The following is a 72,089-nucleotide window of genomic DNA, read 5'->3' as shown; positions in this document are numbered from 1 at the left end:
CGCCCCCCAGGGAACGTCTGACACCAGAAGAGTGTAACCCCTATGTGTGCGTGGTGAAGTAATGGTGGTGCATGCGTGCGTGGAGAACTTGTTTCCGCAGCAATCGCCGACATAGTGTAACTGAGGCGGAGTAAGGGGAAACAGCACGCATTCGCAGAGGCAGATGGAATACCACCTAAAAACCATCCACAGACTGGCCGGTTCGCCGGTCCTCGACACAAATCCGCCAGGCGGATTCGTGCCGAGGACCAGGCGTTCTTTCCCGCCCGGAAAGCTGTGCGTTAGACCGCACGGCCAACCGGACGGGCTTTGTATGCTTTAAGTGCACTTGAATTTTGTTTCGGTACACTAGCAGCTATCTACTAACAGCCGACTGAACTCTACCATTTCCTTACGTAAGTATCTTTCACTTTCTAACTCCATAACCCACTCGTCTGTAGTGGCATTAAGCGGTATTCTGACCACGTTACGTGCTATAGAATTTGCCATTCTAAGCAACCCTTCAAAATAGCATCGAGTACGGGCTCCCGCCTTTATCTCAAAGCTCACTCAAGACAATGAGTACATTTCATTCTTCAGTGTGTGATAGTTTGTTATTTATATAATTCTACTGTAAATTTTATTGTGCTTCCCATCTTCTGGTATTACGTCAATGCCAAACGGATTATCGTCCGAGATCTTAGTTTGTTCTAGAAAGGACTTCCGGGTATCCTTCACGTTCCGGTGCTCTGTGACTGGATCGAAGCCTGTGAGAGAGTATGAGCCCGAATGAAATAAGCTGTAACCCGAGGAACAATGAAACAATCATATGTAATCCATTAAAGCTATCACTAATTGTGGCGTCTTTCTAAGTGAATATTTCTTCCTTATCAGATTTGTAACCTGTATCTTATTAAGACAGAATTGTGTAGTAGTTGTATTACTTAAATTTTTGAGGGAAGCTTTAAGCAGTTAATTAACTGTCTAAGACAACATTATCTTTGGAGTATCTCTTTTCATTTATCATCACTGGATTATATGAGTGATCCGAACCTTTGAGCTTATCTAGGCTCATGTTATCCTGCACTTGTTTTCTACAATAATTAATTTTTTCTTTTATTAATGAAATACAGCATTGGTATTGGGTCTACAAGGTCGCTCTGATGGGTTTAATTTATTAAATTGCACCTTGCATAGCTTGCCTGTGTGACATACTAATTGCAATTTTTTCGTTAATTCAGCCTCATACGGCCTTGCTAAATTTATTAGGTAATCAAAGGACTTCGTTTAGCTGCCCACATTGGCAGCTTCCCTTTATCGTAATAGTGCATGCACTGAATAATTAACTAATTTTAAATTTTCCTGATTGGCTATCATTGCTGCCTTCGTATATTTTTAAATTAACTTCCAAAAAACATTTATTTTAAATTAATGAATACCTATGAATGGTTGCCATGACCGGCTTATGTAATTGTTGCATTTAGTCGTTCATTGTTTATCTTTTACTGGTGTTATAACATAGAACCGTGAATGAAGTTTGAGGAAATGTCTCTTTATACCTAGGGGTCAGGTCCTCAAACTCAGCAGCCGACTGTGCTGGCGCTAAAGCGAAGAAAGGTTGCACAAATGAAGTTGGAACCTGACCAGCGTTATGCTTTTGAATTAAAAATTTAGCTGGTTCTAGTTAACTGCAGCTTTACTTGAGGATTTTGGTGCGCGCCGTAAGTGACATTACACAGTAATTGAAGCTGACACACGACAGCATTTGTGCTATTGGGTTAAATCTTGTATTGGTTTCCAGTTTGCTTGAGAATTTTGGTGTACATCTTGAAAGGTCTCTGTTGGATTCCTTTTATGTTAATTTCTTAAATCAGTTATCATTTACGGCATAAATTCCACTTCTAAATTTATTGTGGTGTTTCTGACTATCTGGGAGGAGACTGAGCAGTGAAACGTGTTACTTTTACACATAAACCAGAACGATATGTCACACTACTACACTTTAAAACACAGTTTATATGTAATTCATGTCACCCAGTCTCATACAGAACCTACATCCGCTTTCTTTTATATACTGTATATGATAAGGTACTGTCATCCCCCTTCCCTTCTGTGTGAAAGAATGAATGAGCAAATATATTTCTAGTTGCATGCTTGATGGTAGCAGACAAGCCTGTCTGCTAGAGAACAGTTGGACCAACGTCGGAACAGGTAGCTACGCTTTCTAGAAGCAAAGATGTTTCTATTCTTAGTATGGTCCTGTCCGTTCCTTGTCATGTTGGTATAGGAAGCTGCCTCTCTGGTCACTTCCGTTTGTATTTGTGAGGCACCCCTCAGAAGGGACCCACGGCAGTCTGTCCGCGGCGAGCGTCTGAAGTGGTAAGATCTCCGGCTCAGCGCGTGTCTGCTAAGTCTGAAGGACAATGGATTTCTTATGTTCAGCCTAACTAAAAATTTAATCACCTTTATTTCAGGTTTAGCTCTAAAATATCTAATGTTATCTTAAATTGCAACGCAGTGTATTTCGAGTGTGAAGTTCAGAATAACTTCAAGTAGTTGCTTTGTCACTACTTTGGGAGTAAAGTGGAACCACGTGTTGATCAGTAACTCTAGCTAACATCATCAATCTTAAATGCGAATGTGCGTGACATTATAACGTCTCGTCTTGACAATATTTTTCAATATAGCAACTTTTCTTTATGTTCAACCCACGTGGGCTCTACTTTGTGAGACCAGTACCACGTGCTTATACAACTGTTTGACCCATAATGTTAATAGTAAGATGATAGTAACCAGTTCGAGGTTTTTCTTTTGTCAATTGCTTTTCGATATAATTTGTTTTAATTATCAAAATTGTTGTGGAGTTACACTCTTTGTGTAAACCATGTTGAACACGTGAAGCATGTGGTGTAATCAAAAAAGTAACCCTCAGCTATTCCTTTCGGGAATATTTCACACAGAGTTAGAATGAATTTACACTCCTGGAAATTTAAATAAGAACACCGTGAATTCATTGTCCCAGGAAGTGGAAACTTTATTGACACATTCCAGGGGTTAGATACATCACATGATCACACTGACAGAACCACAGGCACATAGACACAGGCAACAGAGCATGCACAATGTCGGCACTAGTACAGTGTATATCCAAATTTCGCAGCAATGCAGGCTGCTATTCTCCCATGGAGACGATCGTAGAGATGCTGGATGTAGTCCTGTGGAACGGCTTGCCATGCCATTTCCACCTGGCGCCTCAGTTGGACCAGCGTTCGTGCTGGACGTGCAGACCGCGTGAGACGACGCTTCATCCAGTCCTAAACATGCTCAATGGGGGACAGATCCGGAGATCTTTCCGGACGAGGGTAGTTGACTTACACCTTCTAGCGCACGTTGGGTGGCACGGGATACATGCGGACGTTCATTGTCCTGTTGGAACAGCAAGTTCCCTTGCCGGTCTAGGAATGGTAGAACGATGGGTACGACTCTCATCGCTGAAGACGACACGTCTCCATTCGTCCCTCCATTCACGCCTGTCGCGACACCACTGGAGGCGGGCTGCAAGATGTTGGGGCGTGAGCGGAAGACGGCCTAACGGTGTGCGGGACCGTAGCCCAGCTTCATGGAGACGGGTGCGAATGGTCCTCGCCGATACCCCAGGAGCAACAGTGTCCCTAATTTGCTGGGAAGTGGCGGTGCGGTCCCCTACGGCACTGCGTAGGATCCTACGGTCTTGGCGTGCATCCGTGCGTCGGTGCGGTCCGGTCCAGGTCGACGGCCACGTGCACCTTCCGCCGACCACTGGCGACAACATCGATGTACTGTGGAGACCTCACGCCCCACGTGTTGAGCAATTCGGCGGTACGTCCACCCGGCCTCTCGCATGCCCACTATACGCCCTCGCTCAAAGTCCGTCAACTGCACATACGGTTCTCGTCCACGCTGTCGCGGCATGCTACCAGTGTTAAAGACTGCGATGGAGCTCCGTATGTCACGGCAAACTGGCTGACACTGACGGCGGCGGTGCACAAATGCCGCGCAGCTAGCGCCATTCGACGGCCAACACCGCGTTCCTGGTGTGTCCGCTTGCCGTGCGTGTGATCATTGCTTGTACAGCCCTCTCGCAGTGTCCGGAGCAAGTATGGTGGGTCTGACACACCGGTGTCAATGTGTTCTTTTTTCCATTTCCAGGAGTGTAGTATACCAATGTGTGGTAATTACATGACGGACAGGATTGCGCTACGAACGTACCTTCTTCGGGTGAAAATTGAATCGGTTGGTTGTGGTTAATTTCCTCTTGCATATGTTTCAACGTTCTTCCTGGGTTATTTTATGAATGCAGTGTTGTATGCAGTCTGCCAACCTTGGCTCCGTATTTGATGTGTTCCGCAAGATTACAAACTCACATTTTCACAGTCCTAAATAAGGCACCAGTTTAGTTGTGAATCAAGTTAAATATGGTGAAATTTTAACCGCACAATGATCAATGTTAAAATAAATGTCCAAATATAGACTGATTTATTTCCCTTTATTTAAATTCTCTTATATATATATATATATATATATATATATATATATATATATATATATATATATATATATATATATATATATATATCGCTTAGCGTAAGGTAAGTAGTAAAAGATTATAATTAATGTTAGTCTGGTTGGGAATTTGGTAAGCTAGACTGGATACCTGGTGAAACAGTTACGCAGTAATGCAAGGTTAACTTCCTCAGATAGCTCACAGCTTTTAACCCACTTTTATGGTCTTGAATATCAGCACCGCTTTCAGAATAAATAAAAGCAACAACATTACAATCTTAAGTGCCATTCATGTAATAAATGAAACTGGCGAATGACCAGGCTTGTATTGATTTATGCGTATTGTAAATGCGCCTTGAGTAATCTTGTAAGTGAATGTTGAGCCTTGGATTTTTTCTTCACTACTGAGTTTTGGAATACATGGGTTTTTACACTGCGGAACAGTGGCGTGTATAACTGGAACTGCGTTCACAGCGTTATGGAGTGGGAATTCTTATCTCTATGTGTGAAATAAAGTTGATCTTAAAATGTGTACACGACTCTCAACTCGGTTCTACCGCTCCCCAGTGACCATTTCCGCTACATAAACTACAGAGCTATTCCGCTTATTCTTAACTTTATCGCTTATCATTTTCCACGGGCAATATCACTTCGCAGCCAGCGGTATTACGAAACTGCAAACGGTAAAATTTTAGAGGCGTAAACGACAACATGGTGAACAGCTTATCCGGGCGTGCAGGTGGTTCCAGTCTCGCGGAAGCAACAAGATGGCGCAGCTGTTGCCGGGAGGTGGCCAGAAGAACAGAGCCGGCGGGCTCCTTCGTTAAAATTGTCCGGCGACCAGGAAGCGGCCGCTCCACTGCGCCCCAGACAAACGGTCAGGCGTCGCCCCCGCGCAGCCGGGGCCAGAATTTAATGCTGCTGCCGGCAGGCGGGTCGCCGAACCGTTAACTCCCGCTAGAGTTCGCTTCACCGCCCCTCGGGCTATAAACCTAACGTCAGTCACTGCTTACGGCTGGCCGTTGCAGATAACGGCTATTGGAATCAGCGTGTAGCGTAGATAAAACTGAACGGTAACGAATGCAATGCTTTCTAACAACATTATACGTCCGTGCACGTCGAATACGTTCTATAATTTTCGTGGCTTCATATCACTGTTGATCGTAGATGCACGACGCATGGCATCTACTCTGTAGCAATTAGCATGGATTTGGAAACAGACGATCTTGTGAAACCCAGCTCGCGCTATTCGTCCACGAGACACAAAGAGCCATAGACACGGGTTCCCAGGTAGATGCCGTGTTTCGATACAGTTCTCCACAGTCGATTAGTGAACAAAGTAAGAGCATATGGACTGTCAGACCAATTGTGAGATTGGATTGAAGAGTTCCGACATAACAGAACGCAGCATGTCATTCTCAATGGAGAGAAGTCTTCCGAGGTAACAGTGATTTCACGTGTGCCCCAGGGGTGTGTCGTAGGGCCTTTGCTATTCACAATATATATAAATGACCTTGTGCATATCATCAAAAGTTAACTCAGGCTTTTTGCGGATGATTCTGTGGTATATCCATAGGTTGTAACAAAGGAAAATTGTACTTAAAAGCATGGGGATCTACAACGAATTTACTCATGGTGCAGGTAATGGCAATTGAATCTCAATGCAGATTAGTGTAATGTAATGCGAATACATAGAAAGAAAGATCCTTTATCATTGAGCTACAATATAGCATGACAGCAACTGGAAGCAGTCAATTCAATAAATTATCTGACAGTAGGCATTAGAAGTGATTTAAAATGGAATAAAGCTGATTGTCGGTAAAGAAGATGCCAGACTGAGATTCATTGGAAGATTCCTAAGGAAATGCAATCCGACAATAAAGGAAGTAGGTTGCAGTACACTTGTTTGCCCACTGCTTGAATACTGCTCACCGGTGTGGGATCCGTACCAGACAGGGTTGATAGAGGAGATAGAGAAGATCCAACGGAAAGCAGCGCGCTTCGTTACAGGATCATTTAGTAATTGCGAAAGCGTTATGGAGATGATAAACTGCAGTGGGAGAATCTGCAAGAGAGGCGGTCAGTAGCTCGGTACGGGCTTTTGTTAAAGTTTCGAGAACATGCCTTCACCGAGGAGTCAAGCAGTGTATTGCTCCCTCCTACGTATATCTCGCGAAGAGTCCTTGACGATAAAATTACAGCGATTAGAGCCCACACAGAGGCATACCTACAATCTTTCTTTCCACGAACAATACGAGACTGGAATAGACGGGAGAACCGATATAGGTACTCAAAGTATCCTCCGCCACACACCGTCAGGTGGCTTGCGGAGAATGGATGTAGATGTAGATGTAATGAAGTAAAGTGAGGTATGAAGAGCAGGTGGTACTACGAGCACAGCTGTGGCGAGGAATTGCCCCAAGTGAAGTCTAGAAATCCGATTGCCTGCTGACATAGCAGATAGAGGGACTATGCTCAGGCCAGCGCCCCAGACCTAATGGTTTATTCGCTAACCATTGTTGTTGTTGTGGTCTTCAGCACAAAGACTGGTTGTATGCGCTCTCCATATTACTCTATGCCTTGCAAGACTCTTCACCTCCGTATAACTACTGCGACCTACATCCTTCTGAATCTGCTTACTGTATTCATCTTTTGGTCTCCCTCTGTACTTTTTACCTCCCAACCCACTTCCCTCCAATACTAAATTGGCGATCCTCTCATGTTTGGGAATGTGTCCTGTCAACCGATCCCTTCATCTGGTCAGGTTGTACAACAAATTTATTTTCTCCCTAGCTCTATTCAGTATCTCCTCATAAGTGCTGCGCGGTGCAGCCGAGTGGTTTAGGGCACCTTGCACGGTATCCGTGGCTACCCGCGTCGGAAGTTCGAGTCCTCCCTCGGGCATGGGTGTGTGTGTGTGTGTAGTCCGCAGCGTAAGTTAGTTTAAGTTAGAGTAAGTAATGTGTAAGCCTAGGGACCGATGACCCAAGCAGTGTGGTCCCATAAGAACTTACCAACAATTTAAATTTTTAATCCTCATTAGTTACGGGATCCACCCACCCATTCTTCAGCATTCTTCCACACCAGCACGTTTCATAAGCTTCTATTTTCTTCTTGTCTAATCTGTTTATCACCCATGTTTCAGTCCCATACATGACTACACTCCACACAAATACTTCCAGAAAAAACTTCCCAACACGCAAATCTATATTCGATGTTAACAAATTTCTCTTCTTCAGAAACGCTTTTTATTCCATTGTCAGTCTACATTTTATATCGTCTTTACTTCGGCCATCATCAGTTACGTTGCTACCGAAATAACAAAACTCATCTACTGCTTAAGGTGTCTCGATTGCTAATGTAATTCCCTCAGCCTCGTCTGATTTAATTCGACTGCATTCCATTATCCTTCTTTTGTTTTTGTTTATGCTCATCTTATATACTCGTTTCAATACACTGTTCTTTCCGTTCAACTGCTCTTCTAAGTCCTTTCTTGTCTCTGACAATTACAATGTCACTGGAAAACCTCAATGTTTTAATTTCTTCTCACTGAACTTTAATTCGTTCGTCAATATTGCTTTCCGCTTAAATTCCTTCTTTTCTGACAGACTGAATAGCATCGGCGAATGGCTACAACCCTGTCTCACTCCCTTCTCAAGCACTGTTTCCTTTCCATGCCCCTCGACTCGCGTAACTGCCGTCTGGTTTCTGTACAAGTTAAAACCAATCATTCCCTCCTTGTATTTTATTTAAGCTACCTTTAGCATTTCAAAGAGAGTATTCTAGTGAACACTGCTAAAATCTTTCTCTAAGTCCATAAATGTGTTCACTAATCCCTGAATCGGTTTTGATGCTCGTTATTAACTCAGGATTATTTGTCGCTAAGAGGTCAAGTGTGTTTTTACAACCTTTTACCATTAGCGTGTGCTCATGAACTGCTCGAAATAATTTTCAGAGAATGCGTTTAGCACAATTTCGGATGATATTTTATGCGTACCTCTGGAGTTAAACATGTATTTTCGCCAACATATCGGGGGTAAATGAAAGCCACGACCAATTATTATCGTATGTGTCGGGTATGTGTTTGAAATAAAACTCAGGTTTTCTTTGAACTTTACAGCAGCTGTATCATCTGAATTGGGCGGGCGGTAAAAGGATCCGATTATTATTTCATTCTGGCTGCCGACAATGGCCTCTGCCCATACTAACTCACGGGAAGTATCTACCTCAATTTCGCGACAAGTTAAACTACTTGTAACAGCAACAAACACGCCACAGCTAACTGTATTAAGCCTATTTTATTATTAGTTGTATTATTTCTATACAATGAACCTTGAAGATGTACTTTATGTGAAACATTTTCACATTAACAGAGTTTACATTTGTATTATCTAATGAGTTGTCCAAAAGTATCTGATCGAATTCATGTAGATCTGTAACATACTCAGTTTCTGCCATTGTCCACATATTCTCCATAGTGAATTCAGAGAACTCTTAGCAACTGCATATCTTGGATTTTCTTCTATCGTATCACTCTCTAACCTCTAATTCAATATCCAATTTTTCTTTGACTGTTCTATATATGAGTAAATTTGCTTACCACGCCTATTTTCACTCTCTGCTTTCGTATGGCATCGTATTCTGGGGTAACTCATCATTGAGTAAGAGAGTGTTGTTCATTGCACAAAAGCGTGTAATCGGAAAAATTGCTGTAGCTCATCCAAGATCATCCTGCTGACACCTATTTAAAGAGCGAGCAATCTTCACTGTAGCCTCACAATATGTATATTTCTAAAGTGTCAGGCAAATCCAACACCTTCCATGAAAACCCTGACATAATAAGCAAATCCAGTAGTATGTCACATAGCTCCAAATAAATCGTGACATTAAAATCACCAAAGTAATACGAGTAACGAGTGAGCAAATGGAATACTACAGACTAACACAGGAATGCCTAAATGCATGCCATACCTTCCCACCGTGAGACAGTCGCAGTTCTGAGGGGAGAAACGAGAACAGAAGCCGAGAGCAGAACCGTGTTAAGCCAGAAGGCCCTACGATAAGGGATGGACACCCACGTCCCCAGATAACCACCAGGACCACCCCCCAGCACATGTTAAAAGCTAGAGTCGTCCAGAAGAACAGTATAGATCGTACGATAACACTAAAAGGGCCACACCTGCTGCAAGTTTTAGCGTGAGACTTTTTCGCATCTCTGTTACATTGCAAACTTTAAAAACATTGCCACACCACGAAAAGTATAACGTTTCTCATTAGACAGACAGAATTTTTTTAGGCAGAGCTTAAGGTTAACATTGAGACCCTGACTGGTCAGATGAAAACACAGCCAGACAGTTTTTTTTAAAACCAACTCCGGTAAATTGTAGTAAGGAGAAGTTAGAAAGGAGTTCTTCGGAGACGGCGAGCTGTATGGAGCTGCGCCGGCCGCAGCCCCCTGACGAACACCGACAAAGTAATGAACGCACGCGATGCCGCATTTTGGAGCGCATAAGGCTTCACTCAGAACTGCAGAAGTCTCATCTGTTACATCCGCTTTTTACGTAATACTAGTGTCGATCGTCAATTGAAGCTCATGGTATTCACATTTGCTACGTAAGTTAAAATTTGAAACATGGTGATTTTTCTGTTATGTAATTATTGAGAAGCCACATCAGCCACTGTAATTTACAACAAGTTAGATAAGTAATTAAAGATAAATGAGGGTCACTGTAGACCATTTTGATAATTTTCTCTTTTGTGAAACTTAATTTAAACCTAGATTCTGGATGTGATATGGCATAGGTCATCCTTCGATCCATTGTAGAACTTGGAAACCCATTCAGGGAATATTCGTTCACATTTTTGTTGAACGTAGTTGGTTTTTACCATCCTCTATTGAAACATTTCCTTTTATCAATAGTGCAATTTATAAACAATGTTTTGTGAGTAGAATAAAATTTCCAATGGTAAACTTAAGTGCTTTTTCGACGTTATTTTACCAGCTAGTTAAAAATAGGAAAGCCTTGAACCCCTTACACTAAATTTAGTTAGTATTTAGACTCTTTTACAGGGAGTGTAGTGGAGCTGACGCTGAAATCATTGAGTATTTGGTTATATCATCTCTAGTCTCAATGAACTCTCCTGAACTCTATATGTCATATGTGGTCTGGCGTCTCCTTATCAGCAACAGGTCCCAGGTTCAAGCTAGTCATTTCCCTAAAAAAAAAAAACACGCTCAGAGCGTGGTTGCGAGAAAGTGGTAGCGAGACATGACATAGAACAACAGACACCACGTAGAATATTAGATATTCACTTATGAAATTTGTTGTTAACAATCTGAACGAATTCAAAAGTAGTAGCAGTGTACATGGCTACAACACTAGGAGAAAGGATGATCTTCACTACTCAAGGTTAAATCTAACTTTAGCTCAGAAGGGGGTAAATTATGCTGCCACAAAAGTCTTTGGTCGCTTACCTAATAGCATCAAAAGTCTGACAGACAGCCACATGGCATTTAAAAGGAAATTAAAAGAATTTTTTAATGGGAACTCCTTCTACTCATTAGATGAACTTTTGGATATAGTAAGTGGGTAATTTCCCAACCCCCACCAGAAAAAAAATTAAAAATATTGAGTGTCATGTAATATTTTCTGTAATGCTGTAAGTAGGCTGTCTAGGTTTTTTTATTGGTAACGCCGCCGCCACGTAGCGGTCTGTATAAAAATCACTGGCTGTGCCCTGTGCAGTCTGTGGCTGGTTTGCATTGTTGTCTGCCATTGTAGTATTGGGCAGCGGCAGCTGGATGCTAACAGCGCAGTTGGAGGTGAGCCGCCAGCAGTGGTGGACGTGGGGAGAGAGATGGCGGAGTTTTGAAATTTGTAAGAATTGATGTCACGAACTGATATATATATATATTATGACTATTAAGGTAAATACATTGTTTGTTCTCTATTAAAATCTTTCATTTGCTAACTATGCCTATCAGTAGTTAGTGCCTTCAGTAGTTTGAATCTTTTATTTAGCTGGCAGTAGTGGCGCTCGCTGTATTGCAGTAGCTTGAGTAACGAAGATTTTTGTGAGGTAAGTGATTTGTGAAACGTATAGGTTAATGTTAATCAGGGCCATTCTCTTGTAGGGATTATTGAAAGTCAGATTGCGTTGCGCTAAAACCATTGTGTGACAGTTTAAGCACAGTTGTGTACAATTTTTCTAAGGGGACGTTTCAATGTAATATCTTGTATAGACACCTATTATTAACCTGACCTGTTCCACATCGTTACTAAGTGTCGTATTCATGATGTATGGAACAAATACTAATCTAATCTAATCTAATCTTTCTCTTTGGTTTCAAAGCCATGTGGACGGGTTTCTAACTTTATTTTGACAAAGACTTTTATGTAATTTTTAAATAATATGTAGATTTTAAATTTTAAATTTAATACTTCAGAGGTTTCAAGAACCTTATGTCTGTTTCCTTTTGCTTCATTTACTTTGTGATCCATGTACCAACAAAACTCCTTTTTTGTCATTGTGATTACATTTATTAACAGCAGCTTTTCAGTTTTATCAAGCTTTATCTCTGATAGTGTAACTGGATGATACACTCATCTAGTTTCTAATATTTTACATTTTATTACTCCATCTCATTGTTTATTATAAAATTATGGTTTATGTATATTTTTTGATGCCCTACAGGACAATCATAAAATTTTACCGAAGAGTCAAAACTACTTAACGGACATATTTTATTTCCTGCTTTAGTTCTTAATTTTATTGTACCTGTACAACCATAATAGAAACTATCTCTTGAATTTAATGGTTCAGTAGCTTTGAGTAACTGTTTTACTTTCTTAAGTCTTTTTATACTCTATGCATTGATTCTAATTGCACTCCTGCATCTCTCCTAAATTATATCCTGAATTTCATATCATTGTCCTTCTCATTAATGTCTTTTGATCTAATTCATCCAGTGGTTCTTGTTTGTTGTTATTAATCGTTTCTTTTCAAGACATTTTTTCCACTATAACAGAAGCATCCATCGTCTATAAAACAGTATTATTTTCTTTATCAAAACCATCTGCGTTTGCTGCAACTAAATTTACTTAACCACCACTAACAACATGTTCAACGTTTTTGTTTCTAAACTCTTTAAAAAAATTATAGACTCCTTAAAATAATTCTCTTTCTGTTCTTTCCCCGTACTTCAATTCTACTGATCGACATGTACTAAGATCTTATCGTAGTCATACATATTCCAGCAATCATTACATAGCCGAATGTATCTGTATTAGCTATCTCTAGGAATGGTTTCCTTAGTTCTAGAGAGACTCTTCTCAATATATCTATGTTGGAGTTGTAATATTCACAAATCTTTCAGATTGTGTACTTCAGATGTCAAACAAATGAATTTGCATTCTTCGCGTTTATCTACCGTATACTTGCCTTGCGATGTCTGCAGTCTCCTTGCGTAGCGATAGTTCCTCATGCCCCAGTTTTAAGACGATGCGCGTTACTGGTAAGGGGATTTAGAAGCACATTGGCCACAAAAGCTCTTGGCAGTAACGAGCACGTCAACATAGCCCAAGTTCAGTGGCGACTGGGAGCTTGGAACGGCAGAAGGTTTTTAGTTTGGAACCGGTAGAGTGAGTGGTAGCAACAAATAAACTCATTGGTTCTTTCGTGGCGTTTCCATTGCTGATCTAGAACATTTCCATGCAATGGATCCAAGCTCTATTCCTTCCACTAAGCAATCCGCTGATGCGCTCGGCAACGCCTATAGAAGTCAACAAGTGTCTGGCGCAGTTGTTAGATCGGTTACTGAAGCTACAATGGCAGGATATCAAGATTTATGTGTGTTTGAAAATGGTGTCAGAGGCGGCGGACGAGCGATGGGACACAGCATCACCGGGGTAGCGATGAAGTTAAGGATATTTGCAAGAGTATACCGTGCATATCAGGAATGTGGTAAAATATCAAATCTCCGACATCACTGCGGCAGGACAAGGATTTTCAAGAACGAGACCAACGACAAATGAAGAGAATCATTCAAAGTGACAGAAATCAAACTCTTCCGCAAATTGCTACAGATTTCAGTGCTGGGCAATCAACAAGTATCAGCCTGCGAACCATTCAACAAAACATCATCGGTATAGGCTTTCGGTGCCGAAGCCCACTCATGTACCCTTGATGACCACCCGACACTAAGCTTTACGCCTCGCCTGGGCCCATCAACAGCGACATTGGACTGTTGATGGCAGGCAACATGTTGCCTGGTCGGACGAGTCTCGTTTCAAAATGTGTCGAACGGATGGACGTGGATGGGTGTGGAAACTACCTCATGAATTCAAAGAACAGGCATGTCAGCAGGGGACTGTTGAAGCTGGTGGAGGCTCTTTAATGGTGTGTGGCAGGTGCAGTTGTGGTGACATGGGACCCCTGATACATCTAGATACGACTCTGACAAGTGACACGTATGTAAGCATCCTGTCTGATCACCTGCATCCATTCAAGTCCATTGTGCGTTCCGATAGACTTGGGCAATTCCAGGAGGACAATACGACACGCCAAAAGTCCAGAATTGCTACAGAGTGGCTCCAGGAACACTCTTCGGAGTATAAACACTTGCGCTGGCCACCACATTCCCAAGATATGAATATTATTGAGCATATCTTGAAGGCCTTGCAACGTACTGTTAGAAGAGATCTCCAACCCCTCATACTCTTACGGATTTACGGAGAGTCCTGCAGGATTCGAATTCTCAGTTCCCTCCACCACTACTTCCGATATATGTCAAGCACATGTCACGTCGCGCATCGTCATTACCGAGTGCATCCCAACGGGTCCAACGTGCTGTTACTGTTTTCTTACCTGCCCAAGGACAAACACCGAACGACATCCGTCGGAGAATCAAGAACGTGTATGGGGCAGCATGTCTGTCGAAAACGAACAATGTATAATGGTGCCCCCGATAACGCACGTCCCCATTCCATAAATGTCGTAACGCAGAAGTTACACTAAGGCAAGTGGTAGACATGTGAGCACTCGCCTTCTGGTCCTGATTTCTTCCCATGTTTCGATGCTTTAGAAAAGGCCTTCAAGGGTCGACGATTCCTGTAGGATGAGGATGTGCAGCGGAAGATTTGGGCCTTCCTCACGCAGCAGGATACGGTGTTTTAGCAAAAGGGTGTCTTCAACCTGGTCCGTCGATGTGATGAGGACTCAGGACTCACGGTGATTTCTCCTGATTAACACACCGATTAGGGAGAGTATGATCTTCGAACTAAAACTTTTGGCACACAATTTGGTGCTCCTCATTAATACATTTTTTTCCTTGGACTGACAATTACCTCTGTTGGAGTTACACATTTTACTAACGTTATTTTAAACAACGTCGTGATTTATGCCGAATACTGACTTCTGGCGATGTGCCTTTCTACCTTGCTGATACGGTGTGTCTTCATATATTTAACGTACAGCAAGCTTTCTAATATACAAGTATTTATATACTCTCATTGTTAGTACTTGTTATAGTTATTACACTAAAGTCTAATTTATCAGGTACTTAAGTGAAATACTTTGACTATGGTAGTAGCCATTGCCCATGGAACCGTAATTTTAATTACAGAATCAGTTTTTCGTGTCATATATTCCTTGAGAAGTTAACATAGTCATTAATTTCGAACCATGATAATTTACACACATGCACGCCATCACACAGCACCTAATGAGCGCATTGCTTCCTTGTAATGTTGCTGATCAATACTGCTAAATGTGTTTCATCTAGATGCCCCACTACACTGCCATTAAGCCCTGAGCCGTGCCGAAGCCGTAACTCAAACGTTTTCATGGTTTGGCCTTAGTGTTCCCAGAAATGCTCGTTAGACCGGTGAAGCCGTTGACAAATGGACGCTTATGTCAACTAAGCTCCCCTTCCCCACCCTCCTCTATAACCTCTTGTTTGCGGACGAACAGGCTACGAAGCAGTTCGCAGAGGGTAGTTAGCGGTGGACGCTTCGCCGCGCCCCCTCTCTGTTTACCCAGCAAAATGTGCAACGCTGCGCTCAGACTTGGACCGACTTCACAGTCCTGTGGCTCCCAGACTTCGACGCATTTGGACTGCTCGCTTCAGTGCGGAGCGGACGTTACGTTCCCACACGATGTAACTGCTGCACTTTACGTACATCTACTTTACGTACATCTATATACATTAATCAGTTTACGCAGATATTTAGCATGCCATTTTCATATTGCCTACTTCATCTCCATACGTAATTTTAATGTGTAAAATAATGAATCACGAAATTGGAGATAATTGTCAATTTGGAGCGGCACCGTTTCTGATGCCGCCTCGCAGCAAATAGACTAGCGCGACGGATAAGTCAAGTTATAGTCTGTGAACGTTGTGTTGATCAGATCGAACTATACGAAGGCGAACAAAAATAGTGTCAGTGGTGTTTTATCATCTGAGAGCTACGACGTGTGAAGTCTCATCCATTCCGATGCGAAAGTGGAATTTGACAATACTTCCCCAGGGAAGAGTCCTGGGACCTCTGCTGTTCCTGATCTATATTTAATGACCTGGATGAAAATCTGAGCAGTTCTCTTAGGTTATTCGCAGATGATGCTGTAATTTACCGTCTAGTAAGGTCATCCGAAGACTAGTAACAATTGCAAACCGATTTAGAAAAGATTTCTGTATGGTGTGGCAGGTGGCAGTTGACGCTAAATAAGGAAAAGTGTGAGGTGATCCACATGAGTTCCAAAAGAAATTCGTTGGAATTCGATTACTCGATAAATAGTACAATTCACAAGGCTGTCAATTCAACAAAGTACCTGGGTGTTAAAATTACGAACAACTTCAGTTGGAAAGGCCGCATACATAATATTGTGGGGAAGGCTAGCCAAAGGTTGCGTTTCATTGGCAGGAAACTTAGAAGTCGACTAAAGAGACTGCTTACAGTACACTCGTTCGTCCTCTGTTAGAATATTTCTGAGCGGTGTGGGATCCTCACCAGGTGGGATTGACGGAGGACATCAAAAGGGTGCAAAAAAGGGCAGCTCGTTTTGTTGTTGTTGTTGTTGTGGTCTTCAGTCCTGAGACTGGTTTGATGCAGCTCTCCATGCTACTCTACCCTGTGCAAGCTTCTTCATCTTCCAGTATCTACTGCAACCTACATCCTTCTGAATATGCTTAGTGTAGTGATCTCTTGGTGTCCCTCTACGATTTTTACCCTCCATGCTGCCCTCCAGTACGAAATTGGTGATCCCTTGATGCCTCAAAACATGTCCTACCAACCGAACCCTTCTTCTGGTCAAGTTGTGTCACAAACTTCTCTTCTCCCCAATCCTATTCAATACCTCCTCATTAGTTACGTGATCTATCCACCTTATCTTCAGCATTCTTCTGTAGCACCACATTTCGAAAGCTTCTATTCTCTTCTTGTCCAAACTATTTATCGTCCATGTTTCACTTCCATACATGGCTACACTCCATACGAATACTTTCAGAAACGACTTCCTGATACATAAATCTATATTCGATGTTAACAACTTTCTCTTCTTCAGAAAAGCTTTCCCTGCCATTGCTAGTCTACATTTTATATCCTCTCTACTTCGACCATCATCAGTTATTTTACTTCCTAAGTAGCAAAACTCCTTTACTACTTTAAGTGTCTCATTTCCTAATCTAATTCCCTCAGCATCACCCGATTTAATTTGACTGCATTCCATTATCCTCGTTTTGCTTTTGTTGATGTTCATCAAATATCCTCCTTCCAAGACACTGTCCATTCCGTTCAACTGCTCTTCCAAGTCCTTTGCCGTCTCTGACAGAATTACAATGTCATCGGCGAACCTCAAAGTTTTTATTCTTCTCTATGAATTTTAATACCTACTCCAAATTTTTCTTTTGTTTCCTTTACTGCTTGCTCAATATACAGATTGAATAACATCGGGGAGAGGCTACAACCCTGTCTCACTCCTTTCCCAACCACTGCTTCCCTTTCATGCCCCTCGTCTCTTATGACCTCCATCTGGTTTCTGTACAAATTGTATATAGCCTTTCGCTCCCTGTATTTTACCCCTACCACCATCAGAATTTGAAAGAGAGTATTCCAGTCAACATTGTCAAAAGCTTTCTCTAAGTCTACAAATGCTATAAACGTAGGTTTGCCTTTTCTTAATCTTTCTTCTAAGATAAGTCGTAAGGTCAGTATCGCCTCACGTGTTCCAACATTTCTACGGAATCCAAACTGATCTTCCCCGAGGTCCGCATCTACCAGTTTTTCCATTCGTCCGTAAAGAATTCGCGTTAGTATTTTGCAGCTGTGACTTATTAAACTGATAGTTCGGTAATTTTCACATCTGTCAGCACCTGCTTTTGTTTGGGATTGGAATTATTATATTCTTCTCTAAGTCTGAGGGTATTTCGCCTGTCTCATACATCTTGCTCACCAGATGGTAGAGTTTTGTCAGGACTGGCTCTCCCAAGGCCGTCAGTAGTTCCAATGGAATGTTGTCTACTCCGGGGGCCTTGTTTCGACTCAGGTCTTTCAGTGCTCTGTCAAACTATTCACGCAGTATCGTATCTTCCATTTCATCTTCATCTACATCCTCTTCCATTTCCATAATATTGTCCTCAAGTACATCCCCTTGTATAGACCCTCTATATACTCCTTCCACCTTTCTGCTTTTCCTTATTTGCTTAGGACGGGTTTTCCATCTAATCTCTTGATATGCATACAAGTGGATCTCGTTTCTGCGAAGTTCCCTTTAATTTTCCTGTAGGCAGTGTCTATCTCACCTCCAGTGATATACGCCTCTACCTCCTTACATTTGTCCTCTAGACATCCCTGCTTAGCCATTTTGCACTTCCTGTCGATCTCATTTTTGAGACGTTTGTATTCCTTTTTGCCTGCTTCATTTACTGCATTTTTATATTTTCTCCTTTCATCAATTAAATTCAACATTTCTTCTGTTACCCAAGGATTTCTACTAGCCCTCGTCTCTTTACCTACTTAATCCTCTGCTGCCTTCACTACTTCATCCCTCAAAGCTACCCATTCTTCCTCTATTGTATTTCTTTCCCCCATTTCCTCTCAATTGCTCCCTTATGCTCTCCTTGAAACTCCGTACAACCTCTGGTTCTTTTAGTTTATCCAGGTCCCATTTCCTTTAATTCCCACCTTTTTGCAGTTTCTTCAGTTTTAATCTACAGGTCATAAGCAATAGATTGTGGTTAGAGTCCACATCTGCCCCCTGGAAATGTCTTACAATTTAAAACCTGGTTCCTAAATCTATCAGAAACCAGTCAATATCTCCAGCCTTCTTCCATGTATACAGCCTTCTTTTATGTTTTGTATTATCACTTAATATGGGAGAGAGTGTGGCAGATATGATACGCGAGCTGGGATGGAAGTCATTAAAGCAGAGACGTTTTTCGTCGCGGCGAGATCTATTTACGAAATTTCAGTCACCAACTTTTTCTTACGAACGCGAAAATATTTTTTTGAGCCCAACCTACATAGGTAGAAATGATCATCAAAATAAAATAAGAGAAATCAGAGCCTCGAACAGAATCATTTAGGTATTCGTTTTTCCAGCGCGCTGTTCGGGAGTGGAATGGTAGAGAGATAGTATGATTGTGGTTCGATGAACCCTCTGCCAAGCACTTAAATGTGAATTGCAGAGTAATCATGTAGATGTAGATGTAGATGTACTGTGTGATTAGTCAGTGCACCGACATGTTAAATTATTAATGAAGGAAAAGGAAATTAACTGAAATGACAATCATTTTTATAAATCCAATGGATTCCTACATACCAGTGATTGAGAAATTGTCTTGCATGTCAACGCGGAAACTATGCAGCCCATTGTGGTGACATCTATGTCCCTGGGTGGAAGGGGGTGTTCTTCTGGCTTCTAGTTTTAGTCAATTTAAACGAAAAACTAAAGAAAATTCAGGATATGCTCATAAGATTTGAAAATATGGAGAAAGCGTTCGACAATTTTAAATGGTGCAAAATGTTTAAAATTCTGAGAAATATGGGAGTAATCTATAGGGAGGACAGATAATATACAGTATGTAAAAGAGCCAAGAGGGAACAATATGAGTAGAAGACGAAGATCGAAGTAATCGGATTAAAAAGTCTGTTAGACGGGTACGTAGTCTTTCGTCGCTACTGTTCAATATATACATCGAAGAACCAATGACGTAAATAAAAGAAAGATTCAAGAGCGAAATTAAAGTTCAGGGTGAAAGGATGAGATTGTTATACTCAGTGAAAAAGAAGAAGCATTACATAATCTGCTGAATGTAATGAACCAGCTAATGAGAAAAAAAATATGAAGTAAGAGTAAATCGAAGAAAGTTGAAAGTAATGACAGGTAGCAAAAATGAGAACAGAGAGAAACTTCACATCAGGATTGGTGATCATTTATGTAAATGAATTTAAGGGACTTTGTTACCTAAGTAGTAAAATAGTCCGTGACAGACGGAGCAAGAAGGACGTGGAAAGCGGACTAGCTCTGGCGAAAAGGGCTTTCCTCCCCAAGAGTAGTCTGCTGGTAATAATGAGTAGTCTGCTGGTAGTAATGAGTAGTCTACTGGTAGTAAAGAGTAGGTTACTGCTAGTAAACATAGGCCGTAAATTGAGGAAGAAATTTCTGAGTGTACGTTTGCAGCACAGCATTGTACTGTAGTCTCACAAAGACAGTGGGAAAGCCGGAACAGAAGAGAACAGAAGCATTTGAGAGTTGATGCAACAGAAGAACGTTGAAAATTACCTCGACTGATAAGATAACGAATGAGGAGGTTCTTTAGAGAATCGGCAACGAAAGGGTTATACAGAGAACACCGACAAGAAGAAGAAGAGACAGTATGATAGTGATATACGGAGAACATTGACAAGAAGAAGAGACAGTATGATAGGGATACACGGAGAACACTGACATAAAAAGGGACAGTATGATAGGACATCTGTTAAGACATTGTGGAATAACTGCTATGTTAGTACAGGAGCTACACTCGGCAAAAAGTGTAGCGGAAGACGGAGATTGGAATGTATCCAGTAAATAAGTGTTGCAAGTGCTACTCTGAGATAAATAGGTCGGGACAGGAGAGGAATTCGTGGCGCGCTGCATCAAACCAGACAGAAGACTGATAAATAAACAAAAGAAACTGATTTATAATTCTACACCAATAAATGACATGTTATCTTAATACGCATACCATTCGCCATACGTTAGTTATAATAGTTTAAACCGTCGGCTATAATGCTAGATAGACGTTGTTAACCTGAAATACGCTCTTGGAGCAAAACGGATCAGGCAGATTGGGATAGTGCCCTGTTCTGCCCCTTCATTTTTTATGCAAGTATATTTCGAATTATGTAGTCCACTTTTTCATTCTTCCTTTACCTAACTGTGTGAACATATATAAGAAAGGATCATATGAAGCAATGGATATTAACTGAATGGAAATGACAAATTCAGCCGGTTTATACTCTGAATTGAGAGCCTTAAAACCATCTAAGGAATTTAACGTACCAAAATCAACTTTGAAAAGATGCTTTCGTAAAGCTGAGAATAATCCCAAAAACAGAATTAACATATCTGATGCGAAATTCAAAAATGTGTTGATTGCAGAACACAAAGACGAGCTAGTAGTGTACCTGAAGTCAATGGAGAGTAGTCAAAAAATGAAACATATCATTTTCAGGTTGGTTGGTTGGTTTTGGGGAAGGAGACCAGACAGCGCGGTTATCGGTCTCATCGGATTAGGGAAGGATGGGGAAGGAAGTCGGCCGTGCCCTTTCAGAGGAACCATCCCGGCATTTGCCTGGAGTGATTTAGGGAAATCACGGAAAACCTAAATCAGGGTGGCCGGACGCGGGATTGAACCGTCGGCCTCCCGAATGCGAGTCCAGTGTCTAACCACTGCGCCACCTCGCTCGATCCTCATTTTCAGGTCATTGGCGTTTCCTCTAGACGAAAAAATAGCTTAACGGACAGATTTGACAAAGAAACTTGACTAGTTGGTTATGACTAGGTTACAGGATGTATTAATAGCCATCCGATGTTGTCTATTCGCAAGACAGAAAATAATATGTGATGAACGAGCAATAGCACTACACAAAGCTGGTATTAAGCATTAAAAATGACTGCAAATTTCTCAAAATCGCGTTCAGACTTTTTTTTATTTTTAACGATTTTTGGAGATTACATATTGCTTGCCTTTGCCCTTAGAAGAAAGACTAAGGGAAGGCAAACCTACGTTTCTAGCATTTGTAGACTTAGAGAAAGCTTTTCACATTGTTGACTGGAATACTTTGTTTCAAATTCTAAGATGGCAGGGGTAAAACACAGGGAGCGAAAGCCTATTTACAATTTGTACATAAACCAGATGGTAGTTATAAGAGTCGAGGGACATCAAAGGGAAGCAGTGGTTGAGAAGGGAGGGAGACATGGTTGTAGCCTCTCCCCCATGCTACTCAACCTGTATATTGAGCAAGCAGTAAAGGAAACGAAAGAAAAGTTCGGAGTAGGTATTAAAATCCATGGAGAAGAAATAAAAACTTTGAGGTTCGCTGATGACATTGTAATTCTGTCAGAGACATCAAAGGACTTGGAAGAGCAGTTGAACGGAATCGACAGCGTCTTGAAAGGAGGGTATAAGATGAACATCAACAAAAGCAAATCGAGGATGATGGAATGTAGCCGAATTAAATTGGGTGATGCTGAGGGAATTAGATTAGAAAATGAGACACTTAAATTAGTAAAGGAGTTTTGCTATTTGGGGAGCAAGATTACTTATGATGGTCGAAGTAGAGCAGATATAAAATGCAGACTGGCAATTGTAAGGAAACGTTTCTGAAGAAGAGAAATTAGTTAACATCGAGTATTGATTTAAGTGTCAGGAAGTCGTTTCTGAAAGTATTTGTGTGGAGTGTAGCCATGTATGGAAGTGAAATATGGACGATAAATAGTTTAGACAAGAAGAGAATAGAAGCTTTCGAAATGTGGTGCTACAGAAGAATGCTGAAGATTAGATGGGTAGATCACAATGAGGAGGTATTGAACAAAATTGGGGAGAAGAGAAGTTTGTGGCACAACTTGGCTAGAAGAAGGGATCGGTTGGTAGGACATGTTTTGAGGCATCAATGGATCACCAATTTCGTATTGGAGGGCAGCGTGGAGGGTAAAAATCGTAGAGGGACACCAAGAGATCACTACACTAAGCATATTCAGAAGGATGTAGGTTGCAGTAGATACTGGAAGATGAAGAAGCTTGCACAGGTAGAGGGTAAAAATGTATTTATTTATTTATTTATTTAACCTGGCAAGATTAGGGCCATCAGGCCCTCTCTTACATCTAACCAGGCATTCTACTTATTTTACAGTCATATGTTTTAGTAGACATGTTAAACTACATCTAATACAAAAAGTGAGATAAACAATTAGAAAGATACATCTCGAAAAATACATTATTGAAGAGAAAGATTTTATATAGGAGTGCTGGCAGCACGGAGTATGAGGGAGACTCATGGTGAAGGGAGGAGAAGAATAGAGAGACATGATGAAACATGATTAAGGAAAATATAAAGGAAAAGAAGAATTTTCCTCAAGGTAAGGGGCAGTTTGTTCCAGAGGCGGACAGCGGCAACTGAGAAGGAGTTTGCAAAAGTTTTTGTTTTGTGAGTGGGCACAGTTAGGATACCAGATAAGAGGGACCTCGTGTTTCGATTATGATGGCATGACAGGTTTTTAATCTCTGAAGCTAGGTACTGGGGTGCTTGCGCGACGAGGAGTCGGTGAAGTAGACATATAGTGTGGTAGTCACGCAGTTTGTCCGGCCGCAGCCACCCTAGCTCGGAGTATGAAGCACTAACATGATCATATCGGCGAATGTTGCAGGTGTAACGCACACAGGCATTCATGGTTAGCTCCAGCCGTCTTTTGTTTTCGCTACTCATGCCTTGTTGAATCACATCACAATAGTGAAGGTTCGGTAGAACGAGTGCTTGCACGAGCTGGCGTTTCAAGTCCTATGGGAACATGTTCCGAAACTTTTTGAGAGCATAGAGACAAGCAGACGTCTTTCGGCACACTGCGACTGTATTCTCCGCTCAGTTGAGATGCTCGTCCAAAGTTACACCCAAGTTCTTCACTGTTTTCTGATATGGTATTGGAGTACCTTCGAGCAGAATAGGAGGTAGCCGTTCGCGGAAATCTGAACTTATTAATTTCTGATGGGCTATTAAGATTACTTGCGTCTTTTTTGCATTTAATTTAAGCCCCAGGTTTTTCGTCCATGTCACTACTGAAGACAGATCATCATTCATCAGAGCGATTGCAGTGTTTACATCTTCAGGTCTGACGCTTAGGTAGAGCTGGAGGTCGTCGGCATAGAAATGATGTATACAGGAGGACAAAACCGACGAAATATCGTTGACATATAAAGAAAACAAAAGTGGTCCTAAGACTGATCCTTGTGGCACTCCCGAAGAAACATGTTTCCAGGAAGATTTTTCATTTGCGCAGACAACACATTGCTGTCTGTCTTTTAAGTAGCTTTCAAACCATCTCATTGCACTATCAGAGAAGTTAAGCTGTTGCATTTTTCTGAGTAATATGTCAAAGTTAACAGTGTCAAAAGCTTTGCTGAAGTCCAGTAGCGTCAATATTGTTGCCTTTCGATTGTCGATGGCATATTTCAGGTCGTCGGTTACTTTAATTAGAGCAGTGTTTGTGCTGTGATGTTTACGGAAACCGGATTGAAATTTGTCGTATAGACTGCATTCTTGCAAGTGTTCAGTGATTTGGTCATGAACAATATATTCAAGTGCTTTGGAAACAGCAGGCATTATGCTAATTGGTCGGTAATCACTAGGCAGTTGTGGGTTTTCGATCTTAGGGATGGGTCGAATTATGCTTCTTTTCCATGCAGTGGGGTATATTCCGTTCACGAGGGAAAGATTAAATATGTCAGTTAAGACAGGTACTAAGATATCGGCAACATTCTTAATCATGGTTATACCGATACTGTCGTTGCCTATTGCATCAGAACAGATTCTCATTATTGCTTTTCTTGCCGTCTTTGTTGTTACATGTTTTAGATGGAAGGTAACGTTGTTAGTTATCCTGTTTGGGGATTCTTGTGGACGGTAATTATCACCCGTGCTGGTATTCAGAGGTGCAGAGAAGAATTCATTTAATTCGTTAGCTGACACATGAAAAGTAGTTTCCGATTTTGCCTTTCCGACCCCTAAGCTACGGAGATTCTTCCATAGAGTCTTGGGTGTCAGATCGCAGCATACAAGGGAGCGAGCGTGCCTGATTTTGGCATTGCGAATGCATTGTTTCACTCTGTTCCGTAGCTTTCTATATTCTTCGAAACGCTCAGGTTTCGGATCTGCCTTGAAACGCCTTTGGGCAGCATCCCTATTAGTCATCATTTGACGTAATTCAGCTCTGAGCCATGGAGCAGGAGATTTTCTTACATGGACTGTGCGCACAGGTGCATGTTTGTCATAGAGGGCAGTGAGTTTATCACCAAGTTCATTAATTTTGCCGTCGATTGTAGGTTCTCTGATTATTTGATACCATGAGATTTCTGAGCAATCGGCTGTTAGAGCGTCAAGGTCAATACGTTTCATGTTCCTACAAGTTATGTAACGCGATTTGATCCTTGGGGGCTGCACAGAGTAGGCCAGGAATATTACATCATGTGCTGAGAGGCCAGGGGCCGATGATTGACCAACATCTCTTACTTTGTCAGTCTGTTTCGTTGCGATCACGTCTATAAGAGTATGACTGTGCGCCGTATGGTGTGTAGGTTGTAATGGAAGAATGTTCATGCTATTGCAACTAAACAATCTTCTTAGGTTTATTGCGGAGGGAGTGTCTCTTAGCGGGTCTATTTTCAAGTCACCCATTACGATGACATGTTCGTATTGACACTGAAGTGAATGTAATTCTGACTGGAAGGAACTCATTGAGCTTATTTTTTGGCGGCTTGTACACGACGCCAGTCAAGAATTTCCGACTTTGTATGTTTATTTCAATGAACATGAATTCAGCCTCTTTTTCTTCAGCAGGATTTGACATACATAAGACTTTCGCTTTGAGATCTGTTCGTATATATGCGACGACCCCGCCACCTCGCTTTTTTGATCTGTCTGCCCTAAGAAATGTGTACCCTGGGAGATGAATAGATGCAGAGGATATGTGTGGTTTCAACCACGTTTCGGATAAGAGGATTACGTGGTAGTTTAGTTGGTTGAAGAGGAGGCTAAGTTCTTCGTAATGCGCAGGTAAAGACTGAATGTTGCAGTGAGCTGCTAAAAGCTCGGACGCGTTCCGCTGAGCAGCCTGGAGTAGGGTGGCAGACTGGTTTGTCCCTTTGTTAGGCACTACCTGCCGCGAGGGGCACTGGCCGGTGTTTCCGCCAAGTGACATAATACAGGGGTGTCCGAGATTTTGCGCGCCCTGTTTGTGACTCCGCGAGTGCCGAAAGAAAGGCGACTGCAAGAGATTTCCTGAGGTTGCGGGAGTATAGAAAATGGATTAGTGGTATTCGGTGCAGGGAGGGAGGCCTAGAGATGAATACACTAAGCAGATTCAGAAGGATGTAGGCTGCAGTAGGTACTGGGAGATGAAGAAGCTTGCACAGGTTAGAGTAGCATGGAGAGCTGCATCAAACCAGTCTCAGGACTGAAGACCACAACAACAACAACAAGATGTTAAGTAAACAACTTTGTCTTAGTTTCAAGTTGATACTAGCTAACAAACCTGGCATTACCTAGATACCCATTTTGCCTATTTTCTGTTAGAAACGAAAATCCATTTCCATATATACAGGATAACACCTTTGAAACTTTGAAACAGTCATACTGATAAATATGTCTTATGTATAAATGTACAAGTGCTTTATCAAAATTAAGAAAGATGGGATTCAGAATACAAATTCTCTGTAACATTAATTGATTTCAGAACCTCATTATAAACGATATGGTAAACAGTGTGAGGTCGTCTAGGGGGGCGAAGGCTAAGCCCAAGTAAGGACTGAACTTCAATCATAACCAAGATGTTTATTGAAGAATGTGTGTTTGAAGATCACTGAAACCAATTAAAAAATTACTTGTGGGCTTTCAACAATTAATTTAAGGACACAAACAACTGGAAATCCAGGATGGAATGTGACAATATATGATAAGAATAGTTACTACTCACCATATAGCGGAGATGTCAAGTGCATAAAGACTGTGTGTGTTTTGGTCAAACGTAGACAACACACAGACAAGCACACACACACTGAAACACAATTAACACACTCTGGGTCTATCTAGCCAGAGACTACACGGGGAGAGACGGCCTTCATAATAAAATCACCTATGTTACCGGATTTATAATACGATACGCAGTATTAACCTGATATTTAGAATTCCTCTGCCCTGGCATTTGGGTACCTTAATAGATTCCGTAGGGGACGAGGCATTTGAGTTGCTTAAGAGAGTTGGAATGTGAGGAGGCGTCCTGTGACAGAAGTAGAACATGCTCTTAGCACTCAAACATGAGCCAAAACCGAATTTAATGTTCTAGTAATGTGATGTATGACGCAACAGGTATTAGGCTGATAAGGAGAGATCACTTTACCAGATGAGAGAATACTTAGAGGCTATATATATCCGATAAAATATTATTGTACATAATTTTTACATTAAGAATGATAGTTTAGTGATATGAAAATACTTTATTGTGAAATGTCTGTTATACGAAGTCTGTTGTGTTGTATGTCATTGTATCGCAAAAACTCGTGTAAAAGGTCCATGATTAAGGAATTTGTTGCTAGCGCACTCGAGCATTTCGTTGGATTGCTCACTCGCTGCCTGCGAGAGCAGTGTTGACCGCAGTAGGAACTGTGTAGCACTAGGAGTAAGTAGTAGCTAACAGTCGTGTGTATGAAGTTGGCTGGGCCTGTCGTGGGGAGCGATGGCGGAGCCTGAGCGTTGTAGCATAAGGTAAATGCATCCTCGCCCATATGTAGTATTGTTATATCAAGTCTCATCTAAATGTTTTAAAAAATCTCTTAATAATAATCTTTTTCATAAAATGTAACTTTTTACAATCATTCATTTCAATTTAAAGAATTTACTAATTCCTCCAATCCTTGGTCATCCTGGTTATTGAAAAGAAAAATCAGTTGTTTCTTTTTATACATGACAAATCTGTCAGCCAGCATTGCACTCGGCTGTACCAGAAATATTTCTTATAGGAGCAGATATATATGCGTTATCAGGCGACCTTATTGAGGTATGAATTTTCAATTTATTCAGAATGATCTTTCAGGGCCATGACGCAGCACTGCTGAAGTCCAAAATTTACCAGTTTAAATTCACAGTCAATTATTGAAAGGTTATAAGTGAGCCACAATTTTTTATTGAGAGATTAGTCACATTGTATTATTGGTAGGTTGCTTAATTCATTAATTGGGAGGTTACGCTGAACGATAATTATAAATAATTGTATTTTTTACTGTTGGGAGGTTATAATTATATTTTTACTGTTGGGAGGTTACATTCGGTTTTTGTTAAGTATAGGTCAATCTCAAAAATTGCATATGAACTTATTTACTAAAAGACTTTCTAAGTATGCTGTTATCCTCTGGAGCTGTTCTTTAGATAGGTACTTTACAGTCAGCTTAAGCAGTGTGATAATCACTATTAACACTGAGTGGAGAATTGTAACATATCTCATTTATTATTAATTTACATTACCGTCTATTTTTTTTACTATCCGTTACATTCGTCTCATTTAAGTTAACGGAAGTCTGTCTCTAGTTATATGTTTAACGAGATTCGAAACAATCTTTCGTGGGTTCACCCAGGACGCTGTTGTTCCAGTCGACAGTTGCTGGCGTCGTCATGTGGCAGATGCTCACCGATTCACTGGAGGAAGACAAGATGGCGGGTGCCATGTTGTCAATGAGAAAGATTAATTTGAAAGATACAAAATAAATTCCCGCTGCCACTTGATGTGCCATCCCATCACAGACCTCTCACTGTGAAAACTCTTTAAATTCTTGTAAAAATTGTACGAGATTTAGATGTGCTGGGATTAAATAGTATGGAAGCTGCTTAAGGCACAGATAGTCTACAGCCCAAAGACTCTAAATGCAAAGTATTGCTGTACATTCACTTTTTATAACACAGCCCGTAACACTGACGTAATACTTGGTTTCTCCTCAGTCATAATAGAGGTGACAACTGCTTAGTCACTGTTTGAGTTAATTCAAAGGTATCGTGATATAACTGCTTATAGTTCCTTTCTTCCCGGAGCACTGTTAGTCTTCACCTCCCATTGGCGTCTGCGCTAATATCTTGACGAAACGTCTGTCTTGAATTTTGTTCCTTGCAGTATTGCAGTCTTGCGATTCCTCTTCTTCATTGATAACATCACGTCGTTTTTCTTATCGAAACTTGGTCTTGTAAGTTGAAACACTACAATGCTGTTGTGATAATTTTCTGGAAGTTTTTGCGTTCCGCTCGTTACTGGGCATCCCAACTGCTTCATCTGTTTAACAACTGCAATTTTCTCTTCCTCATGCAATAGTCCGACTGCCTCTTCCTCTGCGAAATTAAAACTTTTTCACCGATTAAATTACACGTCTTCAGCTGCCCGTCTATACGTTACCGGCAACCAGCATCGACAACTGTACGGTCAATACTCTAAGTTTTCTTCCCCACATTTCAGCGTGCATTCATTATTACCAAGAAAACATCCTCTTTTTACAAAATACAGCAGATTTTTACTAGCAATCCGACGTGAGCGGTCCGTTCACTTGTTAATTTTACAGTACCGCATCAAATTTTAAACTGTCAGTTATCATTTGCTTATTCATTCTCAATAAAATTTAACAAAGATGGGATTCTTCTTACGGGGCCAAAGCATTTCTTCACATACACTGCATGCAACTGAAGTTAAAGAAAGTGTTACAGCGAACTTTATAAGTTATATTAAATTTCACTCTTACTACAATAGATTATAAAGGAAAAAGATAAGGATGTAAAAATATTTGCAATTTTCATTACACATCGAAAACTTTTACGTTGGATAGTGATACAGAAATTATCTGTGATAGTTACTTCTACACATCGACAACTCTTCACCCAAGATAGAGTATTGTTTCCTCCCTAACAATAACCCTCAACGTAGCCAAAATTTCCTTTATCTCCGTTATGATCGTATTTGCTTTAAAAGGCTGGGATTGCATTACGTCAAATTCTTATTTCAAGTCAAGAATCACGGCGACTAGGCTTAATTTATTTCTCTCGGAGTGTCCTGTGAGAATACAGTGAGTTGAATTATGCCTGACCGTTCCGGAGTCCACGTTGTTTGATATGGTGCAGGACAATCTGTTAGAGGCACTTCATTACGTTTGATCTCCGAATATGGCTAAGATTTTGGAACAGTTGTTGTCTTTGACAGCGGACGGTACTTTTGTGAGTTACTTCTGCTTCTCTCGTTACATAGGCAGAGCCCTGTGCTTTCTGCCAACCAGTTAGTGCAGATTATGTTACTTTATTGCTGAATTAGGAACTGCTAATTCTATACGGAAACTGACAAGGATCCCACCGACACTGGATCATTCTAACGGGAAGATACGCGGAAGTCGAATAAGCAGCTAAGGAGACTATACCGCTATTAGTAGGTCTCATTCGTTTATACCTCGCTGTGCAGAGTATTTGTTTGCAGAATCTCACTTTTATATGTTTGAGGCCTGTGAAGCCAGAGAGAAATGTATGTAGTTTTCTCGTAACCACACAGGAGGACATGTAGGTAGTTTTCACCGTCTGAGAAACGCCATGGAAAGACAATTCTCGGTTACTATTCTCGGATGAAAGCAATCCATAAGATAAACTCGTAACAAGACACAATGATTGTAAATGCTAGGGTTCCTTGCAGCCCTTAGAGAAAATAACTATATGTCTCGAGAGAGATAAAATGCGAAGGAAATCAAAAAGAAGTTAATTAGCTATGGGAGTAATAGAGACGATAATAATGACGTGGAGACAAGAGCTGGTGGTAGGCTGCTAGCAAAAACGGAAAAGAGAACGGTGTTGTTAGAGCCATCTTGATAATCGTCTCCACCTTCTTCCCACACCAACAGATTCCTATCGTTAGTTTCACGGGCACGTCTGACTTGGAGACAATAAATTTATACATGCTACAACTAAGATAGTGGAAGAATTAACTCGCCCATCTTCACGATCGATCGAAACCAACCGACCGCGACCAGACACTGCTTCAGACTGGGTTCGACAGCTCGTCTCCCTGGATTTTACTTTCTTGCTGGATGTGACTTCCCTGCACAGGCTTAGGGCTGGCGGCGGCAACATCTCCTGCAGTTTTACTGCCGAGCAGTCGGGGGTCTTTTGTTGCGTACGTTGGATAGGCCTGAGTGGCGCAGTCCAGTGACGAGGGACGAGGGAAGAACATGATGTTCCTCCGCGATCATCTTTGCTCTATTTTATTATATTGATTCCCAGTAATTTAAAAAAAATCATCACCATCATCTCGTGCTGTGGATCTTTTCCTTGGCAACACTTCACTCGGTTCGGAATCGCGGGGAAAATTACTTCTTTTTTTTTCTTCTTTGGAAAGGTAATTTGCTTGACATGATTAACAGCTCACGGACATATACTAAGTCAAACCATGAATGCAGTTATTCGGTTCGTAATCTCCTCTACAGATCAGGTCTGTGATTGTATTTAACATTAATTAGACAATTCGTGACACGGAGACGAAACCGTTGTTCGGAACACTATTATGTATGTGAGAGCCACAAAAGTCTGCTTTTGTGTAGGAAGTGTTTCACTGCTGACTTCGTATCTCACTGTCGTTTGTCAGTTGTAAATACTCTTGACAACTTCCAACTTTGGACTTACACGTGAGTAACGTTTTCAGGCATGATCTTTATTACTAGTTTTCAGATTTAAAGCGTTTGTTAATTTGACTCCATCCATTTCTATGACTCAAGTTGATGCTACTCCCAAACACATTCTAAACGACTCTAATGCCACATTGTTTCGATTTCGTAGCAAAAATAAATATCTGAAATACTAAACTGTTTTGCAAAGATCTTCCTCAGGGTCCATTTTAATTCACTTGCACAGAGGATACCCCGGTATATTGTATTTCAAGCGTTGTCTTACTGGTGGCGACGTCAAATGTCAGGCAAGCGTGCAACGTGATTAGTATTACCGCCGCAGAGGTACGTGGTAGCTAGGGTTGCCAAGTCAAAAATACACTGACGGGAAAAAAATCGTAACACCAAAATGTACTTTCTGGAATACATTTTTCTACGTACCACATTTAAGTGATAAACTTTGATAGACCACAGGTTAATGCAAGCGCGAGATATCCCATTGCAAACAGGAAATGCTAGTACATTAATAACATGTGTAACCACCAGAATGTTGAACTCAAACACGCAACCGTATATCCATTGTGCTGTACAGGATGTCAGTTCGTGGGATGGAGTTCCACGCTTGTTGCACTTGGTGTATCAGTACAGAGAAGGTTGATACTGTCTGTGGATGTCGCTGGAGTTGTTGTCCGAAGATGTCTCTCATATGCTCGATTGGAGACAGATTTGGTGATCGAGCAGACCAAGGCAACTTGTTGAGACTCTGCAGAGCAAGCTGGGTTACACTCCATGGAATGCTGTTCATGAATGTCAGCACAACAGTTCGAACCACCAGACTGACGTACCGATTTGCAGTCATAGTGCTCGAGATAACCGCCAGTGTGCTCCTGCTGTCATACGAAATTGCATCATAGATCATAACTCCAGGTGTAGGTCCAGTGTGTCTACACTCATGCTCATAAATTACGGATAATGCTGATACACGGTGAACCAACGCTCTGGTGGGCGGTTTGCGGGTTTAAATCACCTCTGGGTATGACCATCAGGTGCATATGACCTGCAGTCGTCATATGGTGGCGCTGGCAACAGTCGACATACGCAGAGGTGTCTTGGTGCAAGTCACAGTACGGTGCAGCGAATAAGTGTGGAAACGTTTTCAGACATGCTAATGGTGACTGTGTGTTGAAAATGCCTCAAAAAATACATACTGATGACGATGTGAGGGGTAGAATAGTAGGGCGACTGGAGGCTGGTCAAACACAGCAGGAAGTAGCACGGACTCTTAGTGTGCCACAAAGTGTGATCTCAGGATTATGGCAACGACTACAGCAGACACTAAACGTGTCCAGGCGCTACAATACGGGACATCCACAGTGTACAACACCACAAGAAGACCGATATCTCACCTCAGTGCACGCAGGCGGCCACGGAGTACTGCAGGTAGCCTTGCTCGGGACCTTACCGCAGCCACTGGAACAGTTCTCTCCCGACACACAGTCTACAGACGACTGAACAGACATCTTTTATTAACCCAGAGACCTGAAATGTGCATTCCCCTGACCCCTGGCCACAGGAGAGCCCGTAAAGCCTGGTGTGAAGGACACAGTACGTGGTCATTGGAACAGTGTTCCCAGGTTATGTTCACGGGCGAGTCCAGGCATAGTGTGAACAGTGATTCTCGCCGCGTTTTCATCTGGTGTGAAGCAGGAACCAGATAACAACCCCTTAATGTCCTTGAAAGGGACCTGAATGGAGGTCATGGTTTGATGGTGTGGGGAATTATGATTGGTGCACATACTCCCCTGCATTCCTTTGACAGAGGAACTGTAACAGTTCAGGTGTATCGGGACGTCATTTTGCACCAGCATGTCCACCTTTTCAGGGGTGCAGTGAGTCCCACCTTCCTCCTGATGGATGATAACGTACGGCCCCACCGAGCCGCCATCGCGGAGGAGTACCTTGAAACAGAAGATATTAGGCGAATGGAGTGGCCTGCCTGTTCTCCAGACCTGAACGCCATCGAGCACGTCTGGGATGCTCTCGGTCGACGTATCGCTGCAAGTCTTCAAAGCCCTAGGACACTTCAGGAGCTCCGAGAGGCACTGGTGCAAGAATGAGAGGGCTATACCCTAGCAGCTGCTCGACCACTTGGTCCACATTATGCCAACCCTGTGCGGCCTGTGTACGTGTGCTTGATGATCATATCCCATTTTGATGTCGGGGTACATGCGCAGGAAACAGTGGCGTTTTGTACCACATGTGTTTCAGGACGGTTTTCTCAACTTATCACCTATACCGTGCACTTACATATCTGTGTCGTGTGTGTTCCCTATGTGCCTATGTATTAGCGCCAGTTTTGGTAGTGTCACGTTGTGTGGCACCACATCATGCAATTATCCTTACTTTATGTGTATAGGTGTAGTATGGAGATAGGTTTGTTGCAGGTCCTCACCTAGCTCCCTCCTGGCCAAAACACGTTAATCACTGGCATTGAGGTAGAAGCACCTTTCATCAGAAAACACAACAGACCCCCACCCTGCCCTCCAATGAATACTCGCTTGACACCACTGAAGTCACAAATGCCAGTGCTTTAAGATCAGTGATATGCACGCTACAGACATATTCCAAGATGGTGACATATTCCAAGATGGTGGTCCCGGAAAAAAATGGCGGGAAATTCGTTCAGCCTGTGCCAAGTTCCTGGACTTGGAGGACCACACGCTCCTTTCCCGTCCTCCCTCCCCTTTAAATGGTGGAAAGTTAAAATCTTGGCAGAAAAATCAAAAAAGGCTAGAAATTCATGTTTATTGGCAGGAATAGCAAATTTTTATGTTCACCTTGAGCTTCAGAGATCAACTGACCTAGATCACAACCCTACCATTAGAACACACAATCTGCCATCTCAATCACCGCCATCCCTCCCCCACTACCACACATCCCCTCCACTCCTTCAATGCAAGTGAGCCTAAGTCTGTGGTGGGCTACCAGATAGGATTGACATAAGTCTTTATTACTTTGTACACAGTGTGAAATATTGCTTATTTAAGCAATTTGAGTTGCCATTTATCAAGAACTAGACAATAGGTCCGTCCAGTTTCTTCAACAACTGCTGGATGTGGAGTAGATATTTTCGCTATCACTGCAGCACTAGAGAGTTTCTCCAGCCCTTACAGCCAGTAGCGCTAAATGTGAAGGATGGGTTATAATTATACGACAGCATTCTATAAGTGAAGTACAGGGGAGCATCCTCCTGCCAATCTACAAGTAAATAGCTACTGCTGGGAGCAACATAAGGCTGGATAATATTACTACAGCACCCACTCCATCTGTAACATCCTGCGCCTATATGCAGGACTCCTGTGGGAACATCATTTGGGAATGAAACACACTTATACCTGTCTGTTAGTCAAAAGTTGCACCCTAGTCGAGAACATGAGAAATATATCGCACCATATTTTTTACTAATGTTGTGCACATTAACTTACCTGAACACGTTGTCTCAAGATGAAAAAGAAATCTGACCAGTCACCTCCAGTCATCTCCAGTCTTGTCCACCGCTATCTACCGAGTGTAATGTGTACCTGAAAAGCCAGCCAGCAGAGAAACCAGCGGCTGCCAGACGCCAGGCTAATTCATGACTTTCTGTTGCCATGGACTGTGCGACTGGTCCCGGCGCAGGTTCGAGTCCTCCCTTGGGCATGGGTGTGTGTGTGTGTGTGTGTGTGTGTGTGTGTGTGTGTGTGTGTGTGTGTGTTTGTCATTAGGATAATTTAGGTTAAGAAGTGTATAAGCTTAGGGACTGATGACCTTAGCAGTGAAATCCCATAAGATTCCACACACATTTGAACATCTTTTTGAACTTCCTATTGCTGCCCAATCCCTTCGTGACTTCCATCGCTAACTAAGCCACAATGCGAGTCAAGCGGCAGTGCTTTGGATGTATACAATAGCTCTATCAGTGACATAGACCCCACAGTTTAAAACATCCCAAACGTGCATGTTCTTTTGTCGATACACCTCGAATTTCTCGTGGGAAATGTAGATTTTTCCACATTATATTTTAGTTATTTTCAAAGATAGAAGAAATCGGACTCTAAAGGCTTTTCACATCGCTAAAGTGTCGTTACTTGTTGTGAAAATCCTGTACAGCATTTTCTCTGACCTCAGGAACGTACCACAAATTTCCTCATATTTTCTCATCCGGTAGAAAAATATCTTTTCTCATCTGTTACTTTCTGTAACTCAGGAGAGAATGCTAAGAGCATGCTCCACCTCTATCACTGGATACCTCCTTACTTTCGAACTCCAATTATGAAGTAAGCAAATATCTCATCACACATGAAGTGTCTCATCGTAACAGCAAATGCAAGTTGAAAATATCATGTTTATATCATGTTTCACTTTATGAATTAGGTAATATAGTTGATTTTATTACGATGATTAACTCTCCTTGAGTAGGTGCAGATTGAAATTCCATTAAAAGATCTCGTAACAACGAGAAAACGCCTGGTTACCACTACAACTCTCGAATCATATCAGTGGTACATTAGCCCACACTTTCATTCACCCAGCGGCATGACATTGATATCAAATTGATAAGCTAATTAATTAATTTGATCATGAGAATCCTTTTGCATGGTGAATAACTTTTCCTGCATCACATTTGGCAGGTAACTATTACAGTAGCATACGTGACGTCTCTGGATGCTTCCCATAGGCCAGATAGTCACTTCCCATGAAACCAAAACAGGTGTTAACGATCATCAAATAGCTGAAGACATTCAACGCTAACTGTGTTATGTCTATCAGTTGTCTTGTCGTGCTGGTGAAATTAAGTCAGAATTCAGGTGTTCTGATCCCGAACTAATGTTGCTGAGACCTGTCGATCTATGGGGTTGTAGGATGTTTCACTCTCTTCCCCAGCCCCTTGAAATCTTCGCCACTGGGTTGCGTATAAACGGCTGTCACCAGGCCAAAAACCTCCACCCATGTCTCAGGGCCCTACTGCCCCCAGCCTAAAACCCACTGCTCGTTGTGCCGGACACCTGTTAATGATTCCAGACTCGCTAAAGATAGCCCAACCTTCTCACAACCATTGGGAGCCCAAACTTCGCTAGGGGTACTTACCACCATGTTCAAAAATATGTTTCTGCTCATATCTCCTGCAAAACTAAAAAGTTCTGAGATATGTTTTCGAAATTTCCAAAAAAGGGTAACACAGTGAGCAATATCAAAATATCTGTCTACCGATCGCCATATCCCAGACTTGTACAAGTCCGCAAACCTAGGTTTCCATCAGAATAGAGTCCAACAGAAGCGTCTCTATTGGCTCCCGCCAAATCACACACAATACTAATTAATATAAATCCATCCGATGATGGAGGTTTAAACCTTTGAAACGCGTCGTGGAAGTAAATAAAACGGTGACTGGTAACAGTAAACTTGTTGTTTCATTTAATGTCAATAACAGTCACGGTAAAGCCTAACCCAGAAATGTTCGCATTTAAAGTCAGAAGACCGTCTATGCCTCTGCCCATAACTGACTAGATAGAGAGCTGTTACAACGGAAAATACAGCACACTAACGTACAACAGTAAATTCATAGCCATACATAATGTACATGTAATGACACCTACATTTCATCGATATCAAATTACTGACTGTAAGTACCCCTCCAAAAATGACCAAATCTCCTTTATCGTATTCCTGTTATTACTAGCTAGAAATACGACAGTGTAATGGTGTCCGAGTTCTCATTGACAGCACAGGTCTCCCTCCCTCTTCTCTTTATTTTTGAAACACACAACCGAATTAAAGTATGAACTATGTAGTCTTGGCTAACGACAACTGTTAGAGAAGTCAAAAAGCCTTCACTGCGTCTCATTCTTCCGATACATAGGGAATCGAATACCATCTGGGTGTTGACATCTCTCATAAGTTATCTCATTAAATATACATACATCGGTCCACTGGAGCAGGCGATTAGTGGTCGAAGTCCCTATGTGGGAGATGTGGGTAGTGGCGGAGGTATGGTGGTGGTGGTGGGGCGATGTATAGCAGCGCCCTCTGGTGGTGCTGTTCTGAACTAGGTCAGTTGGTCTCCAGACCTCAAGGTGAACACCCAAAATTTGATACTCCCACCAATAACTTTGAATTTCCCACCATTTCTTTAAATTTATTGACAAAATTTCAATTTCCCGCCAGTTAAAGTGGAGGAGATATGGGAAGGGAATGTGGTCCAAATGGTTCAAATGGATCTGAGCACTATGGGACTTAACTTTTGAGGTCATCAGTCCCTAAAACTTAGAACTACTTAAACCTAACTAAGCTAAGGACATCACACACATCCATGCCCGAGGCAGGATTCGAACCTGCGACCATAGCGGTCGCGCGTTTTCAGACTGTAGCGCCTAGAATCGCTCGGCCACAGATCAACACAGATTGAGCGAATTTTCCCAGACTCCCATGTTGGATTGTTGCTGAAGGGGAGGCGAGGGGAGAGGCTGGATGTTCGCTGCGGAAGACCCACGCGCCAGTTGGGGACAATTCGTACCGTCATCAGTATGTGTGTGGGTAATTAATCGATCAGTTAACTAATCTGATATCAAACTGATATCAAAAGTATACCAGAAATGGCTTTTCCCCATTTTGTTGACTAAAGGGCCGTAGGTGAAAGGGTGACAGTTCAGTGTTCATAACTACACGCTAAAATAACAAGAAACGTAAATATTAAAATGTATCACTTGAGCCAACAAAGGAAACGATTATCCGAACTCATTGCTGTCAATATAATCTTATAATTGCTATGTTAATGGAGAAACATAGGTGTGTATTGCTATTTTTGTAATGATCTATCTCTGTTCTTGTATAACTTCTTCAATTGTTAAATGTCCCTACTATCCTTATATGACAATAAACACTTTGTTATAGTGATTTCATTGTTTCGTATGCAGGTATTTCACTAAAGGCCTCTCAGAGTATCCTATGTGCAACCGCAGAGTGGTTATCAATGTTCATTACTAACTATGTCTGCCATCAAAGATTTTCACGACGCATTTTACTTCATCCCTGAAAAGAGTAGACAACATGCATTCATTCTCGAATATTGTCGTTCTGGAACACTCAACCTTACTAGGAAGGAGAAACAACACTTTGAAAGAAAATCCACCACTTTTTAATACAGTATTGTCAACCAATGCGGTAATAACCTGCAAGTCAGTGGCGAAACATTCGTCAAGATGCTGGCGTTAGTCAATCACAGGATCGTAGAGGAGATCAAAACGAGAAAGGTAATTCTCATGTTCCAGTAGAAACTCGAGGTGCAAATCATAATGAGATCAAATTTGGCCCACTTAGAGAAGTGGTGAAGACCTTCATTTGCAGTCTCGATACCCGTGATCATATTATTCAAGGAAAACTAATCCCGTGTTTCCCTCCTGACATATCTCAGCATAAGTAAATGATCGCTGCAGAAAGAGATGATTAAGAGAAAGTCATTCAAGTCTTTTTCAGAGACGTTTTCTGTACACAATTTACCATAGGATTTTCTTACCCAAGAGGAGGCGAGTGCAGCAAATTGATTTTCTTACCCAAGAGGAGGTGAGTGTAGCAAATGTTTCAAGCTGGAAAATAGAATACTTTGGAACAGAATGAAACCGCGAAGTCGGGACTGAAAATTTATTTCGAGCTACACAAGAAACAAGCACCAGCTTTTCCCCAGCACTTGCGTGTAAAGCCAAAAGGGTGTTTTCTCTTGAGCTTAGACTGTCGAAGAAACATTATTCTACCTAAAGCAACAGACCAAAATTCCCAGTATTCCAGACAGCTTTATTGCTACAACGTTTTAGTTATTCAAGGCTTGTCAAGTGATTGTCTAAACTCTGCTTATGAACCAATACACAGCTGGACAGAAGATGAAGTCAAAAAATCCTTGAATAAGGTGGCTTCCATCGTATTCAATGAGTTGAAAGCTGTAGAACTCTCAGGCTATAACAGCATCCGCCTGGTGGCAGGGAGATGTGTAGGGCAATACAGTATTAATGTTGTAAGACGTCCATCATTAAGGAATTTGTTGCTAGCGACGCGAGCAGATGTAATATCGATGGATTGCTCACGCACTGCCTGTGATATGTAAGCTATAAGAGAATCTCAGACCAGAGAGCAGTGTTGTCAGCAGTAGGAACTGTGTGTCAGTAGAAGTAGTAGTAGCGGTCAGTCTGGTGTATGGAGTTGGCTGGGCCGGTCGTGTGGAGCGATGGCGATGCCTGAGCGATGTAGTATAAGGTAAAAGCAGCCTCGCGCATATGTACTATTGTTATATCAAGTCCCATATAAATGTTTTAAAAATCTCTTAATAATAATCTTTCTTATAAAAAATTAACTTTTGACAATCGTTCATCTCAATTTAAAGAATTTACTAATTTCTCCAATCCATGGTCATCCCGATTATGGTAAAGAAAAGTCAGTTTTCCTTTTTATACATGTCAACTCTATTGGCCAGCATTGCACAGGGCTATGCCAGAAAATTTCTTATAGGAGCAGATATATATGCGTTATCCGGCAACCATATTGAGGTAAGAATTTTCCATTTATTTAGAAAGATCTTTCAGGGCCACGACGCAGCACTGCTGACGTCCAAAATTTAGCAGTTTAAATTCACAGTTAATTACTGAATCGTTATAAGTGAACCACAATTTTATTGAGAGGTATTATAAGAAGGTTACGGAATTAATCTGTTGGGAGCTCACACTGAATATGAATGATATAAATAAATATATTTTTTACTGTTGGGAGGTTTCGGAATTTTTCTGTTGGGAGGTTGCAATGTGTTATGCGCCAACAAACATAAAGAAGATTGAAATAGTCTTGGCAGTTACTGGACATTCTGTGTTGCTTTCCTATAGAGTGTTCGGACTAATAGAAGGAGAAGCATAGAACTCTGAAACTGTCTGGGAGGGGAGACTGGGTATCTGAAGATCGGAAAGAAAGAGCAAAGTGACTTATGAAGTCAACATGTGAACTCCACTACAAACTATCAACATACAAGTTCATACTTTTTGGAATACGAAGTCACTCAAAGTGGTGGTCAAAGGAGAACTTGCTTACAGTATCGATATGGGAGCAGAGGGACCAATTTCTAAGGCCAATAGGAAACTGGAAGAGATAATGTGTCAGAATATTCCCACTGGTGTACCAATAAAGGCAGAAAAACCTAGAGATGTTGATAGGTCGTTAGTCATAAAACGTTTTGGAAAAAAACCTGCAAACTCTCCCCTCTCTTGAGTGGTACAGGATTGTACTTCCGAGACCGACTCGTAACTCAGATTTGCCTGATTAGCGATGTGAATGTGACACACAGAAGAATGATTTTGGCAATGATCTCATGTCTGTTTGACATCTGATTCACGAATATTGGCTTTCAGATTTTGAAATATAAATTAAAATTTTAAGTTCCTCTAGCTATTCTCTCATATTGTAAGATCTTTAAAATAAAAATGAGTTTCATTACCACTCAAAATCCTGTGAATGAGCAACACATGGTAATATAATTTAAATGTACATTTTATTCTGTACATTTTTTTCAGTAATATAATAGAGTTTAAAACTTAATTTCTTCTCCTTTATGTCTAAATTCGTACAGTTTCCCAGCTGAAACTTGTAAATACTCACGGCACTATGAAGTGATTTCTTGTACATGTTCACATGAGAAGCGGACATCTACACATTTTGATTTCAAGGATGGTCGTCTGTATTTTCAAAGACAATGTTAACTGGTTTATCTAATTAAATTGATATTGGGTACTTTGCAGAACCATTCCTGCAGTATTAAAGTTAATGATGCCTGAAAGAAGATGGAAATATATGACCTCCAATTTTCGTAATAAAAAATAACGTGTATGTCAGTATCCTTCAAACGGCGGACGTCCATCTCTGATCATAACCTATTTAAGTACTGATTTTTCCCCACACAATAATGATGACAAGAGCTTATGCGAATCATTTTAAAGATTTACAAAAGATTTTATCCCAGAATAATAATAATGATGACACAGAATTTCAGCGCCAGGTCTCAAGTGATTAATAATTTTTTACCACACAATAGCTCTATGCAAATCTGTTCAAACAGTTAAAGAATTTTTATCCCAGAACAGTAACAATGGCCTCTGCCACTTTTGAGGTCAGGGTTTTTAAGGTGATTCTTAATATTTCGTGCCCGCTGAATTCAGATTGTAAGTCATTTTGTTGAGCCAGATCAATTTTTATTGCTGTTCCACTTATTTAATAAAACACTTAAGACATTTTAATACAATATATGTACTTATTATGGTTTGAAAAGCAATGTTGCATTAGGATGAAGTCTAAATTATGTGTATAAGATCACACATTAACATTATTTTATGGAAGAGAGGCTCTTTTCGAGGACTTTCGTATATATTATGCATCCGTAATAGACCTCCTGATGCAGTAACAATTGTCTGGAAGTATGTTCTGATGCCAGCGACCCTGGTGTCAGTCCTCCATTCCTCTAATATCACTACGACAACTCTCACCGTGTTCCTCGCCATAATCTCCACAGTTGTCAGGGAAATAATCTAAATGTGAGTTGAGTAAGTGCATCTTTATTGACATACGAGCACCAAGAAGCTGGAAGTTTTGCGGGAGCCACTTGACACCATTTTCATACTCCGGTTGCCTACAATTGCCAAGAAAGCTTTTTTGTTGATTTCAGTGCAAATTAGATATTTCTCTCTGTATCCTCCATATTCATTCGTACTGTGGATCTTTCGTCAGCTCCATTATCTGAGGTCCATTAAAAACACCTTCATTAATGTTGGCCTCACTGACACGTGGGAATATCCATTTTAAGAAAGCAGCAGGGTGACAGAAATGTTTAATATGACATGTATTGCAAAAAGTGACATCAATTACTAAAGTCAAATTTCTGTCTTCTGTTTAACTCAAAAATTTAAAGCACTTATGCAGTCTGGTACAAGAAGCCATTGAAAGCAATAAATTTGTTTTCAAGATCTTACTTTTGTAAAACCTCGTCGCCAGTTTTGTAAAAGACTCGTCGCTACTGCTGTGGAGGCCGACTTGTCACTGTTTTTACAGTAGGCCGAGTTTCTGAGATCGTGAAACGGCTTCTGTTACAGATCACATCTAAGATAATTTCTCCCTGTCATTATCACACAGCTATGCCCCACTGTCAGGTAAAAGGAAACGAGATTGAAGGTCCTAAACACTCCAACAAATTAGTAACGAAGTCCTACAAATGAGTTAAGAGGATTTAGTTATCTTTGTGACATGTTGAATAACGATGTCTGCAACGCTGCGTGTAATATAACACAAAAAAGGCCCTCAATGGGTAAGTGCAAATAACCGTAGGTTATCTTAACAGTACATAACAAATGCGATTTACAACAGCTGTCTACTCAATTCCAAGATTACACTAAATGACGTTCCCTGTCTAACTCTATAACGAAGTGAGTGAGAGTTGCTCTTCCATCTTCCGAGTAGGCTTCTGTCCGTTGCCGTCCGGTCACTGGCGGATTGTGTTCGGCCGTTGCCCGAACCGAAGTCGATTTCTTCATCCCCAGCGCCGCCTGTGGGGCTGGTGGAACTCGCGCAAGTGGCAAGTCTGTATGGCACTCGCATCAGCTTGTATCTTCTCGCCTGTGGTGCTTTTGTCCTGACTGTATCTTGTTTGGACGACGCAGCACATAAAATGTAAAGTAACTGATTGTATTACAATGTTTCCAAAAGATGGGCGTACAGTAACTCGCACGCCCTCCCCCCCCCCCCCCCCCCCCCCGTTCTTGCTACTGCAAGGCTAATTGTTCGTTCTTCACTTCATCGCTAAGAAACGGAACAAAATCGGAGCACGGAGGACTTTGTATTTCGTCGGACAATACGGTAAGGAGTGCAGCCCGTCTGGCTAAACCGGGACGCTTGGCAACCGTAACCGTGGCACAGGTAAGAGCAAGGGGCAGGTAGGCCAGTTGATGCGCGGTACGTGGGCCTGGCCTGATTGCGTTGGACGCAAAGCGAACAGAGGCGCAGACAAACGCGCCATCTGTTGCATATCTCGCCGGCGCCAGCAGCCGCTGAAAGCGCTGTGACAGGGCGACACTGCGGGCCCATCAGCGGCACTCAGCCGCAACAAAGGGGCGTCCGTGTTGGCGTTACTCAGCTAATGACAGCCGCCGCTGCGGGAAATCGGGGGTGCGCACTGCACAGCAGTTGAATGGGAAGCGCGTACTGTGAGCAGTGCCGGAGCACCGGCAGAAGCCGAACTGGCTGACTGGCAGACCTCACTACGCGTCTCGTGGAGCGATCCTAGAGAGAGCGGTGTATTTCACCTGGCACAAGCTAAAAAAATGAAATGATCGTATGCCACTCCTAGCAGGTAGACCACATCCTGCAAGTTCGGCCGCTCAGTGCGAGTCTTATTTCAGTCGATCCCACAGTGGGCGACTCGCGTGACGCTGATGACGATGAAAGGATGATGAGGACCACATAACACCCACTCCACGAGCGGAAAAAATACCCAACTCGGCCAGGAATCGAACGCCCCCCCCCCCCCCTCCTGCAAAGAAGGCAAGCAGGTTACCACTCAGCTAAGCAGGCGGACAGCAAAGAATACTTTGTTTTGATACACTGCACTTTTTTTCGTCTTTTAACAATCAGTGTACTCTGTTTGCTCAAGAAAGAAAAGGTACCAACCCCAGACAGGAGAGCTAAGTGTCATCGAAAGTGGGCTAGCCGTTGGAGGTCACCTGAGTGACAAAAATCGTCAGTGGCATTTCAACCCTTCTAAAGATATCCAAATTGTTTTTTCGTCATACCGAGCGAGGTGGCGCAGCGGTTAGCACACTGGACTCGCATTCGGGAGGACGACGGTTCAATCCCGTCTCCAACCATCCTGATTTAGGTTTTCCGTGATTTCCCTAAATCGTTTCAGGCAAATGCCCGGATGGTTCCTTTGAAAGGGCACGGCCGATTTCCTTCCCAATCCTTCCCTAACCCGAGCTTGCGCTCCATCTCTAATGACCTCGTTGTCGAAGGGACGTTAAACACTAACCACTATCTTTTCGTCATGTGATTGTGATGCGGACAGGACGGAACAACCACAGCTGAACAGAAACCAGGAAAATCTCATGTACTGACGGACAGTACTGCGGGAGTTGGCTGTGAAACATCGCGTCAAAATCAGCGGAAGGAATCAATCTTGAGTTACAAAGTGCTACCAGCTGTCCAGTTACCACAATGACTCTGCGTAGTGAATTAAAGTAAATCGGTCACGATGCTCTTCACAAGGTATACATTCCTTAGTCATTGCTAAGCGGCTTGCCGTTGTGGCCGAGCTGTTCTAGGCGCTTCAGTCTGGAACCGTTCGACCGCTACCGTCGTAGGTTCGAATCCTTCCTCGGGCATGGACGTGTGTGATGTTCTTAGGTTAGTTAGGTCCAAGTAATTCTAAGTTCTAGGGGACTGATGATCTCAGATGTTAAGTCTCATAGTTCTCAGAGGCATTTGAACCATTTGAACCATCGGTAAGCGACGCTTCGAGATGGTGTAAAAACTATGCCGCTCGACAAGGAATGACTGGAAAGGAATTATACGCAGTGATGAACCACGCTGTATCCGACGGAAGGATTTGGTTTCAGCGAATGCCTGGAGAACATCACCTGACACCAAGTCTAGTGCCAAAAGCGAAATATGAAGGAGTTGGTACGTTATGGGGGCGTTCCTCGTGGTTAGCTTGTGGTCCCCTTAATCTGCTTAAGGAAACGCTAAATCTGGAAGGGCGTGAATACGTTTTGCAGCAGTGTGTACTGCGGACCTTAGAGGGACAGTTCACAGTCGATAACCGTTTGTATCAGCTTGACAGTGTACTCTGTAATAAAGCAACTTCTGCGAGGCAATTGATTGTGCCTATTAACACAACTGAAATGGCTTGTCCTTCCCAGGGTGTCGACTTCAATTCAATGAAATACCTTTGGGATCAATTATGACGTAAACTTTGCTCCAGACCCAACCATCCCAGGCCACTACCTTGTTTGGCACCTCCTGTTGAGGGTGAATCGGCTTCCATCAATCAATCAATGAAAATGTAGCGAGCAGTTTTGAAACTGTCATAAAGACGAAACGTGAGCACATCCCACGTGAGCGTCCATTAATACACTACTGGCCATTAAAATTGCTACACCACGATGATCACGTGCTACAGACGAAATCACACCGAGGAAGGCGCCACTGGCGACACCTAAAACGTACTGACATGAGGAAAGTTTACAACCGATTTCTCATACACAAGCAGCAATTGACCGGCGTTGCATGGTGAAACGTTGTTGTGATGCTTCGTGTAAGGAGGAGAAATGCGTACCATCACGTTTCCGACTTTGATAAAGGTCGGATTGTAGACTATTGCGATTGCGGTTTATCGTATCGCAACACTGCTGCTCGCTTTGGTCGAGATCTAATGACTGTTAGCGGAATATCGAATCGGTGGGTTCAGGAGGGTAATACGGAACGCCGTGCTGCACCCCAAAGGCCTCTTATGACTAGCAGTCGGAATGACAGGCATCTTATCCACAAGGCTGTAACGGATCGTGCAGCCACGTCTCGATGTCTGAGTCACCAAATGCGGACTTTTGCAAGACAACAACCATCTGCACGAACACTTCCACGACGTTTACAGCAGCATGGACTATCAGCTCGGAGACCATGGCTGCGGTTACCCTTCACGCTGCATCACAGACAGGAGCCCTTGCGATGGTGTACTCAACGACGAACCTGGATGCACGAATGGCAAAACGTCATTTTTTCGGATGAATCCAGGTTCTGTTTACAGCATCATCATGGTCGCATCCGCGTTTGGCGACATCGCGGTGAACGCACATTGGAAGCGTGTATTCGTCACCGCCATACTTACGTATCTCCCGGCGTTATGGTATGGGGTGCCATTGGTTACACGTCGCGGTCACCTCTTGTTCGCATCGACGGCACTTTGGACAGTGGACGTTGCATTTAAGATGTGTTACGACCCGTGGTTCCATCCTTCATTCGATCCCTGCGAAACCCTACATTTCAGCAGAATAGTGCACGACCGCATGTTGTAGGTCCTGTACGGGCCTTTCTGGATACAGAAAATGTTCGACTGCTGCCCTGGCCAGCACATTCTCCAGATCTCTTACCAATTCAAAACATCTGGTCAATGGTGGCCGAGCAACTGGCTCGTCACAATATGCCAGTCGCTACTCTTGATGAACTGTGGTATCTTGTTGAAGCTGCATGGGCAGCTGTACCTGACACGCCATCCAAACTGTGTCTGACTCAATGCCCAGGCGTATCAAGGACATTATTATGGCCAGAAGTGGTTGTTCTGGGTACTGATTTCTCAGGATCTATGCACTCAAATTGCGTGAAAATGAAATCACATGTCAGTTCTGGTATAATATATTTGTCCAATGAATACCCGTTTATCATCTGCATTTCTTCTTGGTGTAGCAATTTTAATGGCCAGTAGTGTATGTGTGTGGATACCCTTGATCAGATTCTGTATGTAGTAGATCAGCTGCGGTGGGGACGCGGTGGGACGCTTACAACACCAAGAAGGATATACGATTTTGCCGCTTTCGATAGGAATACCCCAACAACTTCAAAAGGCATGTAGCTTGAAGTTGCGCTTTATCGTAGTTTATAATGTTGTTCGCCACAAAAATAATTCCCATCGCAACCTATGGACCAGATCTCATTTGGCAAAAGTTGAGTCTAAAAGACCTGAATACCGCCCTAGGTGTTTCAAAAGACACAAAGTCGAGGCTAGTAGCCGGCCGGGTGGCCGATCGGTTCTAGGCGCTTTAGTCCGGAACCGGGCGACTTCTACGGTAGCAGGTTCGTAACCTGCTTCGGGCATGGATGTGTGTGATGTCCTTAGGTTACTTAGGTTTAAGTAGTTCAGAGTTCTATGGACTGATGACCTCAGATGTTCAGTCCCATAGTGTTCAGAGCCATTTGAATTTTTCGAGGCTAGTGTACGAGCTATATTCTACCCGTGGTCTAGGTGTAGCGTCTTTGATTCATAATCAAAACGTCTTCGGTCCCGGGTTCTACCCCGCCACTGCCTAAATTTTGATAAATAGTCAGCATTGGCGGCCGAAGACTTCAGGCATAAGAAGTCAGCCTCATTCTGCCAACGGCCTTGTCAAAGAGGGCGGAGGAGCGGATAGAGGTTCAGGGCACTCTCTTGTCCTAGAGGTGGGAAATTGTCACTAAAGGCGGAAGAATCAGCAATGATCAACGACATGAGGATGCAGAAGGCAATGGAAACCACTGCATTAAAGACACGTACCGTGTATCCACAGGACATGTGGCCTGTAATTGAAGATGTGTCATGATGCTCTCTCCATTGGCAAAAGATTCCGGAATAGTTCCCCATTCGGATCTCCGGGAGAGGACTGCCAAGGGGGAGGTTAGCATGAGAAAAAGATGAATAATCATCGAAAAGATAATGTTCTACGAGTCGGGGCGTGGAATGTCAGAAGCTTGAATGTGATAGGGAAACTAGAAAATCTGAAATGGGAAATGCAAAGGCTCAATCTAGATATAGTAGGGGTCATTGAAGTGAAGTGGAAGGAAGACAAGGATTTTTGGTCAGATGAGTATCAGGTAATATCAACAGCAGCAGAAAATGGTATAACAGGTTTAGGATTCGTTATCAATAGGAAGGTAGGGCAGAGGGTGTGTTACTGTGAACAGCTCAGTGACCGGGTTGTTCTAATCAGAATCGACAGCAGACTAACACCGACAACGATAACTCAGGTATACATGCCGACGTCGCAAGCTGAAGATGAACAGATAGAGAAAGTGTATGAGAGTATTGAAAGGGTAATGCAGTATGTAAAGGGGGACGAAAATCTAATAGTCATGGGCGACTGGAATGCTGTTTTAGGGTAAGGAGTAGAAGAAAAGGTTACAGGAAAATATGGGCTTTGGACAAGGAATGAAAGAGGAGAAAGACTAATTGAGTTCTGTAACAAGTTTCAGCTAGTAATAGCAAATACCCTGTTCAAGAATCACAAGAGTAGGAGGTATACTTGGAAAAGGCCGGGAGATACGGGAAGATTTCAATGAGATTACATCATGGTCAGACAGAGATTCCGAAATCAGATACTGGATAGTAAGGCGTACCCAGGACCAGATATAGGCTCAGATCACAATATAGTAGTGAAGAAGAGTAGGCTGAAGTTCAAGACATTAGTCACGAAGAATCAATACGCTAAGAAGTGGGATACGGAAGTACTTAGGAATGACGAGATACGTTTGAAGTTCTCTGACGCTATAGGTACAGAAATAAGGAATAGCGCAGTAGGCATTACAGCTGAAGAGGAATGGACATCCTTAAAAAGGGTCATCACAGAAGTTGGGAAGGAAAACATAGGTACAAAGAAGGTAGCTGCGAAGAAACCATGGGTAACAGAAGAAATACTTCAGTTGATTGATGAAAGGAGGAAGTACAAACATGTTCCGGGAAAATCAGGAATATAGAAATACAAGTCGCTGAGGAATGAAATAAATAGGAAGTGCAGGGAAGCTAAGACTAAATGGCTGCAGGAAAAATGTGAAGACATCGAAAAAGATATGATTGTCGGAAGGACAGACTCAGCATACAGGAAAGTCAAACAACCTTTGGTGACAGAAAAGCAACGGTTGTAACATTAAGAGTGCAACGGGGATTCCACTGTTAAATCCAGAGGAGAGAGCAGATAGGTGGAAAGAATACATTGAAAGCCTCTATGAGGGTGAAGATTTGTCTGATGTGATAGAAGAAGAAACAGGAGTCGATTTAGACGAGATAGGGGATCCAGTATTAGAATCGAAATTTCAAAGAGCTTTGGAGGACTTAAGATCAAATAAGGCAGAAGGGATAGATAACATTCCATCAGAATTTCTAAAATCATTAGGGGAAGTGGCAACAAAACGACTATTCACGTTGGTGTGTAGAATATATGAGTCTGGCGACATACCATCTGACTTTCGGAAAAGCATCATCCACACAATTACGAAGACGGCAAGAGCTGACAAGTGCGAAAATTATCGTACAATCAGCTTCACAGCTCATGCATCGAAGCTGCTTACAAGAATAATATACAGAAGAATGGAAAAGAAAATTGAGAATGCGCTAGGTGACGATCAGTTTGGCTTTAGGAAAAGTAAAGGCATGAGATAGGCAATTCTGACGTTACGGCTAATAATGGAAGCAAGGCTCAAGAAAAATCAAGACACGTTCATAGGGTTTGTCGACCTGGAAAAAGCGTTCGACAATATAAATTGGTGCAAGCTGTTCGAGATTCTGAAAAAAAGTAGGGGTAAGCTATAGGGAGAGACGGGTCATATACAATATGTACAACAACCAAGAGGGAATAATAAGAGTGGACGATCAAGAACGAAGTGCTCGTATTAAGAAGGGTGTAAGACAAGGCTGTAGCTTTCACCCCTTCTCTTCAATCTGTACATCGAGGAAGCAATGATGGAAATAAAAGAAAGGTTCAGGAGTGGAATTAAAATACAATGTGAAAGGATATCAATGATACGATTCGCTGATGACATTGCTATCCTGAGTGAAAGTGAAGAAGAATTAAATGATCTGCTGAACGGAATGAACAGTCTAATGAGTACACAGTTTGAGAGTAAATCGGAGAAAGACGAAGGTAATGACAAGTATTAGAAATGAGAACAGCGAGAAACTTAACATCAGGATTGATGGTCACGAAGTCAATGAAGTTAAGGAATTCTGATACCTAGGCAGTAAAATAACCAATGACGGACAGAGCAAGGAGGACATCAAAAGCAGACTCGCTATGGCAAAAAAGGCATTTCTGGCCAAGAGAAGTCTACTAATATCAAATACTGGCCTTAATTTGAGGAAGAAATTTCTGAGGATGTACGTCTGGAGTACAGTATTGTATGGTAGTGAAACATGGACTGTGATAAAACCGGAGCAGAAGAGAATAGAAGCATTTGAGATGCAATACTAACACCTCTTCCTCTTTCTGAGCTCAACATCTCACTCATTATGAAGGGATGCTGACTCAGTTTTTCAGGATAGCAAATGGGAACTTGCAGTACAGAAAATGGCCCAAGGATCACCTGTGTGTGTGTGTGTGTGTGTGTGTGTGTGTGTGTGTGTGTGTGTGTGTGTGTGGATGTAGTGAGTGAAGTGTTGTGAAACAATGTGTGTATAGTGTGTGCAGTGACTGATAGTGAAATATGAGTGAATAGTGTGGCATTACATTATTTAATGAGTTATTTGTAAAGAAATTATTGTATACCAGAAGTAAAATCTAATGATTGTCTCTAACTAGAAGTCTGTAAATATATGTGTATACGAATTAGCTTATTGTAAATTGATCTAAGCTTGTAAATACTTTGACATGTCCTATATCCTTGTAAAAAGAGATCTACGGATGAATAAAACTACTACTACTACTACTACTAGATGTGGTGCTATAGACGAATGTTGAAAATTAGGTGGACTGATAAGGTAAGGAATGAGGAGGTTCTACGCAGAATCGGAGAGGAAAGGAATGTGTGCAAAACACTGATAAGGAGAAGGGACAGGATGATAGGACATCTGCTAAGACATGAGGGAATGACTTCCATTGTACTAGACTTCCATTGTACTAGAGACAGAGATTGGAATACGTCAAGCAAATAATTGAGGACGTAGGTTGCAAGTGCTACTCTGAGATGAAGAGGTTAGCACAGGAAAGGAATTCGTGGCGGGCCGCATCAAACCAGTCATTAGACTGATGACAAAAAATAAATAAAAAATAAAACGAGCTTGTCAGGGAACCCTTTTTTCATAGAGGAACTGAGTATGCGGCCCCATCCACTGACAACTCGAATAAACCCGTACATGAGGGAGAGAAGAAGAGAAGGGAGATTTGGCTGGACTTTTATACAACAGAAGTCATGACAAACAGATCTTGGACCAACACAAAAGAAGAAATCCGACACCCGGTGAACTCAATAGCAGTGCATGGATACCACCACAAAATATCGAAGAATAAGAGTTTCCATGACCCAGGCAGCAACTGTTTGTGCGAATTGTGCTACCAATCCTGTGACCGTTACCATGTATCCGGCCGTAAAAACGAGTAAAGTCACTGGTAGAACTCTGTAAATATTAATCAATATGAACACTGAAATGTGACGAATAAGGTGCTATATCACAAAGCTATGTAATTTATGTAACTTATGCACAACTTGTGCGGATTTATTCTAATAACAATAATATTATGAAGATATACTGTTTTTTCCTCCTCGACTTAGATCTGAGGACGGTCCAAATAAAATCACTGACAACGGTCTTATCAGGGCTAGTAATAAATACTCTGCTGAAATAAGGCATGATCAGTGGTTCTCTTGCACGAAATGTCTTTTTGCGTACCCCAACTTTCGTTACAAAGATTTCTTCACGATTACACTGATCAAAATCCAAAGGAATGATAGACAAAAAGATAGATTTAGTACGCATATTTGCAAACACATATCCACAAAAAAACCTGAAAAAGGAGAAGAGTTTGCTGTCTCGATGGTTAACTATAGTTGTTTTTAAAGTCTTAAGCACAGTATGCATGTACCCATTTGTTCTTTGCTTAGGATATCTGCGTCATGCTACCTTCTCGTTGCACTAATGGAGCCCGCGGAAGACCTGTACGCTGCAAACCGCACGTCAGCTTCCAGCAAGCCGTACAGTTTCGTGTTGCAAGATGGGACGAAAAAATATGGCCCCTTTTCAGGTCGCATGGGCGAATATCGGCAAAGTAGTCGGCAGGTGGATGCAGCCGTTAAGCCTCGCTGTACCTGGCGCGGACCTCTTAAGCACTCGGTGAGCCCTTGAGCCTACGGGCCACGCGCCCCGTCAATTACTCTAATGGCGCGTCACGGGACAGGCGGGGTGAGGATACGGAAGGGGGAGGGAGGGGGGGAGGGAGCCCGTAACCAGGCCACGGTGTCAGTGCTTAATAAGGGCGCCGCGATTCGCTCTCAGAAAAGGCGGAATATAGAAGCATGGCGTTCCCCACGCAGGGATATTTCAACACGTCATCCAGCAACTGCGAGGCATATTTAAGTGTTTGCTGCTCAGAACAGTTGTGCACGAAACCACAGGGATCACCTTTTTTTCAGTTCACTATCGAGTCATGTATATTATCTTCCATATAATTGAGCACCTGTTACCAGACACACAAATCCACAGACCCCGTAGATATACTTGTCTTAATTGATGTTTCGCTTAGAGTTACAGGCCCATGGCTTCATTTGCAATCGGACGTGACAGTGACGTTCGAATAACAATCTGAAACTTTACGGAATGTTTGTATATTATCGACATAGCTGCCGTCTGCATTGCCACCTTTTTTATGTTACGTTGTTGGGGGTAATTTCTTCAGCCGCCATCGTAGCACATACACCTAATGTCCTCAAGAATTTGCTGGACATATTCTCCTCTTTATCACCTTTATACTTTTGTCCATCCTTCAAAATTCGTCTAGTACTAATTTATTGACACATGGTAGTCATCCTGTTTCTTTGAGATAAATTATTTTGGACACCGCGTCACTGTAAAACACTAAAAATGATTAAATGCTGACGTTTAGACCTTTTCTGCAGCTGTCCTCTTAAGAGCGAGTAACTACTCATTTTGGTGATAGTCTTCCACAATATACACTCCTGGAAATTGAAATAAGAACACCGTGAATTCATTGTCCCAGGAAGGGGAAACTTTATTGACACATTCCTGGGGTCAGATACATCACATGATCACACTGACAGAACCACAGGCACATAGACACAGGCAACAGGGCATGCACAATGTCGCCACTAGTACAGTGTATATCCACCTTTCGCAGCAATGCAGGCTGCTATTCTCCAATGGAGACGATCGTAGAGATGCCGGATGTAGTCCTGTGGAACGGCTTGCCATGCCATTTCCACCTGGAGCCTCAGTTGGACCAGCGTTCGTGCTGGACGTGCAGACCGCGTGAGACGACGCTTCATCCAGTCCCAAACATGCTCAATGGGGGACAGATCCGGAGATCTTGCTAGCTAGGGTAGTTGACTTACACCTTCTAGAGCACGTTGGGTGAAACGGGATACATGTGGACGTGCATTGTCCTGTTGGAACAGCAAGTTCCCTTGCCGGTCTAGGAATGGTAGAACGATGGGTTCGATGACGGTTTGGATGTACCGTGCACTATTCAGTGTCCCCTCGACGATCACCAGAGGTGTTCGGCCAGTGTAGGAGATCGCTCCCCACACCATGATGCCGGGTGTTGGCCCTGTGTGCCTCGGTCGTATGCAGTGCTAATTGTGGCGCTCACCTGCACGGCGCCAAACACGCATACGACCATCATTGGCACCAAGGCAGAAGCAACTCTCATCGCTGAAGACGACACGTCTCCATTCGTCCCTCCATTCAGGCCTGTCGCGACACCACTGGAGGCGGGCTGCACGATGTTGGGGCGTGAGCGGAAGACGGCCTAACGGTGTGCGGGACCGTAGCCCAGCTTCATGGAAACGGTTGCGAATGGTCCTCGCCGATACCCCAGGAGCAGCAGTGTCCCTAATTTGCTGGGAAGTGGCGGTGCGGTCCCCTACGGCACTGCGTAGGATCCTACAGTCTTTGCGTGCATCCGTGCGTCACTGCGGTTCGGTCCCAGGTCGACGGGCACATGGACCTTCCGCCGACCACTGGCGACAACATCGATGTACTGTGGAGACCTCACGCCCCACGTGTTGAGCAATTCGGCGGTACGTCCGCCCGGCCTCACGCATGCCCACTATACGCCCTCGCTCAAAGTCCGTCAACTGCACATACGGTTCACGTCCACGCTGTCGCGTCATGCTTCCAGTGTTAAAGACTGCGATGGAGCTCCGTATGCCACGGCAAACGGGCTGACACTGACGGCGGTGATGCACAAATGCTGCGCAGCTAGCGCCATTCGAAGGCCAACACCGCGGTTCCTGGTGTGTCCGCTGTGCCGTGCGTGTGATCATTGCTTGTACAGCCCTCTCGCAGTGTCCGGAGCAAGTATGGTGGGTCTGACACACCGGTGTCAATGTGTTCTTTTTTCCATTTCCAGGAGTGTACTGTCTAATGTAATTTGCCCGCCGTCACATTGTTATATGCCACTGTACAGTTCAAAGTAAAAACTGGTTTGGAAGAGCAATATAAGCCTTCTACAACGCTGCCAAGTGAATGGCAGGCTACAGCGAATCGGCAACTTGTATGCAGGAGTCCTGTCTTTCTGCGTCTGCATCTACATCTACACACTCCGCCACCCACATAATGGTGCGTCGCGGACTGTACTTCTGGTACCACTCACTGATCGCCTCCTACCGCGTTCCACACGTGAACGACGCGTGGGAAGAAAGACTGTCGGTAGGTCTCTTCTGCATTGGCTCTGTTTCTCGAATTCTCTCGTCGTGATCATTAAGCGAAAGTTTTGTGAGCTGAAGTAATACACTACTGGCCGTTAAAATTGCTACACCAAGAAGAAATGCAGATGATAAACGGATATTCATTGGACAAATATATTATACTAGAACTGACATGTGATTACATTTTCACGCAATTTGGGTGCATAGATCCTGAGAAATCAGTACCCAGAACAACCACCTCTGGCAGTAATAACGGCCATGATACGCCTGGGCATTGAGTCAAACAGAGCTTTGATGACGTGTACAGGTACAGCTGCCCATGCAACTTCAACACGATACCACAGTTCATCAAGAGTAGTGACTGGCATATTGTGACGAGCCAGCTGCTAGGCCACCATTGACCAGATATTTTGAATTGGTAAGAGATCTGGAGAATGTGCTGGCCAGCCCAGCAGTCGAACATTTTCTGTATCCAGAAAGGTCCGTTCAGGACCTACAACATGCGGTCGTGCATTATTCTGCTGAAATGTAGGGTTTCGCAGGAATCGAATGAAGGGTAGAGCCACGGGTCGTAATACATCTGAAATGTAACGTCCACTGTCCAAAGTGCCGTCGATGCGAACAAGAGGTGACCGAGACGTGTAACCAATGGCACCCCATACCATCACGCCAGTATGCGATGGCGAACACACGCTTCCAACGTGCGATGTCCCCAAACACGGATGTGGCCATCATAATGCTGTAAACAGAACCTCAATTCATCCATTAGTGCCATTAGTGCACCCAGGTTCGTCGTTGAGTACACCATCGCAGGCGCTCCTGTCTGTGATGCAGCGTCAAGGGTAGCCGCACACATGGTCTCCGAGCTGATAGCCCATGCTGTTGCAAACATCGTCGAATTCTTCTGCAGATGGTTGCTGTCTTGCAAACGTCCCCATCTGTTGACTCAGGGACCGAGACGTGGCTGCACGATCCGTTACAGCCATGCGGATTAAGATGCCTGTCATCTCGACTGCTAGTGATACGACACCTTTGGGATCCAGCACGCCACTCCGTATTACCCTCCTGAACCCAACGATTCCATATTCTGCTAACAGTCATTGGATCTCGAACAACGCGAGCAGCAATGTCGTGATACGATAAACCGCAATCGCGATAGGCTACAATACGACCTTTATCAAAGTCGGAAACGTGATGATACCCATTACTCCTCCTTACACGAGGCATCACAACAACGTTTCACCAGGCAATGCCGGTCAACTGCTGTTTGTTTATGCGAAATCGGTTGGAAACGTTCCTCATGTCAGCACATTGTATGTGTCGCCACCGGCTCCAACCTTGTGTGAATGCTCTGGAAAGCTAATCATTTGCAAATCACAGCATCTTCTTCCTGTCGGTTAAATTACACGTCTGTAGCACGTCATCTTCGAGGTGTAGCAATTTTGATGGGCAGTAGTGTATGTTATCCGACTCATCCCGAAAAGTGCTCCGTCGAAATTTCTATGGTGTACCTCCGCGTTATTGAAAACGCCTGTCTTCTAAGGTCTATCATAAGGCGTTTGGTGAGCATCTAGGTAACGTTCACGCGCCTACTAAACGATTCCGTGAGGAAAGGCGAGAAAACGCGGCGCTCTTCGTTTCATCTTCTGTTTCTGTTCTATCAGGCCTACCTGGTAAATATCCCTTACTGAAGAACAATTACAGGTAATCGATTGTCACTTCGTTGGTACAAAGTCGAACGCCATATCTTGTCTAGTTTTAATCCAACGAAGTGACAATCGATTACCTGTAATCGAGAGAGATGGCACTAGCCAGAGATAGTTTTGAAGTCGAAAGCACTTGACGAGTGGTGGCGCCATCTAAACAAGTGGGACCACCAGCGCCTAGCAGCCAGTCGCCGACTCACCTCAGAAGATGTTGCCCGCAGCTGGCAACGAAACGTCAGGAAGGAGAAGAAGTTTTATATGTGGATCACAGCAATTCAGCCCGGAAGTTTTAATTAATGAAGACGCCGGCCGTTAAAGCTTACATGCTATGAGTTACATTGCCTTAAGATTCTTCCTGTGAAGCAAAGTCTGCCACCTGCTTTTCCTACTATTTCTTTTATGTGGGCAGTCTATTTAAGGCCGTTCTATAAAGTTACTTCTAGATATTTTACGGTAGATACTGTTCCCAGAAATTTCTCATCAATTGTGTAGTTGTAACATAATAACTTTCTTTTCCTGCGTATGCACAATATGATACATTTATGTAGGTTCAGGGTCAAGTGCCAGACGATGCGCCGTTCATCAATCCTCTGCCGGTCATTCTGCAACTCGATGCTGTCTTCTGGCGTTGCTACTTTGTTTTTAACAACAGCGTCATCTGCGAGCAACGAACATTTTTTGTTAGACTATTTTCACATACACTGTAAACTGTAACGGTTCTTTCACACTTCCCTGGGGTGCTCTGGAAATTACCATTACATCTGCCGATTTTGTTCCTGTAAGAGCAACGTTTTGAGTTCTGTCTGTAAAGAAGTCTTGAACCCAGTCTCAAAGCCGGTCCGATTCGATAACCTCGCATTTTTTCATTAAACGGCTATGCGTGTAGGTGACAAATGTCTTCCTGAAGTCAGGAAACACAAGATGTATCTGACCGCCGTTGTCTACAGCGATATGGATCTCACGGAAGAACATGACGAGCTCAGTTTCGCAAGAACTCTATTTGCGTAATCCGTATTGATTTCTAAAGAAGAGATTTTCGTTTTCCCAAGACGTCATAATTCTTGAGCATGAAACATGTTCCGTAAGTCTACGATGTATTGAGGTCAACGATAAAGATCTATAATTAGCTATACGACCCTTATTGGAAACGGGAATGACATATGTCTTTTTTTTTCGCTCACTAGGAGTCCTGCTCCAATGGGTATCCTGTTTGTATCCCATATAGTCCTTATGCCTTTCCACTGCTAAGTGACCGTAGTTGCTTTTCTATTCCACGATCAGTCGTCTCAATGCGTGCTATTTCGACATTCTTACGATGAGGGACCTTATTACGATTTCCCGCTATGAAACAGTTTCAAATGACCGGATGCAGTATTGCGGCCTTCTTTCTGTTATCTTCCGTGCGAAGTCATCAGAATAGATGATTTAGACCCGGTTACTGGTTTTACGTAAGATCAAAGTCTCTTAGGGTTTTTAGTCAGATCGGTAGATAAAATCTCACTTTCATCGTCTTTGGACGTTTACATCATATCTCCATTTGCTGAGTTTTGTTTCATTCGGATTTTGTTTGTCTGCTAGATTTTGACATTTCTTGAATCTGAGATGAAGCAGTCTATGTTTACGGAGCATTTTTCTAATCCAGCTATTATACGACGGTGACTTTCTCCAGTTCATTAAGGCCTTGGTCGAAACATACTTCTCTAAGAGATGTCTAAGGCACCAACATATAAAGGCCGCGCGGCAGTTCTCTTGTGGCCGCTCGTTTATACTGTCCAGACAAGTCCATGCGGAGCTGCAGGCTGGCTGCTGATTATGGTCCGTAGGACTGGAAATGCTGACAGCCATGCCGCCGTTAACTTGTAACCATCCCCTCTGTCCACCGCTATTAGGGCGTTTAGTTATTTCGAAACCCTCTCTTACTTTTCGCTGCTGCCGAGGAAACACACGAGGCTCTTAAAAGTTAGCTGATCATCCGCACTCCTGAAAGTCTTCACCACAGCTTATTTGTTGTGTTGCACTCGTCGCACACCGTGGTCATGATCCGACACACGAGTGCCATTCGGTCGTCCGGTAGACTTCACCATATTCACATCGGAGTTGTTGACACCAATAGGGAGGAGAACATGTATGGAATCCTTAGTGGGAATCAACAGATTTCGGGTTTTGAAGCCGCTCTGGAATGTTGCACTTTGTCTACACATTCGCAGACGCCACTCACACAAAACCCGTATTACACGATGTGCCTAAACCGTACACCTATGCACCAACGCCCCTAACGTGCATACCTGTAACTGCAGACTGGCTCACTTCCGACCTATTACACCATCCACGCATGCGCAAATTATGAATCACCTCGAAGGGAACGATCTATTGATACGTAATCAGCATGGTTTCAGAAAACATCGTTCTTGTGCAACGCAGCTAGCTCTTTATTCACACGAAGTAATGGCCACTATAGACAGGGGATCTCAAGTTGATTCCGTATTTCTAGATTTCAGGAAAGCTTTTGACACCGTTCCTCACAAGCGACTTCTAATCAAGCTGCGGGCCTATGGGGTATTGTCTCAGTTGTGCGACTGGATTCGTGATTTCCTGTTACGAAGGTCGCATTTCGTAATAATAGATTGTACCATAACAATGTGAAATAACGTGTTTCGCTTTTCTGGTTCTGCTTCTCTTGTTAAAGGTATTTCTTTATCTATATTGCTGCTTTTTTGTTCTGTAATATTGTACTATACATTTTATTTAGCTTATCAGCACTGTAGCAGTTATTTGTTGCTAGATGTTTTAGTATACACAACCCTTCGGTAAATCCGTTCTGTTTTAATGGGAAGTTAACGATTCTGATGGTCACGCGGTGAAAAAAGGCTTTCTTATGCATTTAACGGTTGCACTAGTTGTTGTGGATTATGCTATAAATGCAGGTTGGTGTCAGATATATTCCGAATTCGTCATTTTTATCATCAAATTTAAAAAAAATTATGGGCCATTTTTTAGTTCAATAGTAAAAAAGATTTTTGGATGTACACCGTTAAACTGTGAAAGCATACTTTCAATTTCAGCAATTGTGCTATTGGAAGAACAACGGCATCACTTATAGACCTCTTGCAATAAAAAATCTTATTAATATTATCAGAAACATTTTCAGCGTATTGGTTCTCTAAATATCCACCAGTCTTACAGAAATGCAACTGCTTATTGCAACACTATCTGGTTGTGGGTGTATCTCACCGAGGATAACTGAAAAATAAGACATATTGCAGCTACTCAATAATTTCCGCAGTTTTCTTTAGCGTTAATTTCACGTATGGTAAGATTATCCTGAATATTATTAGTATCTCTCTTTATCTTGCGCATCATTTGTTCGGCAATAATACTAGCAAATACGTTAGTAATTCAGTTTTCCTTGTGAACTGGTAACTGGCCATACCTAGAATGACTTAAGCTTTGGCAATAATATTTTTTACAGCACTATCATACTTGGTTGGTGTTAGATTGTACTTTAACCCTTTGCTTAAAATATTCATTTTAGCTGTAATAAAGGGAATAATAGTTGAATTGGCTACAAGTTTAAAAATATATAAAATTTTATTCACCATTATCATTCCCAAAACAAGTATTGTTTGTCTACAGATACCGTAATTTGTCGAGTTTACCAGTATGTCTTATCTTAACTTCACTAACGGTGTGTAGGTGTCATGAATTAATTTATAAAATAAGTCGAAAGATAGTAAACTAATTTTCTCCATAATGCCTGCTTCATACGCTTTTTCTGCATGGCAACTTGTATATGGTCCTCTGTTGGTATACTGCATGCTTGGGGAAGCAGAATTACGCAAAATTCACCTGTATCTCAGCTCATAAAAACCTTTAGCTTAAGGCAGAAATATAAAATAAAGGAACGATTGCTTTTCTGCATAAAGAAGTATACATAATGTCTAGTGGCAAACTAGGATATAACGTTTACAGGAAACTGACAAACATCAACAGATATCTGTATCGGAGTCGCGCCACCACCCGACGCAAAAGAGTGGGTTTGATTGTTTGGGGGAAGAGACCAAACAGCGAGGTCATCGGTCTCATCGGATTAGGGAAGGACGTAGAAAGAAGTCGGCCGTGCCCTTTCAAAGGAACCATCCCGGCATTTGCCTGGAGCGATTTAGGGAAATAACGGAAAACCTAAATCAGGATGGCCGGACGCGGGATTGAACCGTCGTCCTCCCGAATCAACGCAAAAGAATGCTGTGCTACGTACACTGCCAGTCGAAGCTCACCGCGTTAACGACACTGACAACCTTTAACATGAAGGAGCTCTGGACAATACTCCACTCGAATGGATATAGCAAGAAGGTCAGAGAGCGAGTTATGAGGCACAGTGAAAATGCAGACAAAGGAACGGAAGAACCTCTTTCTGTTGGTCTCTTACGTTATGTGCGAGGCGTCAGTGACCATGCTGGCAGGATGCTTCACTGTGGAGGAATTAAACCACTATTCCACAGCAGACGCATATACAAGGCCAGTTGAGACCCACGGATCCCGTGGACCCTCTCAATGCTGCAGGCGTTTACGAACGTTGATGTAAATGCTGCAAACTCCATGTTAGTGAAGCAGGAGACAAATTAGCAGTCGTGTATCGGAGCATACACGCTATGCAACATTTATTTATTTATTTGTAATCTTCTTTTAGTCTGTTTTCTAGATGCATGAACAGACCAACTCTTGCACATGAATTGGTACGAATATAGCAGACAATATTTTTCATTGTTTGTAATGTGTTAGCATAACTAAGCATTATGTTGTTTCAGGTGAAAAAAAGGGATGACATGACAAAACTCGCTGTAGCTCAATGCCCCTAGGACAATGGCCGATCTATTAATTTTTGGAAACCACATACGCTTGCTCGGCAGCCGTGGATGCAGCAGCGAAAAATAGGAGAGGGTATCGTAATAATTAAACGCCCAAACTAAATGAACAGGAATATGGGCAAAAGTTAACCACGGTATGGCTGTCAGCGACTCCAGTTCCACACTCCGCATGAGTTAGCCAACCAGAAGCTCCACATGACCCGCTCTCGACATAATAAACATGCGGTTACAACAGATCTGCCGTGCGGCATCTACGTCTCACTGCAGAATAGCACTACTCCTACATACAGTCTGTCTATTCACCTGTGCGAGCAGAACAGACCTCCCCTCATAATGACGTGAGTCAATACCCAAAATGATTTTATTTCAATTGACGCTGTCCATCGGAGTATACGAATTTATATCCTGTTCCTCCTCCTAACCAGTGCTTTCGCATACATTCCATACTTTGTCAGCTCTTTGGAGGATCTCATTTGTTATCACACAACTTAATTTCAGCATCCTACTCTAACACTGAGCGAGGTGGCGAAGTGGTTAGCAGACTGGAATCGCATTCGGGAGGACTACGGTTCAATCCCGCGTCCGGCCATCGTGATTTAGGTTCTCCGTCATCTCCCTAAATCGCTTCAGGTAAATGCTGGGATAGTTCCTTCGAAAGGTCACAGCCGACTTCCTCCCCTAATCCGATGGGACTAACGACCTCGATACTCTAGTGTTCAGGATTTCCCACACTCTGTCGTTCACTTCTATACGGTATTGCAGTCCGAACGCAAATTCTCAGAAATTTCAACCTTTAATGACACTTTTAACATGTTATCTCTCTTCTTCTATTGTGTAGGTGGACGGGCGATTATCTAGAAAATTTGAAGAACAACTACACATTAAATGAAGCATCTTAGAGACTTCATACAGCACCGTTTTAAGCCTCATACATTAGAGAACAGGAAATACGCTTTCTTGTATGTACACTACTGGCCATTAAAATTGCTACACCAAGAAGAAATGCAGATGATAAACGGGTATTCATTGGACAAATATATTATATTAGAACTGACATGTGATTAAATTTTCACGCAATTTGGGTGCACAGATCCTGAGAAATCAGTACCCAGAGCAACCACCTCTGACAGTAATAACGGTCTTGTTACGCCTGGGCATTGAGTCAAACAGAGATTGGCCACCATTTACAAGACGTTTTCAAGATGACGAATACACGCTTCCAATGTGCGCTCACCGCGATGTCGTCAAACACGGATAAGACCATCATGATGCCGTAAACAGAACTTGGATTCATCCGAAAAAATGACGTTTTGCCAGGTTCGTCGATGCGTACACCATAGCAGGCGCTCCTGTTTGTGATGCAGCGTCAAGGTTAGCCGCAGCCATGGTCTCCGAACTCATAGTCCATGCTGCTGCAAACGTCGTCGAACTGTTCGTGCAGATGGTTTTTGTGTTGCAAACGTCCCCAACTGCTGACTCAGAGATCGAGACGTGGCTGCACGAGCGTTACATCCATGCGGATAAGATGCCTTTCATCTCGACAGCTAGTGATACGAGGCCGTTGGGATCCAGCACGGTGTTCGGTATTACCCTCACCGATTCCAACAGTGATTGGATCTCAACCAACGCGGGCAGCAATGTCGCGATACGATAAAACGCAATCGCGATAGGCTACAACCAGACCTTTATCAAAGTCAGAAACGTGATTGTACGCATTTCTCCTCCTTACAAGAGGCATCGTAACAACGTTTCACCAGGCAACGCCGGTCAACTGCTGTTTGTGTATGAGAAATTGGTTGGAAACTTTCCTCATGTCAGCACGTTGTAGGTGTCGGCACCGGCGCCAACCTTGTGTGATTACTCTGAAAAGCTAATCATTTGTATATCACATCATCTTCTTCCTGTCGCTTAAATTTCGCGTTTGTAGCACGTCTTCTTCGGGGTGCAGCAATTGTAATGCCCAGTAGTGTATGTTCGCAACACTACTGTTGTTTTAGAGCACGAAAAAGTACCCGTCACCCCCCCCCCCCCCCTCCCGCCTCAGTCACGCCACGGAAAAAAGTTTTACATTTGCTCATAAATAAAAACAAGAAGATGGCTTCGCAAGTGCGTAATTGTTTCGTATTTTACGACAAAAATGATTTGTACATTATTTTCTTACAACTAATAGTCTTGAAAACTTTGTGGTACACGAAGTTCAACACTACAATCTTAGTAGCGCCCCTCCGCTTTCCTTCCTTGTATGCTTACCAGTCTGTTTGATTCAGTCGTCAGAGCAAACTTTACAGTAGCACGTGAGGTTTAAGGTTTACTTTGTCGTCAGTGAGTGGTATATCTCTGGTAAATCACGACCCAAATTTCTATGTAGCCTAACGGTTGGTGTTGGTTCTAATAAGTAAATGCCTCTTCCTGAAGCTAGTGTGTCCTTGAGAACTAGATGTATCTTCTGCTTGGTGACATCTTTGTAGAAAATAAAACCGCTCCAAGTAGACGTTAGGAAAGCGTAAAAGAAAGGGTTTTTCCACTTCATTGTTTTTCTTGTGAATGCATAGTAGCTGTAAGGCTGATTCCCACGGAAAAAATAATGCTTCAGCTTCCTTGTTTTGAAGCTTGTTCGTATGCCTTTTGTGTTCTTCATGACATTTCCCACAGCTATCGTCTTCAGATATTTCTGCAACATATTTAATAAAGGCACCCTCGACTCTTGCTGCATCTAGCAGACGGCTATCCTACAACCGGCAGTAATGTAGCGTGCGAGAAAACACATTTGAGTGAATGGAAAAGCTGCGCCCATACGGGGTAAGGGGGCGGCCCACGCGGTCGGTATAGTGGCGCTCATATGGCGTACGTGCACACTACTGAAAGTGATATAGACCTATACTTGATACTAGAAGACTTCTGTTACAGCATGGTTCTTATATCCTCCTTGCTTCGTCCCTAATGCTTTATCTTGCTCTTCTCAGGAGTAAAATCAAAGTGCTTGAAAGGGCTCTAAACACTATGGGACTTAATATCTGAGGTCATCAGACCCCTAGACTTAGTACTACTTAAACAAAACTAGCCTAAGGAAATCACACACACACATGCCCGATGCAGGATTCGAACCTGCGACCGTCGCAGTAGCGCGGTTCCGGACTGAAGCGCTTAGAACCGCTCGGCTACAGCCGCCCGCTTCAGGAGTAAACCTATATAGTTTAACAACATATGAATGTTCTTTTAGAGGCCTAAAATAGGTAACAAATGACGTACTCAGTACCCAAGCAATGCTCACAGGTCTCTTGCATGATGTTGAAATTTAAATATCCTGCAAGATGTTTCTGAGGGAAGCTCAGTGCGCCTGGAGCTGGCGATTAACGTCCTTTTTCTCTTTATCGTTCGTCACCTTCGCGGTTGGTGGTCTGTCTGCAGTAGCTCTTTCAATCAGTAGTCTTCAGTCGGACGGCTGAGTTAAAGCAGGCATTCATGCTGGTCTATCCCGTGGCTGCCTCTTGATCTCTGCGTAACTACACCCAACCTCCAACTGAAACTGCTTTCTGTAGCCAAGCCTTGGTCTTTGTTAAATCCGTATACTTCCCTCCATTACCAAACTGACGACTGATTGATGACTTTACTAAAAGATAAAAACGGATTTTTTGAGTACACAAGTAAAATTGATATTAGTCATTGCAGTTCGGAAGTGATTAACAAAAAAGAGAGAAAAAGTCACCTGCAGGTACGATTGTGGGATAGCGTTTTGGAGAAAGTTCGATGGAACCAAATGAAACAACAAGTTTACCGTTCACAGTCACTGTTTATTTACCTCCACGACGCGTTTCGAAAATTTAAATCTCCATCATCAGGTAGATTTACATTTGTTAATAAGACATATATGTGTGACGTGTTACGAATTGGGGGAACTTGTGACACTGTCTAGTGGGGAAACAAATCTCTACTGCAGAATATGTTTTTTTTTTTACTAAAAACTAAACGTATATCTAACAGTAAAAACAAAACGACTAAAATGGAATACCTCCAGTGGTCACAAGTTCCTTTCACTGTCGTAACATGTCACAAGTAAACTGTCATATTTTGTCAGCAAAGATGGCGTCTGGAAAGTATTAAGTGCAAAGAACCTATACCAAAAGATAAACAGTATCACTAAGAACAAAGAATAGGCGTCATAACAATATTATTACTTCAGAATAAGTTTTAAAGGATCGTGTTGATATTTGTTTGAGGAGGTTTAAGCCTTAGAAACGCTTAGTTGACATAAATAAAGAAGGACTGGTAATAGTAAACCTGTTATTTCATTCGATGTGAACAACTGTCACGATAAAGCCTTACCTACAATGCTCGCACTTAAAGTTTGATGGAATGATGGGTAAGAGGACCCCAAACCATGACTTCAGAAACCGAGGGTGGAAATATAGAGAGAAGTACCGCTGAAAATGTAGGAAACATATTATCTTGCCGGATGTGGAAGTCGGGAAGGCTCCATGGGCGGACCTTCGGGTCAGGTAAGGAGAAATGGTAAAATTTTCATTGTAACATGATGGTTAGGACTGTGTTGGTGTAAGGTTTGGAGGAACTACTGGAATAAGCATGGCAGAGTAAAAGGCTTTGTAATCAGCAATAAAATGACTGGGTAGTTGCTGCGCAATGTTTGGTAAGTACCGGAAATTCTGAAGTATTAAAAGCGAGAGAGAAGACATCTGTGGAGCTAACGATATTTACTACGTTCATGCAGAAATCGAACGGGGGTGGGTAAACGGACGGAAGGCGAAGCTGAATACATACACTATGTCGACAAAAGGTAACCGGACACCTAGCTGAAAATGATTTACAATTTCATGGCACCCTCCATCGCTAATCCAGGAATTCAATATGGTGTTGGTCCACCCTTAGCCTTGACGGCGGCTTCTACTCTCGCAGGCATACGTTCAGTCCGGTGCTGGAAGGTTTCCTTGGGAATGGCAGCCCATTCTTCACATAGTGCTGCACTGAGGAGAGGTATCAATGTTGGTCGGTGAGGCCTGACACGAGGTTGGCGTTCGAAAACATCTCAACGGTCTTCTATAAGATTCATATCAGGACTCTGTTCAAGCGAGTCCATTACAAGGATGTTATTGTCGTGTATCCACTTCCCCACAGGCCGTGCATTATGAACAGGTGCTCGATCATGTTGAAGATGCAATCACCATCCCCGAATTGCTCTTCAACAGTGGGAAGCAAGAAGGTCCTTAAAACATCAAAGTAGGCCAGTGCTGTGATAGTGCCAAGCAAAACAAAGGGTGCAAACCCCTCCATGAAAAACGCGACCACACCATAACACCACCGCCTCCGAATTGTGCTGTTTCACTACACACGCTGGTTCATGACGTTCATCGCGCATTCGCCATACCCACAACGTTTTTCCACTGTTCAGCCGTCCAATGTTTATGCTCCTTGCACCAACCTAGGCGTCGTTTTACATTTACCGGCGCGATGTGTGGCTTATGAGCAGCCGCTCTACCATGAAATTCAAGTTTTCTCACCTCCCGCCTAACTGTCGTAGTACTTACAGTTGATCGTGTTGCAGTTCCGATTTTCTGTGCGACGGTTTGGACAGATATCTGCCTATTACACATCACGACCATCTTCAGCTGTCGGTGGTCTCTGTCAGTCAACAGAGGAGGTCGGTCTGTATGACTTTGTGCTTCTAGGCGCTGCAGTCCGGAACCGCGGGACTGCTACAGTCGCAGGTTCGAATCCTGCCTCGGGCATGGATGTGTGTGATGTCCTTAGGTTAGTTAGGTTTAAGTAGTTCTAAGTTATAGGGGACTGATGACCTCAGAAGTTGAGTCCCATAGTGCTCAGAGCCATCTGAACCAAGTCTATCTACAAAGTATCTGCATCTGGTTATAAGACTTCTTTCTCTTCACTCAGTCTGAGTCCCGTGGCGCAAACGCGAGCGTGCCGGCCTAAGTGTCCACTACATCGGATTCTTCTAAGTCCAGCCCCTGCCTCACAGTGACACTCACAATCCTCCTCCCGACGGCTGTGCTACAAAGGACCTTTTCAGTAGGGTGGGCAACCATTTTACAGGCATCTTTGCGTGCGGCCCCTTCCTTCTCAAGGTTTCTACCCTTACGTATACTGGTGGCGCTGTCATGCGGGAGTGCGTGACACCCGCTTGGAGTACATGCATGATATTTCCACATTGACTGTGTTCAAAGGTCACTTTTTCTCGCTTACTCTGATCCTCGTGATGCTACAGAATCCGCCCTTGATGGCAGAAAAAAGAGTAAATAGTGGCTGCGTCCGGTCACGTACGCACCTCTGTTGCTCTGGTTAAGCATTTATTGTCTACTATTCTACTCAATTTAGCTTGTTCCTTCTGCTATTTGCTACCACGGTTTTCTACCAATAGCATGTCAAGGCCACGATTAACAAATTCCCACCCTGGAATGTCGATATTCATGGGCCAAACACAGCTCATCTTCCTCTCTACTTTGTCCTAGATATTCCCGTCTGACGTCCGCCAGTGACGCGCGATCAGAGACTAGTTTACCACTTCTGAATTTCCCGAGGCCAAAGTACGTTCCAAGACTTACACCTTTTCGCCAAAAATTGTGGTGTTCCAGCTAGCTCTTGAAATTGTTGCCCTTGGCCATCTCATGGCGCGAGTCATGCTACGGCTACCAACTGTTGCACAATGACAAGGACAGGTAGCTTCTGTGAGCTTCCGTCAGTGCTCACTCGACACGCACAACCCGACACAAAGCTTTGAGTGCCCCACACGACAGACCTACCGCACTCAGAGCAGTGTGCAAAATGTGCGTTTCTCACGTATTCACTGACTGAAACTATTAGCTGCTTTACCATCGACGACTAAATTTTTATAAAATACATTTCACTGTAATAAACCAACGTAATAAGAACTTAATTAGAGGCAGCTCAACTGTCCTACCTATGGACAGCCGTGAGAAGGGGCAAATAAATGTACACTCCTGGAAATTGAAATAAGAACACCGTGAATTCATTGACCCAGAAAGGGGAAAATTTATTGACACATTCCTGGGGTCAGATACATCACATGATCACACTGACAGAACCACAGGCACATACACAGGCAACAGAGCATGCACAATGTCGCCACTAGTACAGTGTATATCCACCTTTCGCAGCAATGCAGGCTGCTATTCTCCCATGGAGACGATCGTAGAGATGCTGGATGTAGTCCTGTGGAACGGCTTGCCATGCCATTTCCACCTGGCACCTCAGTTGGACCAGCGTTCGTGCTGGACGTGCAGACTGCGTGAGACGACGCTTCATCCAGTCCCAAACATGCTCAATGGGGGACAGATACGGAGATCTTGCTGGCCAGGGTAGTTGACTTACACCTTCTAGAGCACTTTGGGTGGCACGGAATACATGCGGACGTGCATTGTCCTGTCGGAACAGCAAGTTCCCTTGCCGGTCTAGGAATGGTAGAACGATGGGTTCGATGATGGTTTGGATGTACCGTGCACTATTCAGTGTCCCCTCGACGATCACCAGAGGCGTACGGCCAATGTAAGAGATCGCTCCCCACACCATGATGCCGGGTGTTGGCGCTGTGTGCCTCGGTCGTATGCAGTCCTGATTGTGGCGCTCACCTGCACGGCGCCAAACACGCATACGACCATCATTGGCCCCAAGGGAGAAGCGACTCTCATCGCTGAAGATGACACGTCTCCATTCGTCCCTCCATCCACACCTGTTGCGACACCACTGGAGGCGGGCTGCACGATGTTGGGGCGTGAGCAGAAGACGGCCTAACGGTGTGCGGGACCGTAGCCCAGCTTCATGGAGACGGTTGCGAATGGTCCTCGCCGATACCCCAGGAGCAACAGTGTCTCTAATTTGCTGGGAAGTGGCGGTGCGGTCCCCTACGGCACTGCATAGGATCCTACGGTCTTGGCGTGCATCCGTGCGTCACTGCGGTCCGGTCCCAGGTCGACGGGCACATGCACCTACCGCCGACCACTGGCGACAACATCGATGTACTGTGGACACCTCACACCCCACGTGTTGAGCAATTCGGCGGTACGTCCACCCGGCCTCCCGCATGCCCACTATACGCCCTCGCTCAAAGTCCGTCAACTGCACATACGGTTCACGTCCACGCTGTCGCGATGGAGCTCCGTATGCCACGGCAAACTGGCTGAGACTGACGGCGGCGGTGCACAAATGCTGCGCAGCTAGCGCCATACGACGGCCAACACCGCGGTTTCTGGTGTTTCCGCTGTGCCGTGCGTGTGATCATTGCTTGTACAGCACTGTCGCAGTGTCCGGAGCAAGTATGTTGGGTCTGACACACCGGTGTCAATGTGTTCTTTTTTCCATTTCCAGGAGTGTAGTTTAAATGGAAGGGGACAATTCCGACAACTCGTAACCTTTCATAACCTGTCCCTTACAATAGAACTTTGAGCCGAAGTTGTCCTACTGAAGCACGGTTGTGGGGCAACTCCAAGTAAAATTTCTAAAAAAAAATAAATTCCTGCCACCTATCAAGGCTGATCATGACACTCACATAAAATGATAAACACAGTTCAAAAAATGGCTCTGAGCACTATGGGACTCGACTGCTGAGGTCGTAAGTCCCCTAGAACTTAGAACTAATTAAACCTAACTAACCTAAGGACATCACACACATCCATGCCCGAGGCAGGATTCGAACCTGCGGCCGTAGCGGTCGTGCGGTTCCAGACTGTAGCGCCAGAACCGCTCGGTCACGAGCGGCCGGCTAAACACAGTTGGAAGCAGAATAAACAGTGGTTGTTCAGCTACAGGGTAGCCTTCTCCTACACACAGTTTGAATAAACGTAACCCGGCCTAAGGTTGGTGGTACACAATACCTACGTCAGCAGAGTTAAAAGTTCAACAATACCAACGTAGCACGTGATAGCTGCTAGTGCATTCGTTAATTGCTTAGAGTACCAGTTTAATAGAAAATTAATAGCTGCAACTGAGTCCTCATTATTGTTTTTCAAATATGTGTGCACTACACAAAGATGGCGGAAGGTCTATATGACTTTGAAGTCCAGCTATTCTTGTTTAATTAAGTTACAATTTCTGCCTCTTTTCAGCAGCAGAGCGGCCGATAAATTTTCTGACAAGCTGTATGCCCTATTGCTTACTGAAAGATATGATACATAAACTACGTGATCAAAAGTACCCGAACACCCCCAAAAACATACTTTTTTTTATATTAGGTGCAATGTGCTGCCACCTACTACCAGGTACTCCATGTCATCGAACTCAGTAGTTATTAGATATCGTGAGAGAGCAGAATGGGACGCTCCGACGAACTCGTGGACTTCGAACCTGGTCAGGTGATTGGGTTCACTTGTGTCATGCGTCTGTACGCGAGATTTCCACATTCCTAAACATCCCCAGGGCCACTGTTTCCGATGTGATAGTAAAGTGGAAAAGTAAAGGGACACGTACAGCACAAAAGCGTATAGGCCGACCTCGTCTGTTGACTGATAGCGAATGCCGACAGTTGAAGAGGGTCGTAAAGTGTAACAGGCAGACATCTATCCAGACCATTACTCAGGAATTCCAAAGTGCATCAGGATTCACTGCAAATACTATGGCAGTTAAGTGGTTGGGGAGAAAACTTGGACTTCATGCTCGTTCGCCTGCTCATAAGCCACACATCACGCTAGTGGAAGCCAAACGAAGCCTCACTTGGTGTAAGGAGCGTAAACATTGGACAATTGAACAATGGAAAAACGGTGTGTGGAGTGAAGAATCACAGTACACAATGTGGCGATCCTATGGCAGGGTGTGGAATGGCAATACTCGATGAACGTTATCTGCCAGCGTGTGTAGTACCAATAGTAAAATTCGGAGGCGGTGTTGTTATGGTGTGGTCGTGTTTTTCATGGAGGGTGCTTGCGCCCCTCGTTGTTTCGTGTGGCACTAACTCAGCGCAAGCCTACATTGATGTTTTAAGCACCTTCTTGCTTCCCGCAATTGAAGAGCAATTTGGGGATGACGATTGCATCTTTACCTTATTGGCGCCTTGTCTTTATTTCAGACGTTATTGTGGAGGCACCTAAACAGAACATCTGTTAAAAATATCTTTACTAAATTTCTTAACCTAAGCTGTTGAGCAAAAGAATGAGCTGTTCCTGGAACTAAAGCAAATGTAAAAATCCCTGTGCCGTTTCTTCTCACATGCCGTGTCACGTCACACTACTGCATACTCTGTCCACCTACCACAGAGAAGAAACTCAAAACTGTTGTATGTGACAAGTGCTATTGCTCTCTGGTAACACACTACACAAAACAAAACAAGATTTCCACAGTAGTGGGACAAAGCCAATGCAACTCACTCTCCATTGTTGCCAAAATTATTCAAGATGGCAGTGATAGAAATGGCAACATCGGAATGACTTAATGGTGGGAAGGTCAAATTTTGGTGGAAAATAGGTCTATTAGGCTTCCTCCACTAATCTAAGAAAATTGTGGGGAAGAAAGGTCACTTGGGCTACCTCCACTAACCTAAGTCATATAACCGCCACCTTTTCCTAGGAACTGATGGGGAAAGGGATCAGCCCATGCTTCGCAGCTAGATGCAGCTCGCATGTCCCATAAGGATCACTAGGGGCAATT

This window comes from Schistocerca gregaria, chromosome 2 (assembly GCF_023897955.1).
Source record: "Schistocerca gregaria isolate iqSchGreg1 chromosome 2, iqSchGreg1.2, whole genome shotgun sequence".
Classification (NCBI taxonomy): Eukaryota; Metazoa; Arthropoda; class Insecta; order Orthoptera; family Acrididae; genus Schistocerca; species Schistocerca gregaria.
The sequence above is the reverse complement of the archived record's forward strand: the minus strand, read 5'-3'. Positions refer to the sequence as shown.